The sequence below is a fragment of the Corapipo altera genome, unplaced genomic scaffold, assembly GCF_003945725.1.
Source record: "Corapipo altera isolate COAL_440 unplaced genomic scaffold, ASM394572v1 56, whole genome shotgun sequence".
In the NCBI taxonomy this organism is placed as follows: domain Eukaryota; kingdom Metazoa; phylum Chordata; class Aves; order Passeriformes; family Pipridae; genus Corapipo; species Corapipo altera.
The window spans coordinates 4,435,486-4,507,574 of NW_020884896.1; the positions used below are offsets into that span (position 1 = coordinate 4,435,486).

The window sequence follows — 72,089 nt, forward strand, 5'->3', positions numbered from 1 at the left end:
TCACACTGCATCAATAAGCCTTACAAAAGTCATTACTCATAACAGCAGAGAAACAAACTTTCAGTAGTCAACCCATTTAGAAAATAAAACCACTGAGGGAATTTTAGTGACCTAATAATTGTCTGCCAGTGTGCAATCATTTTTATGGATTTAGATGTGAGCAAGGGCAAATCCAACCTGCACTGCTATTTTGCACTTTCTCGCTTCTTATGTAATGGTGTTCTGCACAGGCAGCACACTGGTGAAAAGGTGTATCAAAGACTGTTAGGGGAGCTTTCTAATGCATTTCTGTGCATCATCACAAATGCCAAGATACACAGAGTATAAAAGCACATATACAGGTTTATACACATATATGCAACTGACACATATAGTATGGTCAGGAGAAAGATATAAAAATAAGTGCTTTTAAACTTACATACTGCAGTATAAGAAACAGGCTGCCATACCAATAACTTTTGTAATATCTATCAGTGTAATATCTATCAGTGAAGTAACCACTTGTAAAGACTGTTGTGGCTTTTCATCAAGTCTAACCATCCTCTCAAGTGAATCATAATTTCATCTGTGTAAAACTTTTCCTATTTCATCAAGAGCTATTGCATATCCAGAGTTTTCTATTCAAGAAGCTTTTTCACCTTTATGTGAAAATTTTTAATGGCAAATGAGTCAAGAGGAATTTGCTAAGCTGAAAATTAAGCACATCAAATTGTTCCTCTGCATAATAGTTACCCAGGCACTTGTGAGTGAGCATAGTACAGATGTCAGGATGAAGGGCCATAGTCCATGATGGCTTGGCGAACACCTAAGTATGCCCTCACTCAGGGGAATACAACTCTCTGGATGTAAACCTTTTGGCCCCAGTCCATTTTTGTAGTCTGCCCTGCACCTACTCAGAAAAGCCATTGATGCCTATGGGAGTTCTGTCTAAAGATGTAGAAGAGTCTCAAGACATCTTTGTGACCTTACAAAGATGAATAGATTGTTTGGTTTGTGTTGGTAGCCCATGCCTTCAAAACTGTTTCTTGCTGTGTAGAAAAACCACTTTGACCTGCAATTATAAATTTCCTTATGTAATATGGAAAATTTATGCATTATTGACAAATCTACAAGGAATTGAATATAGAAAGCATAACAGGAAAACTTCATTGGTTCTATTTTTATGTTTATTCAATGCAGCTCAGAAACAAGTATAATATAACTCTTATCCCACAAATTTGACCATTAAATATTAAAAAAGGACTTACTGGTCTTTGATAAGAAGTTTAATATGTGACATGCATACTAATAGGAAAATCAGTTTTGGATGAAAGTCATCTAACAGCAGAAAAGTGAGTTAACAAGAAATTTTGTAGACACCCTTAAAAAGATGTCATGAAAGAAGTCCTTTCATATCCCTTTATCCAAATACAACTTCTCCATTCTTTGCAACTTCCCCTCCCATATCCACTTCCTAAACTTTAAATCAAATTTACACCATAGAATATTTAGAAATACAAATAGTATACCCAGTAAAGTACATTAATTATGATGAATGATAATGGGAAAGAAAATCGTGCATAGTTGTCTATGTGGTAAGGATTTTTAACATGGAAGCAATCAAAGATACAGAAAAGTCTTTTCATTACTGACATTGGTGAACTACACACACTGTGTTTACTTCTCTCGCTTTTTCTATCGATGCTGGTTTGGTTGCTCTTGTTCGAATTGATCTTATTCGTATTGTCAGGGGCACTGCAATTGTTAGTGATTGCTGCCAGGGCTCTGTTCTTGCCTTCTTCATCATCTTCATCATCATCCTGAAAGGAAACCAAACAGCAGGTACTTAAGTGTAAGCTTCATCACCTATTGACTTTAGAGCTGCAGCAAATGGGATTTTTCTTTCAGCTCCTCCTCTATCTCACTCCTTGACTTCAAGGGCGAGCACCTACGTGCACCAGACAGCTTCCTTCAGCTTTCAAAGCCTCCATTTGTGGAAAAAACACTAACTTAAACATCACCAAGAAAAGCTGGATTCAAATATGGCCCACTAACTTTACTTAAGACAGCAGCAAACTCATGAAAGGCATGACAGCAAGTTGTCTTCTCCTCAGGGCAAATATGGCAAAAGTTAGTGCCTAGAAAGTGGATAAAGCAAAGCCCCAGTCTGGAGATGGAGAAGGTTGGGGAGCTTCCAGACTAGCTAGTCAAGCGAGTTGCCCCCCAAATCAAGCACCCCAGGATAAAAGACACTCTCCTTCTGTGCAATTTGCTACTCAATTCCAGTGCTTTGTGATAAAAGTTATTTTTTAAAAAATGAAATAAAATAAAGAGGGACAAGCTCCATAGCTAATTTAAAACGAAATAGTTAGTGCTACTTTCTTTCAAGTCCTGAAACTCATGCTTTAAGTTCAAAGTTATGCTAGGGTTAAACATATTTTTCTGTGCTTCACTGCATCAAGACAGGTCTTTGGAGAATGTTGTATAAGCCTTCTGGTGGGTTTTGTTTCTTTGATTAGAAATGGCTAAGAGCCATAAAGTTCATGTATGAAATCTTCACCCTTTGATGTCAGCGGGTTTTCTGTTACTGACTCAGAGGACATGGGATTAGCATCAGTTGCAGCTTCAGCTCTAAAACTTCCTTGAAAGTCCTGGGGTATTTAGTTTGGTATGGGATGTTGCAGAGACACCAGCAGATCCAAGCTACAAAGATGGGCTCCAATTTTGTATCTAAACTGAGCCTCATTAGGTATACTTGGAGAAGGGGTCATTTTAATTCAGGTAGGCATACACATAATTTTAATTTTCTCCTGATAATTGTATGGTCTTCCAAATCAGTGAGTGGCAAAAAAGCAAGAAAAGTCTAAAAAATTTATTTGTGAAATGTAGAATGCAGAATCTCTTTCCTCTGACCAATTTGCTTTTCTCCATTTGGATCATGAGAAGAAACAGATTCCACAAGGACAAACTTAGTAAAGGTTAAAATGTACAGCCTTATGTGCAGCCAGACAAAAAGCTCATTTAGAAATATCCGAGCTATTAAAGTCAAAGAAAGCTCATTAAGCCACATAAGTGATCTCCATGCCAAAGCAGAATTGCTCTTCTACCCAGGGTACATGTAGATGGCACAGTCCTTGAGTCTTTCTTCATCTAAAATTAGTGACACCCTTGAAAATTAATGTGGAATCTGTCCTCAAACTGCTGGGAATCAGTGAAGCAGAACAAATGGAACTAAAAAAGCAATTATTACTGCTTTTCACTTTCAAGCAAAAAAAAAATCTGGTATATTTTATTTGTGAGAAATAAATGTAGCTCAACACATCATCCTAAAAATATACTGACCACAAAATCTTGCTCATCCCCCATCCAGCCTTCCGCACCTTTGTGTGAATTTTGAAACCAAAGGCCAGGATAAAAATCTGCCTATAAAGCATTAAGAGGATCAATCCATAAAATTCCAGTCTGAACCTTAAACAATCCCCAGGATAGTACTAAAACTCAAACCTCGAGTTTTACTTGGGGCCTGACTCTACTATAAATACCTCTCTTCTGCTTCAAAAAGTTCAGGCAGCTGAGGGGAGTGCTGGGGATGGCAGAGGATCCTCTGTCAGCAGTGCCTGGCACTTGAAACAAGGCACCAGAACAACGGCCTAATGAATGCACTCAGCACATCAAAAGTTAATAAAATAAAGGAACCTGACAGAAGAGTCCTGACTTTTTCCCCCTGTTCTCATATTTTAGAAAGGGGGGGGAAGCAATACAACATCTCTACTTCAAAACTGGCAGGATTTGGGGCATTGCTCAGTGTAAGAGTCTATTTTTCTCCTAGGTAGGGCTGGCAATAAGTTGTTCAGAATTAGTTTTACTTCAGAGCATTAACGGGACATTGTGCACGTGCCATTTTTCCTTTCACACAATCACATGTTAGCAACTCGCAGGAGGCTGATACATTATTAGGTTGTTCTTGGTTCCTTTCTACTCCCCAAGAGGCAGTTCTTACTTAAGCAGAAAATACTGCACGCAGGGCACATGTACTGGATTCTATTTGCAGTGTAACGAGGCAGGGCTCTCGCAAAACAGAAGAGTTTACAGAAAAGTGCTGTATTACATTGTTGAAAAGGAGAAAGCTAGTCTAGAGGAGAACCACAAAAACTGCTAGTTCATAAAAAGCTGCAGTCTTATAAAGTGGGACTGTTGAGGGACTTTTCCAAATTGTTATGGAGAACTGAGCATTATGAAAGACTAGGCTGGCTTACAGGATACATAAAAAAAAAAAAGTGTTGTGAGTGTCCAAAGGTGGCTCTAATTTTAAATACTTGGATTTTTTTCTGGATTCCAGCTATGAGGAAATAGCAGTTTGCACTAAGAAAGGCTCTATTTAGACACCAAATCAGCAATATCCAGGAAAGGTGCTGTACACCACCAGAAAAGCACTGTATATGGCACCTGCTACTGTAGCTCATGTTCATACTAACTGAAGTGTTTGCTGACATCCAACAGCCAACAGAATTGAGGAAAGTTGTCACTTCCAGTGGATAAAAAAGCTGCTCAAGATGAAAAACATTTCAACCTAGAGTGTTGCACACCTGGAGCTTATGCAGTGCTCATGAAGACTGGACGATGCTTGCACAGAAATGTCAGGTAGGCTGAACAGCACCCTTGTACCCTTATTTTCAGTTTTCAAACTGTTCTCCATTCTGCCTAAAACGAAGAGATTTAAGTGAAAGACAGAGGAAGTCCAGGAAGGAATACTCATCTTTATAAGAGGGCACAACTCACAACTTTGTACAAAACAGAAGAAACTTGAGAGGGGCAAACTCTCCATTTAAGCAGCCTGTTGTTATGGAGCTGATGTGAATGGCACATTCTGCCTGACCTTCCTTGCAGCAAGTGGTTCCTCTGCTTTTGCCATTAGCTCTGAAGTTGTCTCTGTGGGTCCTGGTTCACATGGTGTGAGACACTGCAAGAGCATGGGTATGATGAGCTCTTTCACCAGTTTATATTCCAAATTGAAGATCCCAAGGGCTTCAGAAGGATTTGATATGCCAGTGCCCACCTGCTTTAAAGAGTAAAGTGGAAAGCAAGCGAGTACAACTAATTCCTATACAAGAGAGAGGGTGACATTTTCATTTCTCCTCCTACATTTATTTACATAATTCTGAATGCAAATTTTCTATCAGCTCACATATGGGAATAACAAAATAGGAAGTGAGATTTCCAATTAACCTAACGATAATGAGGACAGCACATTTACAGTGACGATGCTCACACATAAATTGCTAAGTACCCTCCTAGACAGTGACACGAAATTTTAGCTGGTACTTCTGTCCTTGTGATGTTCTTTTTTACATTGAGAAATACAAGTCAGGTGTGCTCTCCATGACACCCTGCTCAGTAAGCGGTGCTTGTCCTTGGCTACATTAGGAAAAGGACATGACAGGCATTTTCCCTATTCTATGGAGTCTTGATCTAGGATCAAAAAACTGCCCTTTCCCTTATATTTTTATCTTTGTGTGGGCAAGAAGTGATTTTGGATGGCTTGTTCACTTCTGATGCACAGCAGAAAAACTGGAAAAAAACTTCTGATGCGAAGCAGGAAACACTCCTAAAGTGAAAGACTATTCCCTTTGGTCATTAAGTCCATCACAAAACTTTACCATAAGTCTTTCTTCCTTCCTCATTTTAAGGCTGTACCTCCACTTCCATGCACATCTTTGAAGTCTATGAGTTTCCATGTCCACACCATTTGCAAGCACCAGTATGTGCTCCAAATGAAAGTGAATCTGACACAGGCAGGTGAAGGCAAGGGCAGTCATGAGTGCCCTTCATAGATCCAAAGATGCTTAATCATCCAAGCACTGAAACACTTTACTTTCTTACCCAAACCTCCAATAAGCTTTCTCTTTTTTTCCCTGCTCTATGAGCAAAATGACAGCCACTTACTCCACAAGATGGATATGCTCTGAGGGAATTGTTACTGATGTTACCTTGCCAAGAAAAATTACTTTCAGGCTTTCCACTCAAATCCTCATTCAAAATGAGTGTTTGCCCATTTGCAGACAATCCCCTGATAGATGTTATCTCATAAAACCCACTGGGTGGCTCAGCTTTGTGTCCATTTTGCAGTGTTCCTCCACATACCTAGACCTAATGACAGCTTTGAACATATTCCTGTATATTTACAGGACTTATCTCTCATCCAAACACCCAAAATCACATATTAATTGATGAACTATCTAGACATAAAAAACTCCACATATTGGTTGATCTTCATTGCTTTGAAGCTCCTCCTCTTCAACTCAATATCCTGTTCCTTGAGTCTATTGAAGGGCTTTGCTTAGGCATTTGTGATGCTCTGTTCTAGTTTGGCTTAAACAGTTGACAAACTTTCTTCTTCTGGTCCTTTAACCCTACAGCACTCAACCAAACCTCCTTCTGCATTTTTTTTCCCATTATTCTCATTTTTCATGTTTTACTTTTTTCAGTTAATCCAGAAATTTCATAAGCTGCTTAAAATTTTCTTTTCTCTCATGCATATTAGATTCAGTTCCATAATTAAAAGCTGCAAGACAATCATCTTCCAGCTTCCTTGTGATTTCTTTTTCATTGCTTATGAAAGCAGTGCTATACACTGGAGATGGAAGATGTGACAAAACCTCAGAACCTGTCCTGATTATTTCAGCAAGACGACAACCATCAGAGTGAAAAACGCCTATGCTGATTTCATCCATTTCTATTTTAAGCATATTTCACAGTATTTCAGAGTTGTGAGAAACTCATTAGAGCAGCAAAAAGCGCTGTTATAATAACGATGCAGAAGAGAAAGTGAATCCCAGTCTGAGCTTCAGCTGCAGCTGTTGAAAGAGAAGATGTGAACAGAAGGCAACAGGGATCTGATAGACCCAGGATGTGAAGCTGTCTGCTAGGAGACTGACTCGTGTTCCACGCACATGAAGGTTTCATAAATGCAATGTGATAAACTCTTTTCTTTTTTTCCATTTTGCAATCAGGTCAAGTCATCAAGCTCAGTCGAGTTTTTGAACCGTAAGTAACTATATGCTTTTGCCTGGAAGACAACAAATGTCTATGATTTTTGTGGTATGTCTAGCATATTGTTTGATAAATGGCCATAAAGTCCATGCCTAAAGAGAGAATCATTATGGAAGGGTGCCTCAGTTTGCTTGATCTCTTCCAAATAAGATCCAGGTATAAAAATATTTTTCTTTTTCTCAAGAGTATTTTATTTCCCTGTCCTAATTCTAAAAAAGAAACTTCCTTAAATACATTTACTATTAGTGCTAAGGGAATTAATTCTCTTTATCAGGTATAATTTAATTTTAGTTTATAGAACAATAACCAAAGAATTAAAATACCATTGGAAGTTCCTTTGAACTGAGTTGATGCAGAGTGCAGAAATGAGTCACAGCATACTCTAACAGTGCTCCAAAGATGAAGCTGAAGCAGATACCGAGGTACACATCAATTGCCTTAATAAAGCAATTAGCATTTGGGAGTGAAGTCCTGGCTCCCATCATCAGTGTTGTCATTGTAAGGACTGTGGTAACACCTGTGGAACGCAAAAATATATGTTCTGATATAACATGCATAGAAATGAAGGCCTCCACTGCAAGGGCCCTATTACAAGAGAGTTTTTCCTGGCTCTGAAACTCCAAATATGCCACAGCATTTAATGGGTCATGTTTTAGAAAGAAGGCTTTTCAGTGAACTTATAATTTTTATGAACTTATAATTCTGAAGTTAAATGCTTAAAAATACTAATGAAAACTGTTAGTAAAGCTGAGAAGACTAGAAATTAAAATGAGAGAGATTTTGGTGTCATGGAATGTATATTTATGATTAACACATTATTATTGCAAATCTATGCAAAAGCTCCCTTTAAATATTCAGATATCATTTTGCTCAGTGCAGTTGCCCAATGGCCTCATTTGATGTGAAATCTTTCTACCCTATTCTGCAGGAGTGTTTTTCCCACCCCACCTGCAGCCTGATCAAAACTGATTTGAATTCTTTCCCTTTCAGAATATCCTTTATTTGAAATTAATTATATTTAATCTCTTATAATTCTCTTATTATTCATGTGTTAATTAGTATGTATCATTAGACCTCACAAAAGCCTCACAATTCTGTCTGTGCATGCCATGTGTTTTAATATGTTTAAATTATTTCCAAAATGACACAGTTTTTTCCTTTGCTTTCAGCAGCCTCCCCTGCCTCTAAGTCTCCTGTAGCTCCCAAAGATATTTTTCTTAGCTAAAGAATAGCAAGGCTTTAAGGGGATCCACACATATACTAGGTATGGCAAACCAAAAAAGTAATTCCATAAAACTCAGAAGTGTTTGGAACTTTGGGAAATGGATGCCATGTACTTGTAATAAAGAAAGCATGATAATGATCCAGCTCTTGGTTTGGTTTGGTTTGTTGGCTTCTCACCTATGCAGATTCTAGCTGGAACTGATGACTGGCTTATCCAAAATGATACCCAGGAGAGCACAACCAGTAGGATTGATGGTACATATGTCTCTAATATGAAATACAAGATGTTTCTCTTGAGTTCAAAGTGAAACACTAGTTTTGGGTAACGTCCTGTGGAAAGAGCAGGGAAAAATATTGTGAAGGTGTAATTCATAAAAAGTTCTTTGAAATAACAACCTGTATTATCTTTGGTGCACTACAGTGCAGTAAAAACTTAACAAACAAGCTTGAAAAAAATTAAAGACAGCGCTGAAAAATTCAAGATGAATACTCTAAAATTAACAATCAAAATATGTAACACCCAGTCACCATATTCAGAGTTTTATTAAAGGTCCCTTGAACTGGAAATTAAATGAAGATTAGTGAAGGAAAAAATAAAACCATTAATGCATGGAAAGGATGTTTCATTATATAACACAAGGAAATTTTAAGTCACATATGTATTTAGCTGTCACTATTCATAACAATAAATGAGCTATGATATGAAGTAGCATAACAACAATTGTAATTTCACAAAGTTAGAATGGGTTCTTACCTTTACCTATCTCACATATTTATTTTGCTTTTCTTTTCACTTACTATCGTTCAAGATCTGGATTAAGGGTACCTGCTCTGATACTGCTTACCTACCTCTTATATTCCACTTAAGCGGTGTCTTTGTATCTTGACTACCTATTTTTTCTTTATATTAATGCATTACAATGTTTGTGCTACTCTGAACAGTGTCACTATTGTGGCACAAATGATTTGCTTCTATGTGAGTGATTTCCAGAAGATGAACTTTTGGGATCACAGAGTCAAATACAGAATTGGTTTTCATGAGGGGACAGTACACTTGTAAGCAAAGCCCAAATTTTTTATCCAGCTCAATAACCAAGCAAAATTTTGCCTATGTTGAAGCACAGGATCTGAAATTGTTACCAGTTCAATGAATCTCAGGAAGGCAAAATCTTTCTTTTTACTAATTTAAAAGAGCACAAAGGACTTCTTATTCTGAAGTTCCAAGTTCAAAATTGTTAATAAATTTTTACAACATTATTTTGACAATAGAAAATCAGAACACCAGTGAGAGTGTAATGCTCTGTAGTCAAATAGCTTTGGCTGCAGCTATTTTAATACAAAACATTATGCTCTCTGGGACTTATGTTTGCTTCCAGTGCTGTGTGCTGCAAGTCAGGACAGAAGTACAGAACGGTGAATTCACTTTAGCAACAACAATATACACACAGACAGGCTATTTGTGCATCCCTCAGGTGCACTGTGAGACACAGTCAAAGAAGAATACTGAAAAGCTTGAACTGCAAGCAATGGATGCCAAAGAATGTATTATTGCTCCCAGACTAAAAAATGAATGGTTAAATCTTCGTTTTTGAAAGAATTATATATATTGCATCAAGGGAACAATAAGGATTCACAGAATTCTTAAAACCAGAAAGAATTGCTAGATTATGTAGTCTGACCCTAATCACAAGCCATTAAATTTCCCCAATTATCCCCTGCTTTGAACTCAGTCATTTTGGTTGGAATAGAGCCCACCTTTCACACAGACATGTAGACTTAGTTTAAGGATATATAGACACACAGTATCCACCATTTCTCTCAGTAAATAATTCCATTAAAAATTAATGTCTAATTTCTAATATTAATCTAATTTCAGTTTTCTGCCATGCTGACTGCCTTTTCTCTAGTGAACTAAAGAGTCCTCTAGTAGTCAGTTCTTTCTCCTTTCAAAGGTAAAAATGCACTGTATTTAGGGTTCTTTTTTGTAAGTTCAGTATATTAAGATCCTCAAGTGTCTCACTGATAGAAGAAAGGATACAAAGATGAACATTAGATTTACACTATCTCCAGGAGGCAAGAAATACAAAGATGTTTTTTGCCATTATTATCATTTTTATGTGAAACAGGGAACATTAACCAATGTACCTCTACCAAGGCTGTGATTTTTACCACTGCAGTTGTTTCGATAAATGCCGCTTTGCTAACCAAAATTGATTTTAAGTGTAAGCAGACCAAAATAAAGCACTCAAAAGTTCGGAAGTGAAAAACTTACAGTTGACTGTGCAGCATTATTGCTTCTGTCTGCACTCATCCTTGCACTAAACTGAGCACTAGTGCCATGGAAAAACACTGAGTCTGGACAACAAAAGGCTATAGCCTAGAGCATATTTAGGGAAAGACGACTGAATACTCCACAAAAGTAATTTGTTTTGTGCTTCTGTGCTGACCATAGAGAAGGATGTCTTGCCACATGCTCAGCAAAGGGGAGTGAAGAGACTGGACCATACTTCCTGCAGAGTATCACAGGCACTTGGGAGTTCCTGTAGTTCAGCCTTAGAAGAACTTGTCTTTAAGAAGGAAAACTCTGAAACAGCCAATGTAACCATACAACAATACTGTCTCCTTGTTAGTGCCCTGCAACTGTATCTCCATTTACCTTAGTATAAAAGCCAAGTGTGTACATGGGAAGTTAGTTCAAAATATCAAATTTGAAAGTCATGGTTTTCCACTTTGCTGCAATTTCCAAGTGTAGACAAGCCTTTTGGGTATTATGATGTTATTATTTCTCCTGATGCCAGAAATTTCTGAAGTAATGCGAAAAAAGAGGAATAGAGATGTAATGGCTTATAGCTCAGTGGCTTTTTGGGGAACAAAGAAGAGGCATTCTAATCTTAAGGTTTTCTGATTGCCAGAATCCAAAGACACATCATGGACATGATAATAATAGTGTCAGCATTTCTCTAAAGAGTTCAGAAGAGCTTTTATAATGGAAATTTTGAAGCAACCTATCTATAGAATTCATCAGAGCTCCTCCTGTAATAAACTGAAGGAAGCAGTAGTCGAGAAAAAGTATTCAGTGCATACTTATCATGCTAAAGAAATGAGCAATGGGATAAAATGAAGATAGGGAAATATTACAGTCATTTTTTCATCTACACCACACACGTACCAGAAGTTATCATCTCTAAAAAGAACAGATTTGCTACTCCAGTTGTGTGAGCTGCATATGACAGAGTAATGCTGTATCTCATTGCCTTTGACTTGCACAGCTGAGACTATAGTGCCATCAGCCAAATCAAAATTGAAACAGATTTATATAATCCTAGTCCTGGTTTTACTAGAGTTAACTCAAGTACAGCTCAGATTAACTCCTTGCTTGAGTCTTATTGACAACAAAATAATTGCAATAAAATGAAAAGATTTTTTTTCATTCAAGTTTCTCACCCATTATGAGTGTCACGTCCGTGTGAGACTGCTCTGATTTAAATGTGATAATGTGATGGAATTAATCTCTGTGCAGATAGCTAACGGCAGCAAAGGCATAGCATTAGCACTTACCAAAGTGTTGAATTACTGTGTTTAACACTTTCTCAGATGACTCTGAACTTAAATGACTGTCAATATACATATGCTAAACACACCAGAAGGTGGGGTATTCTACTTAGGTCACCTCACAGCAAAAGAAGATTAAACTGAGTTATTTTGGGGCTTTATAGAATTTACTAGAGGGCAGAAGTAAATTCTGCTAAGTACCCTAAAAAGTAAAAGGTGACAGGTGACAAAAAAAGGTGGCAAAAAAGTACAATTTGATCCAGCTGATCACTTTTGTTGCAGTATCATAAAAATTATACCCGAATAGCCTCTTTCTCAGTAGCTGAGCAGGTCTAGATCCAGGTCTAAGGCAGATTTTTATGAAGGCAATAAAAACTAGTTTATTCTGTTTTATAACTTGCCTTTGAAGATTGGCTTTTGTCTTTTAGAATTATATTCTAATATATAGTGCTGATTATCTAACACTTTGTATAGAATCTCCACTGATGATTCTATCAGTAATGACTATTGCTGCACTGTTTGAAAAATAGACATAAACCTAAACAGGCTTCCTTATCATGCCAGGTCATTCATTTTCTGATAATGCCATTTTTCTTTGGCATCTGTTCCCAGCTGATGGCAGAATGCTGCATCTCTGCTCTTTTCTGCAGCATCTCTCACCAGCAGGTGGTCCCAACAGAGACACCTGAAGGAAGAACTGATCCTCTATAAATGCTGTCAGCATTTATAACTTCCACTCTAAGTGTTATGGGATGGGAGCATCTTCCCCACAGCTACTTCTATGGACTTTTTGCTGAACTCTACTCCAGTAAAAGACTGCTCCACATCATTCTTTATGTAAGAAGCACTTTGGTATCCTGCACAGGGGCATGCAGTCAGGCACAAAGAGCATACTTTTCTCTATCATGAATTATTTATGCTAACCCCTTGGGTGTCTGCTAAAATGTGTGATGTACATCTTGCACAAGCACATCAGTAGAATTCTACCAATGCATCATTTTCTTCTCTACTTGTGTCTTTTAAGGACATGCTACAGGAAAGTTGTAAATAGATTTTACTGGCTTAACTATACACTAAAAATGTAGTTTTCAGTATATAATTTTTTTATTGCTTGTTTACAACGAACACATGCATTAAGGAATTATTATGCCCCCACTCGTACACAACAAATAAGTTGTACAACTGAAATACAATTCTCTGACTGCTGCAGGATGCTAAGGGTGTCGATACATATTGTTAATATGCTATTATAGCTCCTTTGTGTCCCCCCCCCAGACAAAAATCAGTTTTTTGTTCTTCATAGTTTAGATCTTATGAACTATCTCTTTTCTTACTTGCTTTTCAGAAGTGAACTAGAGGAAATTAAAGCTCAGGCCAGGCTTCTCAACATGTGTTTCATGTTCATGAAAACGCTTTACAAAAAGTAAGTTTGAAATTCAAATTTCCTAAGAATGAAGCAAACCCTTTCATGTAGTGTTTGTCAGGAGGTATATTTATCCATTTAGCTTACCTGTAAAAAAACCAGAAAAACTATGCCACGGGAAGTTTTCCAAGTGCCCATCTCTACGTATATATATACTACAAGAAACTTTGCAGAAGTTAACAAAAAATGCCCTCCAATATCCTTCTGTTTCATTCATTGCATTTCAATATGTTTTTATGTTACTGCAACTTTTTCAACGCATTTACCAATTTTTTTTTTCTAAATTGTTTTACATTGCAGAATTATCTCAAAAACAACTCATGATAGAAAACTGAAGATGAGCCTGTAGAACAAAGCAAGGTAGTGCCTGTGTTTAGAGAGGAAGAGACTCTGACTGATGAACATACACTCTTTGTAGAGTCTGTTATATTTATACACTCTCATAAAACTTTTGCAGTCTATATATAGTTTGTATCCCTTTTGATTTCAGATCACTAATTATAAGTGACAGCAACTTGTTACTGGCTTAATTGTGACCTCCCCCCTGAGAAGCTGATAATGTGGTGGCCAGGGGACCACAGAGCTTCAGCACTGCATAGCCAAATGAGAACTGATGGGCTTCTAGACTGAGAAGGCTAAAACAGGATTTGTGATAGACATCAAAACCCTGGCAGTGACTGTAGACAAGAACAGCAGCCAGCTGCCTTTGTGATCTCTTTTTAATACAGCAAATATCTTGCCTATGTGCATCAAGGAGCCAAGACTTACTTTATGCTTCTGCCTCTTCTTTCCCTCTGTTCTGCCAAAATAATACCTTTTGAATAGGCAATTTGTTGACTTGACATTTTTGAAGTGAGGAAGTGCAATGAGAGCCCTGTTGCCTGACATGTCTCTCTCTGCCTTCTGGGCTGAAGACTTAGCTTTAGACTAGACCTGAGCAAGCTGAGCCTCTTCATTCCTGCTGCCACTGAGGAATTAGCAGGAGGGTCGCAGTAGCGAGAGTAAGACCTAAGGAAAGATGCTGGAAAAAAGCTATCAACAGCCAATTAGCCTGAAGTTTTAAATTATGTTTTTGCTTCTTTCTCCAACTAAAAATGGTAATTGAGATTAATTAGCTATCACTTGCTGCGAAAATAGAAGCATTTATTGAGTGGGAACACATGGAGTCTGTCCTGTGCCCACTACTGCTCACTAACAAACAGAATGACATACCAAGTGTCTGTTGAGAGTGGAGTGTTATGTTAACACATTGGAGAACAGGATTAGAGCTCAAAAATACCTGAACTATGAAAAACCAAGTAAAACAAGATGCAATTCAACAAAAGCAAGTACAAAGTCCTGCACTCAGATGGGCATTGCTCGTTCCCAGAGATCAGGAAATATATGGTCACAGGGCAAGAAGGAAGACAGAGAAGTAGAAGGAATCACAAGCTGAACAAGGTCAAAAATGCATGATTATTTTTTACAAAAACAAATACCAACCTAGAATGGATAAAGAGGAACAGAGTTCATGGAACACATTAAGTAAACCCTTCCATCCATCTGATGGGAACAGGATACCCAGTTTTGGTTGCTGCATATCAGCAGAGATATGAGAAATTTGATGGGACAACAATAGCAAAAAGAGGATATCTAGAAAATTGGTTATATAAATTAAAAAAGAGGAGAGTTGTTGGTCTGAAAAAATATGTATCTGTGTTGAAACAGTGAAGGCGCCACTGAAAAATAGCAAGGCATTTGTCTTCAATATCCACATAGGGGTTTGAAATGCAGCAAGGGAGATCAAGATTAGACATGAGGAAAATATGCGTGTAATAAACACCAGGAAAAAAAGATCATCTAGGGAGGCTGTGAAGCAGGCACTTTGGAGGTTTGTCTGACTTACTCCTAGAAACATCTGTCAGGAAGTAGGCTGTAGATATAGATGACCTTGCCCTGCGACATGAGAATAGATTCAATGAATTCTTAAAGTATTCCAGCCTTATTTCTATGATTGTTTAAACAAAAAGCTAGGCTGTAACAGTCCTTCATTGCTTTTATGTTTTTCCAACAAGAAAAGTAAGCTTTTTATATCAGTATTTATTACTCTCAGAGTGCAGGTGGTGTTGGCAGGACACTTAAACAAAAACCCAGCACCCACTGATGAAGATACACAGTGTAAGAGTGTAGCAGTGTATGCAGAATGAGGACTACAGTTAGACATGTAGGAAGTGTTTCTAACAATTACTTTACCCATGTCTAAAAGGAAATTGTTCTGTATCAAAACAAAGTCAACACCAAACCCTAGCCAGCAATCTACCTAACATTATTTACAGTGACTTACTATTATGTCATTACAATAATGTGATTACTATTATGTGGTACATGCTGTTCTGCAAACAAGATTAATTCACAGTGTCCTTTTCTTAAATTTATTGAAGTTACTTATGCAGGAATTTTGCTGACTGCATTTTAAATTTGGCTCTGTCAGTGGCTGTATGTGAACTTGGGCTTTGCACTGTTGCACAATATTTCACTTGCACAGCAGCTGTACTGTCTGTTCAAGTTCACAGAGTATCAAATCCTGATTGCTTTTTTCGCTGTGTTAGGAAATACTGCACACAGCTCTTCTCTCATAACTAGCTTAAGCCTTTTGAATTGTAGCAGTTATAAATAACTGTTAATTATAATGTAATTGTTATTTATGAAATACTCTCATCTATTAATGGCATTAAGGAAATGCAAAGCATAATTTTTCACTTCAAAATTGACTACATAGCTCCATAATTTGTTTACTTTTTTCTTTTAATATGGGCTACAGTAGGCACCGCTTTCCAAAAAAATCTGTACAAAACAACACCTAATTCAGAATGACTCAATAGAAAATTAAGAGGATTAGGAGATTTAATTTTATGCAGTATGTAGTATTTAGCACTTGACAGCATGGCTTTCTTGAACAGGAGAACTGAAACAAGGAGGTGTGAGAAATTTAAATCGAATTAAGCTGCGTGTGTTAAAACGTATAATTAAAACAAGTGGCTTTTGACTTGATACATATGATTCCTGCCAACACAAACAGAGAAAGACAGCATCATTTACTGGAACAAGAGTACAGTTCGTCTGATCACACCTGGTCAACTCTAATTGGAAACTGGCCTTAGTCTATTCAATCAAAAAACCCAACAACAAACGAAAACAAAAAAACAACCAACCAAAACCAAACCAAACCAAATTATTTATTTTTTTTTTTTAGAGTCTTGATTCTGTGATAGAAGGTGGCAGGAATACTTTCCTGTATGGTGAACAGGTTCTAATAACCTTCTGGGTAGAACAGCAGTAAGGATTATTCTTCTTTGATTGAACCTGATGCTGCTTACCCACAAGCTGTAAGAAGGAGGAAGGCAGGCAGATGTCATTTATGTAAGTATTAAGAAACTCTATAATCCTAGAGTCTGTTAGTAGGTATTTAATTTCTACTTTTCTATCCACTTAAAGAACTTTGATTTTTAGCCTGAATTTAGATCACAAGTTTCTTCATGTTGTGTTATTAAAGCAGAAATACCCAATAATAGAACAGAGAAACTCTATTTCTGTGGCTCGGAATTAGTAACATATTCTCTGGTGAAACTGCAGTTTTGAAGGATGTGTGTGTCTTGAGTTAAAGATCACCCTTTTGGTTTGTGTGCTGACTTGAGCAGTAGAGAAACCAAGTACACAGTGAAGAGCAGCAATGAAGGACCTAAGAGTAACTCAAAGAGCATAAGGCGGGTTTGGCAGGTCTTGAAATCTCCAAAAGACCTTTCAAAATCTCTGGAAAATAAATAGGAACACACTTTTTCCTGAGGTTAAGTCCTGCAGTTAGAGGAAACTTTCTAGAGCAGTTTCCTAAGGTTGGCAGAAGAGTAGATCTGTGGAAATGCCCTTCCCTGGGTAGAGGAACCTCCGGTTGAGCAATCTGCACTCTGCTGCCACCAGGCTGGGCAGAGGCTGCCACAGATAAAGAACAACTCCTACAAGCAGTAGACATGAAATTCAACTTCCTGCAGTTATTAAAGTACTCAGCATATTCTTGGAATTTCCATAGATGAACAGACTTTTGACTTGCCTAATAAAGCCAGAGTGGCTGTTCTGAGCTGGGTACCCCAGGGTCCCTGGTCTGTCTCCAATTTAGATGCTCAATTTACAGACAACTCGTTCTTTCACACGAGCTCTCCCTGACATTAAATGGAAGAAGTAGTAGACCACTTGTTTATAATCCTTTAGATAATGTGTAGCCTCCAAGAAAATGCTCAAAAACTCTCAGTCTTTACATTAGCTGGATCTCTGCTTGTAACATCTGGAAAAGTATGGCTTCAAAAATGTAATTATTAGAATATGAAAACTGTCAGTCTAACAGAAAGCAGTGTGCTCTGTTCCTTAATGCTGCTCTGTTTCCAGAGCCATATCACAAACTGTACCTAGAAAGTGCTATAAGGTTGTTTTTACCTGTCTCATATACAGCCTCAGACACAGAGGTAAAGTGGTCTTCTACTGTGTATTGTGCCAGCCGGAGTGTGTCCAAACCTTGAACTGAATCATTTCCTCTGGTCCAGTAAAATGTAACATCATTGATGTTATAACCCCCTGTAGTGATACACAAGCCAACAAGAGTGTTTATTTTATGCAATAATTAATTTGTGTTGAGCACACTTATGGTTCAGCTGTTTCTTATTTGTCTGCCTGAAAGTACAGTTAGACATAAACAACGACAAGTTTTGACAGAATGTAATTCCTGTTCACAACAAAACTCCCAATAACATGCAAAGTCTTATAAGCTGAAAGCTGACATTTTTTGAGGTGGTCTTTTTGTATCTTTTATTTCAGGATAGATGACAAACTAATAAAACAGATTAGTACCATATGGTATTCTAAAGGCAAAAGCTTTAAGGAAACAGAGTTTTTATGAATTACAGCACTGCCAGCATTTGCACTACACATGAAACGTGCCTTCTCTTGCATCCCAAGATGCTATTTTGTGGTGCAGTGCATTTGGTCCTCATTCCCATAGAAATTAAGGGGTGAGGAGAGCAGCAGAGCTGCTGATTGCTGGTGCTGTGCTCTGACCTCGGCTTGAATCGTCACTTGAGATGATGTTTTGGCTTAGGAGCTTGAATACTTCCCAAGGACACCAGCTTAGAAGCTGATGTTTCTGCAGGCTCAACAGTGTGGCATGCTTCAGGGGCCCCAGGAGGTTTCCTCTTAACCTTCAGATAGTAATTAGGAGCTGGATGAATCATCTATCAGAAGGCAACTGTATTTTGCACACACTTGTCAATATGCAGCACAGTCATAGCTAAAATACCTCTGTAGCTTTTCCCCATTATATGAAAGGCAGACACTTTACAGACTAGTGTATATGATTAATTCAAGATTATGTTAATGTAATTTACATGTTAACAGGGAGCATTTGAACATCTTTTTCTTTAGCTTACTTAGATCAATCATTCTTGTATTTGACAGACTTATATTGTGCGAGTTAATAGCTAAGCTTAGGGAACAGAAACATGAGCAGATGATTATTTTTAGACCTCAGTCAACTGTAAGTAAATTACAGTGAGACAATAAGGCAATACATTACACAAGGGTATATGCTGCAAAAAGAACAAAGCTCTAGAATCACAGAAAAAATGATGTATTAAATTTTTTTTTAAAAGCACCTCCTAATATTTTTAAGTTATTGGCTTTTTTTCTTGCAATGACAAAACAAAACCGATTTCTTACAGCCCTTTCATGTAGGAAAAAACCAAGTTCAGAAATTTCATTGTAATGAAACAGTGGACTGGTTACCAATTAAAATGACAATTTTACCTGGAAATTCTTTCTCCACTCCTTCTTTAAAAGTAAATTTTGTTTTACTAACACTGGAACTTATATGAAAAGGGATCATGACCTGGAATCTCTGCTCACATTATCATATTTGTAGCAATTAAAGCCAAAATAGCATTGTGTCAAAAGACTAAGTCAAAAGCATGTGTATCCAAACTAAGTTCTCAATTCCCTAAAACCACATGCTGGGAAAATTCCCAGATTTGGGAGATGTAAAATAAAAGTAACCTATAAACAAATGCTTGCATTGTCCTTAGTCAAAACTAAGAGGTTCATAAAAGAAGTTTTTATGTGTGACTCCAGACATGGATTCATTTTACTTCCCTTCAGTATAAATGAACTGCAGACATTTAAAGAGAGTCCAAAGAACTAGAGATAACCACAGTAGATTCCTTTTCATTTTTTGAGACATTCAGTCTTCCAAGTTGTGTGAGATGGGAGAAGTTTTTGGTGCCCACACGGACAATAACAAGCATATCTCGAAATGGAGATTGTCTTGCTTTTGTTCCAAAATATTTTCATTAGCTGAACAATTAGTGGGTTTTGGTGATGCTTCCAATGAAAATTCTTTGAGAATAATAATTCCAAATTTTCATGGAGAGAGCCTTCCCAATAGACAGTAAAGTTAAATAGCACAGTGCTCCCTCTGTGCAAAGTTGGTTTTTATTCAGAGGATTAATATTTTACTAATTATAAAATGTTTTAGAAATTTATAGAGACAAAATCCTTAAGCCATGTTATTTGGCTTTTAGAAGTAATCTTTATTCTCTTTACATGACCCTGAGTTTTCATTCTAACTAGTTTCTCAAGCCCAAAATTCTCTTTCCTGTACATCGTTGATACAGTATGAGCTGCTAATGTCAACAAGGTTAACTACAGGAATAGTAAATTTGGAATTAAACATTCATAATGCCTAATACAAATTAGTTTCTTTACCTTTCTGTTGCTAATTTTAATTTTCCCTGATTGTCAAGCACAAGTTAAGTGCCTTCACATGCCTCTTCACTGAATAAATGGTAAAAGACAAGTTCAAAAAGGAAATAAAATTTCAGAGATGGGCCCAAGACATGAATATGTATTCAGACTGGGAGCCTGGGGGGGGGGGGGGGAATGGAGAAAAAACCTTTAGCCCAGAATGAATGAATGGTGGCTTTCCCTGCCACATGGCAGAGAGCATGAACCTCTCTGGCAGCACCAAGCAAGACAGGAGCCAGGAGCCCTCCAGTTTCCCAAATGTCACAGCAGCCATATCAACAGAGACTCAGAGCGACAATTTCCTGTTTCCTAACATACGCCAGTACTACCTTCTAAAGAGTTGCAGTAACAGGGGGAAAAAAATAGGCATTTTGGTCAAAATGTGTTTTGCTATGTAGAAAGTATAAGTCAATTAAAGTTATTAACTAGTAATAGCAGAATAATATGTTGTAGAGGTCAGTAGGGATGCTTTACTGTGTAAAGCCATTACTTCATAATATCTCGATAATCACTTAATAAAGGGCCTAACACTTTGTTTCAGCTCAAATTTTTGCAATATATTTTACATTTTATTTATTTTCTTTATAAACATCAGTATGTGTGCGGATGTGCATGTATGTTTGCACTCACAATTCTTAAAACCCAGGTAATGGTCTTTGCAAGCAGTATTCTAGGATGGTGTCATTATTCATCTATAAATTACCATAGCTTATCCCATGAGGAAACAACCCCCATTTCCAGCCTACCCAAAAGAAAGGACTGCAGTGCACAGAAAAAAAAGGGCCACAGCCAAAGGCGTACTCTTTCCTTTTTGTATTTATTGCTTCTAGCTGTTTTCCTCAAAACTAAACTCCATTGCAATTGGAGCATTTGTTAGGACGTGGCTGTGTTTTCCCTTTGGACAGGAGACACTTGTGTGCTGTTGAAAAAGCAGATGGAATAAATCTGAAAAATGCTTGGTTTTAATTATAGGGGGAATTCTCTTTTTTTTTTTTTAATTCTGTCAAATAAATTTTAAGTTCCTGTGGGACGTATATTTCATTTTGGAACTAGAGAAAATACTAAATGACTCATTAGGCATTGCTGTTGATTTAAATCCATATACATTGATTTACCAGTATGCTCTTCAAAGGAAAATAAATTAGAAATAAATTCCAATTCTAATTCAAATCATTATTTGTTAAACAGATCTTACAAAACTGCTTATCTAGAGGGACTCCTGTGTGAAGAAGGTTTTTGGGTTCATTTCCCTTGTGTTTCTGTCTAAAATGAAATTTTACAGCAATCTTCTAATTGGTCATTATCAAGAAGAGATAAAGAACACACACACACTCCTGAAGAGATACAGAATAAAACCTGACAAGTACTGAAAAGCCTTCCAAAAGATTTTGAGTATGTTTTGGTACATATTTAAATATATATATTTTCATCTTACAGAATTGGTTATCATTTTATGTTATTCCATGCAAAAATTATTTTGTAGAATCTTGTCATATGAATGATAGCAAACAGTTACCTATAAAAACGCATGTTTGGGTGTTTGCAAAGTAACCATATCTACAAAGTATTAGAGAGCATATTTTAAAGAAAATATGAGGACATCGGTTGATAAAATGAGAAAGTATATTTAGTCTTGGTCCATCAATTGATAACATTGTCTCCCAGAGCACTGGTACAGTGGCAATTAAATAAGTCATAATAAACCTGTTTACATCAATCTCAGAACTGTCCATGCAATTACATTTTCTCAGTATGAAAACAGTAAATTATTAAGAAGAACTATATGTCTTACAAATAAGCCTTATTCTAATTTTTTTCTCTCCTAAAGGAATTGTATCTCGGGGGAAAAAATTACACGCTCTCTGAAAGAGAAATTTAATTTCCTCGTCTGTGCTAGAAAATGCCTGCTCACAGAACTCCCTCTGAAGACCAACAGAGTAACTGCAGGATGCACTGCAAAACCAAGCCTGTGAGAATCTCCCGATGTTTTGCTTAATCATTAATGGCATTGTAGCATTTCAGTAGTGCCATGCTATTTTCAGTGATGTGTCATGCAGATATCCTTGTACACAGATTCTATTGTAATTCAATAGGCACTGGTCACATTATGTCCATTGCCTTCTTTAAAAATTCCAGCCACCCTGATAATATCTAGCATTAAAAAACCACAAATATTTTTCTAGTTGTATAAAAAGAATAAGGATTAAGGGTCTTACAGCTTTCCAGTTGCAAAGTACATGTCTGTTTATCCATTGGATATTTAGTCAGATCCATGCTGCATGATACAGTTGTGGTGATCCTTGAAAAAAAAAAACCAGTTTGCTAATTATTAACAGCATAAAGTTGTTCACCAGTAAAAACAAAAAAAATGCTATGCATCCTCCTTGAGATAACATTTGCAGGCAAATACCTACTGGGAGGGAAAACACCCTATTATTTACTGGTATCTAATGTGCAAGAGTAATAGCATCCCAAACAGGAAAACACTCCAGATGATCCGGGTTTAGCAGCAGTCTAAAAAGGGCACTGTTTGCTCCCTTCTCACTTACAGTGCACATTTTCCTTTGTTATTCTGTAATATATTTTAAGATTTGGTTATATTTATCAAAACCTATTATAAAGAATAATCCACAATAAATAATGCAAGTTAATCATCACAGCTTGCCTTCCCCTTCATTGCAAACAACTGAAATTGCAACATACAATTCCTGTATTTGGTCTACATGAAAGCAAAAGGGTCTAATTAGGGAAGAAGAGAAGATCTATTACTACATTTAATAATTCATTCATATTGGCCAATGATATTACTATTCATAGAACTACAAGGCCATGCATATTCTACTTTTACAAATAGAACCATTTTCTTAAGCAAAAAATACGCTAACCTGGAAAGTTTAAAATCAAAGTAGATGCCAATTACAAAGGGTGACACATGGATATACACACCGTATAGCATACAAGACTGTTCCATTAGGGTATATTCTTATAAGACGATTCTCAACAGTGACATCATGAAGAAAAGACTTTTTTGAATCCACTATGAATGTATCTGGTACCCAAAGCATTTCCACAAGCCGACCATCTAAGCTTAAACTCTTATTACCATCGAAACAAAGTCTCTCATCAGTCCATCGCTGCCTTAGAAATATGGTAGCTGTGTAGTCCTGAAAGAGAAAAAAAAAAAATTACCATATAAAGGAAGCCTGTGTTGTATTCTGTTTTACAGAAATATAAGGAAACAGCTGTTGGGCACAAATAAACTGTGACTCTCCATGTCCAACAGCAGCTGCACTGACTCTCATACTGACAAATTTACTAGCACTCAATGTGAGGTGGTAGATTTTGTTCTTACAGTAAAAGCTGATGGCCTGAGTCTGGGACTATAAATCAGCTGAAGTCATTGGAACTTTGTAAGCAGATAATCTGGCTCTGCAAATCTTTAAATTTTAGAATTATTTATGTAAGTGTTCCAAACATAATTTTGTTCGCATAAGCTACTAAATAAACAATGATTTTTTTAAGAACACTTTGGAAAAAACTGAATACATTTAGATAGACAAAAGAGGTTAGTGAAACAAGAATCATCATCTTTTAGCACAATTTATCCTTTCCGCATCACAAAGGAAACAGTGATACCAAATTTATCAAGACCTTGAATATAACATTCAGCCAATTCCCCTTCAATTTAGATATGCCTTGCAGTCCTACATTAAAATAACACTATTTCCTAACACATTTTAAATCAATTTTTGATTTTATGGAGTGTTTTCACCAATATTATAAATTCATCTGAAGTTCTAACCTTACTTCCCCCTTTCTAAATAGTAACTAATAATTACTAATACACTAATATTTAACAGCTGATTAATGAATTTTGGGCTTTTATTTGATTTACAAATGGAAGATCTTTAATTAGAAATTATATTCCATTTCATAGTTTGTTCAAAAACAAATGATACAAATTTCATGAAACACAGCTGGAATAAATTAATGTGTGACAGTAAAAATAGAAGAGAAAAACAGTCTAAGTTCAGCTGTGTCTAATCATAAAGAAAGACAGTGACTTCAAAGGTTCATGAATACATCTTCATTTTTCTGAAATGCATAAAGATTTAGACATTTAATCTGGAAAATAAATACTGATCCACATGACTTTCATTAAGATTAATACTCAGTAGCAAAGTTCTGTTTGTATCTGTGAGAGGTGTAATTAGCAGCTGCATTTCTATATTCATTATAGTGCTAGAAACTATATCTGTAGTAAAAAATAAAATTCCACCTCCTAACCCATTTTGACTTCACAAGGAGACGAGCCCAAAGTCACATTGCCAGCAGCTGTAAGCACAAGACATTAGCTTATCAAGTAGAACAAAAAAAGACTGCAAAAGCTACAATACCATATTTATTTCTGATATTGTATCAATGCTTGCAATATCCATACTCATTCCAACTGACACAGGACCATCTGCAAAAAAAAGAGGAAGTCAGAATGTAGCTCATAGCTCTTTCATACTCAGTTTTCAGGAGAACTGGCTACAAAATCTTCCAATTTTTTTTTCTAAATGTTTAGAAGCTTTCTTAAGAAAGGAAATATTTCTCAAACTTAAATTATGCAAGAATTCTAATATTTTTAATAAAAATGAAATACTTTTAGGCTAACAGTATCTTAGTTTTAATAAACAGGTTTTATTTCTTAAATACTTTCCAGTTTATATGATTTTTCCCCAGAAAAAAATGTGCTGGGGAAAGTATTACACAATAAGGTGTGGAAGGCAAAATCCCCATGATACATCACACTCTTCTACTCTGAGGTGCAGAGCAGTGGAAAGAATTCTTCCAGTTGCAACATCTGGTCCATCAGATGTTAGTAGACTAAGAAGTTTCACCTGGCCACGTCACATGGTTAATATCCAGATGGCATAGCTGAGTGACTTTATTAACTGCCCATTTAGGAAATCGTTGTATATATTGTGCCATTGCATTTTAACATTTTGCTTTCAACCACTAGCAGTAAACTTGGGATATTTGCATTTCTAAAGGAAAATTAGTAATTTAATTTTCCTTTTAATATTAATGTGAACTGAAGGCTTATTCAGTGTGATTAATACCTTACCTAAGTAGCTGTTATTGTATTGTTAGTATGCTCAGATTCTCATTTCCTTGTGAACATGCATTTCACAGTATTGGAAGGAAGATCACCAGCTGTGCATTTGAAAATGCAGAATTTGTGCAGAGCTTTCACAGAAACATTATTCCTGATTGCATATGTGCAGAATAATTAACAGAGCACTTGTACAAGGAAATTAATATTAAATAAATGCATCTTTCCAAGCAATTGAGAAGCAAAGGATACAGTACTGAAAAATGGAGAAATATTTTAGGTAAGGTCTACATAACTGATAGTGCCCATATATTACAGGCACGCTGCTGAAAGCCCCTCATGGCTCCCTGCAATGCATTATATGCAAAGCTCCTATATGGCCCCAGATGGCACCCAGAGGAAGATGGAGTCGAATTCTACCCGCCCTGGGTAACACTAAGGAAAAAATATCATTCTAAGTCACATAACTGTACTAGTATTTTTATTTTTTCCAAAATAGTTTCTATTTGTAATGTGTATGTTTAAGTCATTGAACCCCTATCGCTCCCAAAAAAATCTATAAATCCTTTGTTTCGGACTTAGTTGAAAGTTTAAATATAAAGCTCCAGCTTAAAGTAGGACTGTAGGTTTTCAGCATGCCCAGATGGTAACCTGTGTGTTTATTATATACTATAAAATTTTATATAGGATTTAGAAGAAATTGTTTCTCTATTAGAAGATGACTCTGGAACGAAAGCGACTGAAAATCTCTCAGATCACTGACAGCGTGTTCTTCTGTTTCTTTCCATTCTTTTCAGGTTTTGATACTCCAATAATACATTTATGTTTTCTCCCTCCAGGATTAAAAGCTCAAGCTTCCAGGAAACTCAGCCCAACCTCCTGTGCTGCAACAGCAACAGAGACAATTAATACTTATGCTTACCGTTGTACTATATCATTATTACAGGTACCATGTTGCCAGTCCCAGAACATATGTCAGACCCTCAAAATTCATTACATTTTAAAATAATCCATTTTCTGACTTTTTTCAAGTCTTCCTACAAATTCTCATGTATGACTGTAGCAGAGCATAGTGCTGCCAACTGTCACACAATTATTTGGGGGGAACCTCATCCTGCAAGACATATGCCTAATGATCAACCATCCTAATGAGAGGACAATGCACTGTTCAGATGGTTATGTGAGAATCATGGCTGGGAATAATCAGACTCTTTTTATTATATCATATTTTATTGGCTGGAACAACACCTGATCCTTGCCTAGTAAGGTAACACAGATATGGGGAAATGTTCACTAACAGCATTACAGTATCATCAGTGCTATTGTTACACATATGAGAGGAAAAGCTGATTTTCCCAGAAGATTACTGAAATTAAGTAGGGTTTAATTTTTCTGGAAACACACAAACAGGAACTTATAGACCTCTTCCTTCTTTCTTTCCTGTTGAAGTATTTTTCAAAATAGTCCTGAGTAACACAACAGTATTGTAGTGTTAGAGAATCACAGAATCAACTAAGTTGGAAAAGACCTCTGAGATCATGGAGTCCAACTTATGACCTAACACCACTTTGTCAACTACACCACGGCACTAAGAGCCACATCCAGTCTTTTCTTAAACACCTCAAGGGATGGTGACTCCACCACCTCCCTGGGCAGCTCATTCCAATGCTCTTCTTCTTCACTCTTTCTGTGAAGAACTTCTTCCTAATGTCCAACCTAAACCTCCTCTGGTGCAGTTTAAGACTGTATCTTCTTGTCCCTACTGCTAGTTGCCTGGGAGAAGAGACCAATATCCACCTGGCTACAAGCTCCTTTCAGGTAGTTGTAAAGAGTGTTGGGTGACTTCCAAACACCACAAGACCTCTAGCTCAGGTTAAGAGGTACTTCAAGCTTAAACTGATTGTGCTAGCACAGACTTGCCCTGAGGTTCAAGTGCTAAGGAGTGGTAGTGGAGTCAGGGCAAAACCATCCTGTTCCGCTAGCCCCAGCTGACAGCTGGCACAGGCCAAGTGCTCCAGCCTATCAAGCCCAGCACTCCTGAAAACTCAGCAGAAAATTATATCACCTAAGATACAGCAACATGCTGTATGGGAGGAGTTCTGCAGGAAAATAATTATGAAAAGGATCTTTATTAACAGCATACAAGCTGCTGAGAACTGATTTGCTACAACGGTTAGTCAAATCAGAAAAATATTAATAGTAAAATGCTGATTTCTTCTTTTGCGTGCGAGGCTAAATGCTTTTTTAGAAAGGCACTATAAATTGTAAAGTATTAATAACAGAATGAGTCTGCCCATAATTATTCACCAGGGTTTTCCCTGAACTTCCTCTGAATGGTCTCCTGTTGACAGTGTCAAAAACTGGGCAGGAGACCAGATGAGGCAGCCAGTTCCTACATTTCCATATGTTTGGCAGAAGTTGTATGTACAATGACAACTTCAGAAGAAATCTACTGACCTTCAGAAAAAAACTAAAGTCAGTTTGTCCTGCATTAGCGAAGGAAATCTTCAAAGCATGGCAAAGGCCTGCCAAAGGGAGTGCCTTGTTAAGCAATTGCTGTGCAATCTAAGCAACATACATTTTAACTTTCACTGAAATTTATGTACAGGGACTGTTCCTTTATGCACTTTATAGATATTCATAGTGATCTCATATGGGAAAGCAGTCAGAAGAGTGGCAGACAGCATACCTAAAAAATTAAGTTTGGAGCACTGCAAAGATCCCAGCCTGTTACACTTGGTAGTAACAAAGTAACCATCACTGTATCATGCATATACCTACTACTGAAATGGATCGGCACTATCAATAACTTGCAGTGCTGAGCTGTTTGTGTGAGCTTTTTTTCATTTAGTTTAAGAAAACATAAAGCAATTCTGACATTCAGAAACACCTCAAGAGAGGTGGCTTTCTGTAAGAACATCTCATCTTTTCAGCAACACTAGATAAAATACTGCAACTCTAGCAGAGAATTAGAAGGAAAATTATCACTAGAATAATTCATTATAAGTTCCTAAAAAATTGATTTTTTTCTCTCTGATCGCCAGTTTTGCTTTGGTTTAGAGTATTATGGAACTCTTACATAAAGAGATACATTATTCTTAGACTTTTTTCAGTGCATTAAACTTCCCACCACAAGACATTTTTCTTGATAAATATTTACATTAAGAAACTGGACAGAATAAGAGAGGCCTTCTGACAGATCTCAACTGTAATTCTTGATGTAAAGACATCAAAAGACAGACCCATTTCTAGCAGGAATTGGCTTCAATCCTATTTGTTCACATCAATAATCTTTAGACAGTGATGTTGCTTCACTGGTACAGTTTGTGGACAAGACAAAAATTGGTGGAGACTTGTTAAATCACTTGTCAAAAAACACATTTCAATACAGCCAAATGCAACCAATTAATGTGGAGACAAATAATGCAGGCAGTACGTACTGGATAAGAAACTATCTTGGCAAGCAGTGCCTTTGAAAAGGATTTAGAGGTTGTCACAGATAATCATTTCAACATGCTCTTTCCATCTTGTGCTTTGGCAATGGGGAGTAATGCACAAAATTAAGCTATCTTGCAATCTATTCTGTATTGGCAAGACTGTTATGGGATGACAGTGAAACAATTAGTTTTCCACATTTGAAAAAAAATATGGAAACAGCAGACAGAGTTTATGTGATAGAAAAAAATATTCCAGAAGACAAAAAATTTGGAAGCTTAATATCAGAGCATATAACATAAAAATCAAGGAACATCATTTACTCAGCTCCTCAAAGAGACAGAGAAGTGATTCGTGCAGTGTCAGAAAATGGATCTAGTAGTAAGTTGTGCACATTCTTTGGCAAAGCAAAGCAAGATGACAGTTGATGGAAGCTAGAGACAACATGAAACTTCAAATAAATTGATTCTTTTTCTAACTGAACTTAATCACTGTTGGAAAGTTAGAGCCTCTAGAACTTTGCATTTAGAGGTTGGGGGGTAGAAAAACCCCAAACCAAAATCCAAACTGTCCTGTATGCAGGAAGCTGGGTTTGGTGGCAGTGAGTCTCATAGTGTCTCTTAGTTCCATGGAAAAGGAAGGAAAAATCTATGTTATCATCTGCATGCTGAAGTTTACATATTCTGGGCTCTTTGCCTTTCTCTGAAGGATCAGACATTGGCTAAGTGGGACACAAAATGCTCTTTAAATCATTTAAATCATCTTTAAATGATGATTTTTTTGGTATTTCTTTCTCACATACCCTGTCAGTTTGCCTCAATAAATCAAATGGTGCTAGACACAGCTAACACTGTGATATCTCTGGGTCTCTTTGGGGGTAAACTGTACACTTCTGAAGACTAAAAAGCCTTCATCTAAATAAATTCATAGAATTGAATATAAACAGCATTTGAGGAAAAAAAAACCATGATGACTGACCTTACACAGAAGATTGGACTCACAGATTTGATTTGCTTTCATTTAAAACTTAAGACCATGAAATGTATTACTCATTACAAAGCTAAGGAAAATAATCTTTTAAATGTGATTTAGAATAACTGATTTAAGCATGACACCTTTCTATACCACTTGAAAGCAGCTTCTATATTCAAATGTACTTAGCTGTGACCTTTCCCTAGTCTCTCTTTTTAATTAGAACACTTAAATTATCACGTTCAATCACAGAACAAAATCTATTTGTATAAAATTATTTACAACATTTTATGCATCCTTTAACAACTCTATGAACCTCATCCAAGGCTCACTGAAGTCAGCAGGAATTACTCATTAATTCAGACAGGCTTGGCACAGCAGCTAAAGTTATAAAATTGGTCTACACGGTTTCAGCAGAAAACCTGAGGTTGAAATCAACTTGTACGACTGAGATAAAATGTTAGGGTTATGTAGCATATTTAAGGGAAATAACTGCACATTCTTAAATCCCTTACACCAACTTTTCTATAGAAGAATTACATATATGTCTAAAAGGATAGGATGGATATTATACTGAGGAGCAATATCTAATATAGGTGTATTTCACATTCCAGTCAAAAGAATGGCTAAAATCATTCAAGATAGCTAATTTTTTTAAAAATTTCACTATTAGAACTATGTGTTCAGTTTATGAAGACTTGCTTGATGAACCAGCTCTAAGAATGACACTAAATGCTATAGATAAGGAAAGAGAACATTTTTAATAGTAACATTCAGATGACAGCAGAGCTAAATAACCAGTTCAGCTGAGATTCCTCTGTACTAAACAGTGTGTAAAAGTACCCCTTGTGATTTGGCAACTGGTGTGTGCCACCCACCATGGAAAAACATAAAGCTCTCAGCCAATTTTACTTGCAAACCTCTGTCATACTAAGACTGGCTTCAACTAATCCAACTTTGGGCACCTCATTTAGGTGCTTAGAGATGGAACTGACAGTCTGTGTCATGCAAAAATTGGAACACTTGGGTAGCAACAGCCTGAAGGGTGACTGTCAAAGAAGGAGATGACTAAAATAAAGTGAGATTAATCCAGACTTAAAATCAAGAAAAGCAGTAGTTTCAATTCATGCAAGGAGAGAAGAAGACAGTTTTTATGTTGTTTTGCACAGTCACTGGATTCAAATTAAACATATCTTCATGGTCCCCTTGTTAATGACACTAGCCGAGTTGTATGCGCTTGGGTAATTTCCAGTCATCTGCCAATCTCAGCACAAAAGGACCAAACACAAACTAATAGGCAAATGGAGGGTTTATTAAACTAAGAATTTATGAGCTGTCATAAAATTGCCTTGACTAGTAAATATTTCTGTTTGTTCTGGCTTTAGGAGAAAGGAACTTTCATTTTATGATCATTTGTTTATACCTAAAGCTTTCTTTTCAGGACTAAACCCCCATTTTGCTAAATATTAAGGAGTTCAGTGTCACTGATTTTGTAAGAGTATGATTGTATCTTGGCAGCAAGCATCAATTCTAAAATTCCCATTTCCTGACTAAAGAAAATTTTCAAGGACAAATAACTTTGAAATTACTTTGAATTATGTTATTCTAAAATTCAAGCAAACCCCTGGCCCTCTCACACTTGATAAAAATCACATTTCATAGTTCCACTATGATTAGCTAATGATAAGCTCAAAGCACTGTAGATGCCAACAAATAATATCATCTAGTTTTATGACAAATTTCTTTGTGCATATTTATGAGTGTGTATCTAACACACAAATAAACAGAAATATGCATATTTTTGAAAGCAAAGGGATCTTGGCCTAAAATAAATTTAAAAAAAGGAAATCAAGTGTCTTAAGAAGGCTGATTTTAGCATATTGGTTTTGGATATTTCTGCATATCAACATACATGTATTAGTTTCCCATATATACAAATCTTTCATGCACTGCAGACAGTAAACACAGATCTCCAGATTAATATGCATATCAATCCTCTTCTGTTCATATTTCTAGAAACACAAGTTTGCATCTAAGAGTATATCAGGACCGTGCAGGCTTTTACAGTAGCTGATGATCTCCACCAGAATACCCCACTCTATGTTTTTATCATGTATTTGTCCATTAGCCTACTCAAGTCTAACCAGCAGTTTAATCATAAGATCCATCTCTAATTGGTCAGTCTCTTACTATTAACATGCAAATATCATACCAAAGAAATTAAGGATTTGGGGAGAATAGGACAGAGGGAAGTCACACAAGAGATATCAATGACTAAATTGATACTCTGGCTTCAACAACTCTTTGACAACTGTGCTGTAGCCATTGATAGAATTCTGAGTAAAGATAGTTCTATTGAAATCTTTCTAACAAAGAACAGACACAAGGTACACCAGCTGCAGGCAAATAACCACATCCATATAAAGAAGGAAAATACTACATGGAACAAAGGAAGCATAGCTGTAGTCACACAGATAAGTACCATCTGCAGGCTTGTTAAAATGAGGATTTGGGTAGTTCACTAGCTCTGCTTCTGGACCTGAATCTCGTGAGAGGTGCAGCCCACCTTACCAGTAACAGAGAGGGGCTAGAGCTGGACTGATACCACTTCCCAGCCCAAGCACATGCCTCTATCATGTGGAAAGTGATCCCAAATGATCTTGCAAAAAGCTACAGGTTCAAAAACTAGGATGAGCATTTCCTGACTTATCCTAACCTAAATTAGTCCTACAAACTTATTTCTCACAAAACCACCAACCGTGCATTTAGAAATGGCATCAATAAAATGTATTTTTTCAGTGTCATCTCACTCCTTCAGCACTAGGGCTAATAAAGATCCATCAAAGATTTCTGAGGCAGTGTTTGCATGCCTGAACTGCAGTGAGCATATGCAGCAACGCTGGCACTGTCTGGAGGTGCTAGACTGGCTTTGCGTGTGACAAAGACTTGATCAGTGCTTGAGCCCCTCTGGGATTTCCAGGCAGAGTGTCCTTAGCATCTCTCTGAACAAAGTACCCAGCCAGAAAAAAGGAACTATAGCGTTGCTGCAATAAAATAGCTGAGGGAAAAAAAAAACTGAGGAAAGAAAAGGGAGATTTGTAACTCAAAAGTGCTTTACTGTTGGTCTTAATTGCTATCCTAGGATTTTGCAATGAAACTCTGCTGTCTACCGCTGCACATGAATCACGACAGTGCCAATGAATTTCTAGTACTAAGATGAAGTAATGAATAAAATATATTAATGGCCACCAAACACAGTTATTTTACATTATGAATTATCTCCAGTGAGAAAGGGTTAGTTTATTTGAGTTACTTTTATATTTCTGAAAATCTCCTTAGAGCATTAAATATTTTATACCAGTTGTATCCTCAGCTGAGACAATTACCATAAAAACAGATGAAATAGTTTTCATTTATCCTAAAATACAGAGGTATCTTAATATTTTTATGAAACAAATTCAGAAATTGCACATGATGTAGAGTACCTTTATGGAACCAGGTATTTAGATAGCAAGAGTAATGGTTTGAGAAACTCTTTAGTCAATTATTTTAAGCAATATATAGAGGGATGTAAAAATCTTCATTTGAAACCTCGAACACTTCTGAATATCTAGCTTAAGAACTACTGCCTAGCATTCAGCTTGCAAATTTATTTTCTGACAGACACATGCTGTTGAGTGTCTTTTCAACATTCAAAATATTTTCTTCTTCAGAGTTCTGCAGTTTCTCCAGAAAGAGATCTTCATGCCACCTCACAACTCTTCAATATTTCTGGTGTATGCAACAGCCTGACTCAAGCAAGGAAGATGTTTGTCACTGAGATTTCAGGTGTCCAGCTGACTGCACTGCAGGGCAGTAAAATCAGCCTTGGTGCAGTAGACTACTATGTGGGTCTTCCAATTTGGTGACCATCGCCTTCTGATGCAGGGAACTGACATTTTCAATTCATTTTCCCCCATAGTTTTGCAGTATATCTGTCCAGTGACCTTTATGACCTGAGGCAAGAATCATTTATTAAATAATTCTCTTGCAATCTTATAGTTGACGCATGTAATACGTCATATAGCAACAAGATTTGCCTTTGCTATTATGAACAGTTTGATATATAAAGCTTTCTAATCTTTAATCAAAGATTTTTATAGCTATTTTTTAGGAGTTCAGAGGAAATTATGCTTTTAAATAGGCAAGATGTTACAGCTATTTCATACAGAAACATGTAGAATGATAGACAAGTTTCTAACAGGGTCTGGAAGTTTAGCTTGTGAATGCCTGGAATATATAAGTTTCACCTTAAGTCACAAAAGCTATTACACTCTATCTTATTATATCATAGAACATGTATAATCAGATCACTGTAAAACACTGGAAGAAAAAAAAAGTACAGAAAAAAAACATTTGCTCTCACTGCTGAGTTTTAGACACCACATTATGTTATGGCTCAGTCTTATTGAAAGAGCTTTTCTACTTACTATCAAAAAATGGACGTAGATACTTGTTGTATCCTTTTATTATTTTTTGTATAGTTGGAGGTAGAATTTCACTTTTTCCTTCAGCTTCAGGAACTTGCATTGACCTAAAAGCAATTGAAAATGAGGATGCTTTAAAAAGACATTATTAATTATAGCAGAGGTGACATTCTAAGAAAATCCTGTATTAGTTTCAAGGGTACTGTTGATTACTGTCCATCAGACAACATATTATGAAATAGATGCATGTTAGCATTTTGCAGCACTGTAAAAAAAAAAATTCCCGAAAATATCAGATTTCATAATCTAGATTAATCTCTTACAGGAAAAAAATATCACTTTCATAGCTTAAAGTCTATCACTTCTTTAAATTTTATTATTTCTTAACTCTTCACCTGAGAAACAATCTTCTTTAATACTTTATCTGTAAACAGAGCATTATTGTCATAATCTAGGAATGTGGAAGAGATAATGACTGTTTATTTCAGTATTTAAAATTAAGCTTCTTTTTACGTAATGAAATACATTACATTTAGCTCTCAGAGAGAGAGAGAGAAACCAACGTCAAAGACTAGTGCATAAAAACACTCTTAAAATTCTGCTTTCACAACACAATTTTTAAATAGGTTATAGAAATAATCCTGTTGGGCAAAGTCAGTGAAGCATAGTAAGAATTCAAATACCTTGTTTGTTCAGAAACAGCTACAAATACAATCCATAGAAGTAAATATAAAGAATTACAAACCCCATTTTTACCCTGGGGTCCCTGCAATGGTCCCATGGGGGGTTCAGGACACAACAGTCATTAGATGAATGAATAGTCTAAGGAGGATATATAGCAAAATTGCAATTCTTTACTCAGAATCCTTCAGGATTCATTTTTATATATCCCTCTTCACCTTTTATAGGCCTTAATGGTTAGCAGCTGTGGGGGGACACTTGTGGCCCTTAAGAGCTGTTACACTGTAGGCAGCAGTCCCACAGCCTTTTGCAACCAGACTTATCTATCTCGCATTGGCCTCTTTAGCCACCAGAGCGCTTGTAGCAAATGTGGGTAGAGCCCTTCCCAAATCTTCATTTGCAAAGCCCAGCTGTGATGCTGATGATGAAGCAGTCCCACAGCAAAAGATATTATAACCTTGCTCTTAATTTCTACCTAACCCCTAAGGTGAGTACCCCAAGACTGTGAGCAGGGTGTGCTCACCCATCACAGATTCAGGCTGTGCTCCTCATTAATTAAAACACAAATGGTACTGACCACTTGTTGCCAATGATTTGAAAAAAGTGGGGTATGAATTACGAAGGTGAGAAGCAGACAATTGATTGACTCAATCAGGCTCAGCTGGCTGCAAGCAGAGGCATTGTCTCTGCTGATGGAGAGCAGCCACCTATATATTCATCAGGAGAGGGATTCTCTGTTTTTTACTTCCTTGCATGAGAACTGAGTGGTCACTAAAAGTGACTAGCTCTGCCCCTTAGCTCTCACACAGTAGGTATCAAGAGCTGTAGCTGTGGTGGTTTGGCCCTGGGGAGAAGAAACTAATAATAGGTAAGGGGATACCAGTGTTTTGTGGTCTTTCTTAATACTGCTAAATCCTCACTGAATTTCTTATTCCCAGCTTTTCTTAGAGCTACTCCTGAAAACTCTTGCTTGCTCTTCTGCATTATATTTCTTGGTCTTCTGTAGCTTGCCAAAGCTTGATCTTTTGTTTTTAATTTTGCTCTGTTTCTGAGAAAGTTTGAGTTGTTCTGTCAGGAAACTGTGGTTTTCATCCACTAGGAATAATCCAGCATTTTAAACTGGCATAGCTTAAATGCTAAGATGATCTCACTGAATGCGCGTGGCCAAATCACACTGTGGTTTTAGATGTGGTGTCCACTGGCCTGAAGTGCTGCTATTGCTGTGTAATTTTCTGCTCACCAGAACCTATTCCCACAGAAGTAGCTGTTTTTCATTAGCTGCCTTGTAATACATATAGTTTAGATATTTGAATAGTCCTATAGTCTCCCTTATTTTGTCTCTGTTTTTTTTTTTTTATTTCTGTATTGCTAGAGAACTATGTTATTACTTTACTCAACCTTAAGAGTGCTCTTGAGTAATGCCAGCATTGAAATAAGGGAAGTTTCTCCTGTAAGTTTTGTCCTAAAGACACAAACACACCTCAAATTGAGTTGAAATATGAATATAAAGACCTGTTTTATGTTGCACAAAGGTGTTAAAATTAGAAATGTACTTGAATGTAGTTGATTTCTTAAATACTGTACTTCTAATTGATATCTAGGCTTTTGTAATTTACATATAAATTTTAGCTAAGTGTTTAGTGATCTGCAGGAGTTTAATTTCACAGCAGAACTGGATTGTTCTTGAGTAAGTCTTACACACCGTGAAACATAAAGGAAAACTTGTTTCTTTTCCACTGCAGGGGTATAATATTATTCTGCTGATCAGTACGCAATTGTAGAGAGCTCTGATTCATTACCTGTAACAGCTATTTTCTGAAATACAGCTTTAAAACTTTTTATGCAAGTCCTTCCCTTAAATCACCTGAGGTAATTCATGATTCCCCTCATTAAAACATGATGTGTAGCTTTGTATCACTGGTCTTTTGAATGTTATGGTTAAGTAAGAACTTGTTGGCCTGGGAAAGCTGCCGTGCAGTAACTGAGGCTCTGAATTAACGAGGCACTGTCCCTTGTGTGCTATCTGGCCATACAATCTTTGAGAAGACCTATAAGCCAATATGTGAGAGGAACCTGATGCCTCCTAAATGTGAGTGTGTGGTGTTACCATCCTGCTAACTTTGGGGATACTCAGAAGCAGATTGTCAGTGTTGAAAGACAAGGAATCTACAGAAGTTATGTGCCTTAAGGGGTTTGGCTTTTCTGTGTTTTAAGGAATGATGCTCTGTTTCCTTTAACGTGCTCTTTGATTCACATCCTCTCTTCATTGCTAAGCAAGAGTGAGCTCACAGCTCCAAACATTCACAAAGGATAAAAGTAAAAGCTGAGATTCATTCCACTTATGCATGTGCATCTTCTCATCAATTCATCTAAGCTTCTCTTTTACCCAGTGTTTCTGTTGTTATATTTAACTATATGTTTTATAGTTAAATGATGATGTTTTAGTTCCTCCATTTTCTTAATGTATGTGAAATACACTGGCATGCATTTAAGTATGGAATTGCCTTGAAACAGCTGTTCCATCCACTGAGGAGAGAACATGCTTTTACACAACCAAACCGAGTATATTTGTCAGCTGGGAATATCTATCTGTTCTGGGCTGTCAGTGCTTTAAATGCTTTAACTCATCAGGTTCAATGACCTATGCTTGCTTTCATAAAATCTGAATTGCAATTATTTATTTTCCCTAGTTATTCTTATGGCTCAAAAACTTAGTATTTTTATAGACTTGGCTATACTTGGAAGGTACAACAACTGCTTGTTATTTAAGATACTTTCAAGTTAGTATCTTAACAGAATGGGGTAACTGGAGGGGAAAAAGGGAACATTTGCCGTAAACCATAGTATATATCACCACTTTAAGCAAAAGTACAGTCTAGACACATGTACGAGAATATTCTTCCTGGCTATTTTTTGTCAGAAGTTATGTATCATGGAAGAGACAGAAACACCTTAGAACTGAGAGAAGATAAACAAAATGCCAGATACAGTCTGAGCAAGTTTTTGAAGCACTCCCCTCAGGAAAACAAGAATAAAAAAAGCTTTATTTCAGGCAATTCACTGACATGAAAAGGGTTTACAGATGTAAATAAAGGTGTTACTTCTGGTTTCATACTTGTGCTCAACGATAAGGCTTTTTTATCGTCTTTACAGATAAACTGTAGCAAAATCTACTACATCATTGATTAATTCTCTGCAAAACAGACAGTACTGTCACCATTTTTTTGTTAAATGGTGAGGTTGAAACTGTAGTATTATGCTACCACCTACCAGATATAGGAACAAACACTGAAGTGACATACGTACTCTTAAGCTCAGTCGAAAAAAAAAAAAAAAGAAATAAACATCACACAGAATTTTCTGTCTCTGGCTCCGTAAACCCAGGTTAACATTCTTTAATTTGAAAACACTCTTTCTAAAACAAATGGGAGCCCTTCTTAAGACTAAATAGCATACATTTACTTAAGCTGATTCCTGACAATGATTTGAACTGCGTGTTCTATTGACTACTCAGATAAATTTGTCTCAATTTTTTCATTTCTACTTCTTAAAAAAAATTTAAGTTTCATTCGGGAAGGGAGAGACAGAAAGGGAAAAAAAAACAACCCCACACCATTACTGATTATAAAGCACTCACTAGAGGAAACTCTTCACACATTAACCAGAGCTTACACAGGTGGGTTATCTAAGGGACCACTTGGGGAGAAATCATGTTCCTTGCTTTGGGTGCACCTCAGCCCTTGGATATTGCTCAGAAATATTTCTGTGTTTTAGTGCCAAGCAGGATCGTTTTTGTTTTAAGCAGCACTTTCACAAATGCCTCTGCACTGGAAAAATGCATCTGTATACCTAAGCATCATCTTGTCTGTGAGATAACCAAGGGACAGAGCTGCTTCTCGGCCTGTGTTTGGATTTGGGTGCAACAGGACCACATCAGCTCAGTGCAGTGCACTTGTGTCTAAGCTAAACAGGTGTTGTGTATGCACGTGACTCCCATGGATACTACACAGGAATGAACTCTGTGCTTCTGGATACTCAGAGCCATATGAAGCTGTAAGAAAACTCATAAAGTCTGTCTGATAATAATGAAGGCAACTATATACCACAGGCTGAGCTTCTGGGGGAATTTTGCCTCCTTATTACTTAGATGCTCCTGTAATTTTGTTAATCTCTTAGCAATGTTTTATTATTGCTAAGCCATAAGTCATCTAGTTATTACAGAATGTGGCAAGTCTCAGCTAATGAGGAAGGAAGGTGGAATTAGAGCAAGTGTGTTCTGGACAAAGACCTCTTTATAGTACTGAAAAAGGTGGGGGAAGTAGATGCTTTAAACTCCCTTTCAGCAGACTGTTCCACCTGCCCCTACAACTGAGTGAAAGTCTGTCTGCACACCCATTTGAGCTAAAGCTCAGGCTGAATCTTATACTGAGGAATTTAGTGAGAGATGAAGTAGATTAGGCAATTCTAGATAGAGAATTGGCTCACAGGCTTTAAATACTTCAGTTGAAGCTGATGGTGACAATGTTTAACCATCCATGCTTTTGTTTTCTTATTAGAATTACTTATAAAGAATATTTTTCCCCATTTTTAAAGCAGCAATATATTTTAAGTGCTCCATTTCTATCTTAAGGTTTTTTTGTCATGGCAACTACAGTTTTAGAAGGGTTGCTTGTACACAGAAGGGATCATTTTCACTTTCCAGCTTAACACAACTCAGATTTCCTCAAGATTTCAGGATTTCATCAACAGAGAATAAGAAAACAGTATTTTGAAGAGGTAATTCTTTCTAAGATACTCTCCTTTTAGTGCAAAATTATGATTTTTACTATCTCAAGCTTGTAGTAAATCCAGGTGGACTGTGTGCTTCTGTCCTTGGGCAAGGTACTATGCTACAGGCAAGGACCTTGTGCTCGTCTAAATTTGTTAAGCATCTGAAATGCTATTCACACTCTCTACCCAGTCATCCTCCATTCAGTGGATCATTTGTTTAAGTTAAATTTCATTCTTTTTTTTTCCCCTATCCATGTTTCCAATTAAAAAAATCTGTAACTCAATCCAGGCAGCTGAGATTCATGAAGTTCAGTCCTGTATTTCTGTTATTAATACCCCAGATCTTTAATATTTGTAAAAGACAAGATTCAACTGTCAAGAGGATTTAACTTTGTTACCTGGTCAGATATCTTTCCAATTATAGTAAATTTATTATAAAATAACTGATAGTATTATAAATTGAAGAAATAATAATTTTTAGCAAATAATTCTTACCTATAGAGGATCAATAGAAAAAGGGCTCTCAGACTGCAGCACTTAAGACTATACATTGTCACAAGTTGTTTCAGAAGTTCTTGTGGCTCCTAAAAACAAAAGGTGCAGAGGTAATGTTTTACAACGTATTTGCTTTTAAAATACACTAATTTCCCAAGGTTTTCAACACTTGTATCTTGAATAGCTTCCACTATAAATGTATTGGTAAATATCTACATCAATTAGAAAACTCTCAAAACTTCAAAAAAAGAGATGGCATCAGGACTTATTTAACTTATCAATAGAAGACACATTCCAGTAACCTATAGCTCTTTCATTTTTGCCTATGCCCTTTAAATATTAAGAAAATTGCTAAAAATATAAATATATATATTATACATAAATATATAAAAATAATGTATTCATGTGCAGGAGAATTGCAAACACAGAATTTTTTCTTTCCTATTCATGCTTGTAAATGAGTGCATATCTGGCATATCAGTACACTCCTTGCAATGGAAACACATAACCCCATCATAGAACACAGAGCTGTTTAAGAGCAACATCTCAGGTTCATGGGTAGTATCCATACCTATGACATGTAACTTTGGTAACCCTTTTGTTTACAAGAAAAAATGAAATTACATGCTTCTACCTCTAGCTATTAAAAAAAAAATAATCCTTTGACCCTATATAAATAATCATACATAATCATCCACATTCTGAAAATGTTTGGCGGAGGCAAGATGTTTTCTTCTGAATGGGATTTCTTTGCCTTTGTCAGTATGATTCACATCCAGAATGGTTATTTTAAGTAATCTGTCAGCTCTGTAATCCATTTCTGGATGAAAAGAGTATCAATCCATAGTTTAATGCAGCCATGCAACAGATCTGAAATTCACAGACTGTGCACACTTTTGATATATTTCATCGGAGCAGAGAAATGTTATTTTTCAGACTTGTTTCAAAACTCTAAAAAACCCCACATGACAGGAATGTTACCTACTGAGAATCCGCAAAATAATTTTTAAATGTTAATAAATAAAAATGAAATATCTGTTGCAGGTTTTAGGAAGGGACAATCAAACATAATGTTTTCAGTGTCCAGAATGAGTTTTGCAGGAGTATCTCGCAGATTAATTTCCCAATAAATTGCTACTAGTAAAGAATTCGAAGCTTCGCAACTTGAAGCTTTGTTTCACCATCCTTTAGTAACCAATGGAAAATGTTAGCAAACTTTTTTAACCCCAAAGTAATTTTCCATTCAGTCTGTAGTTCTAGTAAGAGTAATACTAGTGGTATTTACTTAAATTAATGCCATGTGAATGGTACATGACTTTTACGTAACAGTGAAGTGACAAAATGAGTTGTTAATGTCTCTAAAGAAAAAGGAAAGCCATTTAAATGGCTTTTTAAACGAGTAAACATTCTCAGCATCTTTGATACTTTAGGCATACACCAGCCTGGTAAATATTAATGTCAAAATAAGTCATATGCTCCTCCTGACTTCCATAGAAAATCACGCATGAGACGTTAAGAGAGCTGGTAATAGGAAAAAACAGCACAAATGGGCAGATGGTGTTGTCAGAACATTGCTCTCTACATGCTGATTCTGTAACACTCCTGGTGCAGATCGTGGGATCTCTTTTGCGTGTCTCGTTTTGGGCTTGGATGCTTTCTACATTCATTATGTTTATCTCACAGGAAAATACGCTAAAAATAAAAAGCCTCTTACTGACTTTATAAGTACTTCATAAAGCTGCTTTTACATTTAGCTTTTGAATTGCTACTATGAGCTCCTAATATGTCTGAAGATCCTTTATAAACAGATTAAGGGAACCTATGGATATTTCTGTACTTATTTGATTTTAGCTTTTACAGTACTGAAGATCAAAAGAAGTGGGCTGATTACTGATTTCTTTCTAAAGCAGCTGGTTTACCTTTAGATCTTTACCAACATCCAATATAGCAGTTTTATGGGAGGATGGGGTGGAGAATTTTGGTCTTTAACATATGAAAGGTCAAATCCATAACACAGTGCAGGGATTACTTTTGTATGCTCAGAGAGAGCGTGGAAATAACAGGAAGGAGAGCATCTGTAATTTCTATATAAGAAATACTAATCAAGAGATCTAATTGCCATGTCAACTGGCATCCCATCACTGCAAAGATACACTGCATGCCAGTCACGGAAGAGAACTGGGCAGCTATTGAAGTCCTAAGAGGTTTCACAGCTAATACTTAAGCTGGATACATAAATCTCTGCTGCATGTGTGTACACGTTTGCATGCACACACACATTTTCTCTGCTGCCCCTTTTTATGGGGCTTACTGAGCTGGTTTGTTCTGTTGAAAAGCCTGCCTCTTGGCATGTTTGCACATCTGGACCTTTCCTGTCATGCATTTCTTTGTCAAATACTATACATTCACAGCAGGATTACTTCTTGCTTATGTGTACCTATGTAACTACTGGTATTTAAAACTAGTTCAGCAGAACCCATAATATTTTCCTCTCTCACAGAGCCTAGAAAAAGACACATAACTTGTTTTCTGCAAAGAATATTGAGGCATTTGGTTTAACTAGACAGACTTCATGATGTCCAAACTATTATGCATATATTGACACATCTTCATGTTCTAAACATATCATTAAGTAATTGAGGTGAAGGTAAAAAATCTGCCACAGTTTCTCATACAATGGGACAACAACACTTTTCTACTTTTAATCACATCAGATTAGGACTGTAAATGTTATCTGATGTTTTGGCATTTCTCTTGGGAATTCAGTATTTATTATCTTCAGCATGACAGGAAAAGTGAATTATGCAAGTTTTATAAACCTTTGAGATTGAAATGGGATGAGGCAGACAGCTGGCAGAGGTAGTAGTAGTATCCTAAAATTTCACTGGAAGTGAATTTTGTGTGAATGAATCAAAGGATGAGATGCCTGTTATACCAAAATATCTTATGTGCAAGTGGATGCATGGGAAAGACTAAAAATTATTAGATAATACACTTTGTCATATGGTAGTAGCCATATGCCTGAATTCCCGTGGCTGTTACTGCAGGCATCTAAAACTGTGTGTAGAATTATCTTAAAATAAAAAGCAGATGGTGGGTTTTAGAATATCAGCTGAATTAGCATTGCAGTTGCATTTTACTTCCTGATCCAAACTGTTGAATGACAGTGCCTTTAAATGCTTAACTGAAAAGCAGCTAGAAAGTCAGAAGCGATGCACCCAAAATGCCAGGGAAGTACAACTACCTCCCCTGCTCTGGATTCCCCTACTTGCACTGTCTACTAGAACTGCAATGTAACCAGTGAGATTTTATATTCTTTACTTCATCCTCTGTTTGTTAGATCAATATGAACCAACTGGAGGGGAAATGGTGGAAAGCTGGAAATACTAAGGACTCAGTGGGAGAAAGGTAGTGGGGAAATGGAAGGCAGCTACAAGATAAGATTAAAAGTAGAGAGGCAGACAAAAAAAAGGAAAAACACCTACAGGATATGGCCCCAAAATACCACTGTCACTTGCAGATTCTTCATTCATTCTTCACTCCTGCCCTTGCTTTTATTAAATTGGCACCTGACACTGTATTGCCATTTTCATTGGCTTCTCTTGTTCTGACCGGTCTTCCTTACTATTTTAATTTCCAAGTTACAGAGGAAATAATTTATTTCCCTTCAGCTGGCAACTAAGCCCCACACAGTTTCTCACTCACTACTGCCTTGTGGGGAGAGAACTGGAAGAATAAAAGTGAGAAAACTCATTGGTTGAGATAGAGAATCTAACAGGTAAAGTAAAAGCCATGGGTGCAGGCAGGTGTTCAGCCATCCCCAGGAAAACAGGGCTCCATCGTGTGCAATGGTGACTAGAGAAGACAAATGCCATCACTCCGAGTGCCACCCACCTCCCACCCCTTATTCCCCCAACATTACATTCTGAGCATGACACCATATGGCATGGAATATCCCTTGGGTCAGTTGAGGGTCAGCTGTCCCAGCTGTTTTCCCTCCCAACTTCTTGTGCACCCCCAGCCTCCTCACTGGTGGACAGATGTGAAAAGCACAAAAGGCTCTGTGCAAGCTCTGCTCAGCAATACCTAAAACTTCCCTGTAATATCAGGACTGTTTTCAGCACAAATTCAAAACACAGCCCCATACCAGCTACTGTGAAGTAAATCTACCCCAGCCAAAACCACCACAGCTTGGAAAAGTCAACTGCATACAACAGACTGACAGTAGCCACTAACAGAAAGCACTTTCTGGAATAAAGTGCTGTGCTATCTGTCTTTGTTAATCTGGATGCCTGTTTATAATAGCTGTAGTTTCATGATACTTCCTAAGGGTCCCTGAAATATACAGATCATGAAAGAGAAGGAAATGCAAAATTTTCACACATGAAAATATTTTCTCTTTTTAGGATTAATACTGCAGAGTCTGCAGCTTGAGTGAAAAGCAACAAGAGGGTTTTTTTAATGGGGCAAATTAGAAAGAAGGAATAAAACACAGCAGCAGCAAAACTCCAGGTCTAAATGGAGAATTGACTGATGAAAGTGGACAAATGCATGTGTCTGCATCCTATTACAAGGGGCACCATCTTATTTGGCTGACAAACTGGCTTTTGGCATACCAGCTAGCTTGTTTCTAAACCTTAGGCACATCTGACCTTGTCTAGCATAGGCATAAACCATGTAGGTCTCCTTGGGCAAGTAATCAAAGTAGGATTGGAAAGTAGCTGTCTTGTCATGTTTTCTTTAAAGACAGGCAGTACAGGAGCCATCTGTTATGACAGTGTTATGTTAGCAATTGGATGGATGTTAGGTCTCTACTGGTGCTGTATCTGGCAATAGTTCAAAGTGAAATACTGGATTCCAGTTATGCTATAGTGTTCTGATCAATACAATTGGCACATGTGCCAGGTAATAGAAAGTGTCACTTTCTCAAGGAAACACTTGGGAAATTACTCTAATCTGAAAGCATGTTCTCAAGTTCTATGCTCTGCAATGTTTTGTCAAAGATATTGTTCAACAGCAGAAGGTCAGATTGTTAAAATAAGTAGAATGAATTTAAGATTTACCAGAAATGAAAACTGCTTCTCTGATGTAGCAAAATGACCTGTGAAACTCCATAATTAAAAATCATTTATAAATGTATAAGGCATTTCATGAGAGTCTAAAACTTTCCCAAATGAATCTGTATCACAAATATGTTTGTTTATTAAAAAAAATAGCACAGCAAGATTTCAGGCTGTATCAGCAACAACTCACTTATTTCAATGTCACGAATAATGTACAAGTTAACATGTAAAATTACTGTCCTCAAAATACACCTTCTGAAAGGTCAGAATCAAAGTCAAACAAATCTTTTGTTGCAGCCATCTTAATTTTTTTTTTAGTATCAGCACGTCTAACCACCAAAGGAGTAAGGACTAGCCATGCTGCTAATATTTACATAATTAAGTATATGAGTACTGTCTAATTGTTAGAGACATTTGGTGCTCTAGATTGAGCTCTGTATTTCTTGCCAAGTTCCCTGCACTATCAATTTCATGAACATCAAAGCCTTAGAGTAACTTGCATACCCTATAATGGGATTATTTTATATATTTATCTGTTGTTTTCACTCTGTGCATTTTGAATAGATTACATATTGTGGATTAGCTGGGAAATAACTGGCAAGGATGCTGTTAGTGTCACACGGTTTTTCTGGAAAATGAATTTCAGATGCATAACAACTGGGTGTTGAGGATGACAATAAAATTCTAGGAGTTACCTTCATGAGGCAAGTGCCAGATGTCCTATTTCCAACCAGCATAACACTGAACTGAAAGGTTTCAACAACGTACAGAAATGGATGTAGTAATAAGCATTCACAGAATAGATTTTAAGAAATGAATGTGTTCATATAACTGCTTAAAGCTAGTGCTCATTATGAACTCTACTTATATCTATCAACAAATCTATAGCAAATGTGTTATACAGGCTATTTTCTAGTTAAAAAAGGCAGTGAACTATCTCCACTTTGTTCCTAAACGTGGTATTAGAGAGCTAACAATCAAAAGTTTAGCAGATTAGTGGTGTTTGAGTCATGGCTGATGTTTACTGCCATTTGTAATTATCCAAACAAATCATAAGTGTATGGGGTTCTTAATGGTTGTTTATATGCGTATGTAGACTTCTTTTACTTAAATCTTTTGCTCTGTACATCACAGTTCTGTTGTCTGGGCAGCTGGACATCTACATAACTCTGCAAATGTTTGGGTCTTCTTGTACCAAACTACAGGTCTCTAAAATCTGAGACTTTTACTGCCTTTTTAAGGTGTATGTCAATACTTTCAGGTACCCCCCACTCAATCCTGTAGACAGGGATTATCTTCTGCCACACTAGTCTGACAGTCCCAAGTCACAGCCCACCCATGTGGCTTCAATAGAGCAGAGAGGCTGTTTTCCTGCAGTTTAATGGATGAGTGGGTTTGGGTTGAGTCAGAAGTAGGTAACCTTCAGAGGCTGCAAATAATGAATGAAACCTCAAAGGCACCTTTAACAAAGGTTTTGACTGTGCAGGGAGGTGCGAACACTGTGGCTCACACTGATGGCTTGGGTGGTCTTCCATCAACCATCTGAGACCTCACAGCTGTCTAGGTGAGCACCTTAGGTCACTAGGTTTCTAAAGCTTACCCACAAGTGTGGGCTGAGAGCAGATATAGAGCTACTGCAGCACTGATACCATACTTCACTACTGACACAGACCAGGGTAACGTGGTTTTATAGCCTGTAGCAAATATGGAGACAGTTCTGTTTGGGCACTACCAAACAGACATTATTAATATAAATAGTTGAAAATCCAGAAGATTGGACAGAATATGCTGGTTGGGATTAAGAAAATAACAACTTGATTTGAAAAGACAGATGAAATCCTGTCTTTCTGATGTCAGCTTAAATTATTGCTCCTTATGAAAGTTAACAGATCTAGAATATTCTAACCCTTAACCTGGAGGAGAGTCTCCCCACATAGACCCTGATGAATGCCTAAGCAAAGCTCACAGTCTCAAATTGCAGAAACTATGCAGGACCCAACTATTGTGCCTGCAGCTTCCCTCCATGCAGCCTCTGGCATGGGAGAATGAGGGTCATGTCAATTTATGTCACTGAACACATGCTCGAGGCCGTGAGGGAAAAATAATAGCCCTGCAGCAGCAGATTAGGCTCAATCATATCCATCTTCTCTCCTCACTGAATATTTTGCAATGTGCCTTTGAGATGTACGACAGAAAATGAGTCCCTTGGTCTGCAATTAATTTTGTTTGCAGTTGCAAAGGCTTGTTAGTTTGGGGGGAAAGGGGAAGAAAGGAGGGAATCTACCCCAGTGATGCCTTTTTTTTTTTCCATACAAGTTGTGAATTTGAACCATAGATTTTTCTGGTTTTCCTATTGTTATGAACGTCTGAAACCTTCTAGAGAAAGTTTTATTTTTCTGAGTCCTGAAACAAACGCTTCTCAGTTTGAGTCCAAGGTCTAATTTATCACTGAGTTGGTAAATGTCCTGTAACCAGATTTATAAACTAACCATTCTCAGCAGTGCAACAGGATGAAAGACCAGGAAGCAGAAAATCCATTTTCAAAGCAGTTTAGGGTTTTTACAATCAAGGAAGCTCTTGTATTTGAAATTACAAATTAATATAATTAAAACTACTCAGTAGAATCACATATCTTAGCAAATTATAATCACAGGAAAAAAAGCTTTTAATTGTACAACCACACAAAAATGTGACTTGTCAAAGTTGAGTATCCTGGGCTCAGCTGCACACTTTTGTACAGCTAAAGTTGAAGTCAGAGGAGTTATTCTGACTGAGATGTGGAACTGAGCTCAAAGTCATCAGGAATTCGGTCTAAGAGGAAATCACACAAGGGGCTTTGAAAGCAAATAGCATTTTCCAATAAAATATGTATTTGATATTTTTTCCACCGATACAGATTTAACTAATCTTCCCATGTGCTAAGTGTGTGACTGTTGCAGGATCTTCCTTTCCTTTAAGTACAAACTTCTTTAGCTTTATTCTGTGACAGGTCATTAGAATTACCTGGAGTCGTCATGATGAAGAACAACCTTTAAGGACCCTATTTATAAAGTTTCAATAGATATTGTGTATATAGGCAGTTGATTTTTTATATAATTAGGAAAAAAAAAAGCCTGCTAGAGAAATAAAATGCTCTCATTCAATTCAAGTATTCCCTTTCTTCATTACTTGGTACCCAACAACAAGCTTAATGAACATGATCTACTTTCATTTAAATATTATACATCTTTTTAAGTACTAGCACATTGTTCATCGACATTCATTTGAGGTGAGATGTGCAGATTTGCTAAGGAATTGGAGAAAGGGGGAAATGGGAGCTGGCTCTTACATTATCTTTCTGAGAGAAGTTTCTCCAAGTGCCATTCACTGTTTTTAAAAACGAGATTTTGAAGGCTTTTGGGGAGACACTCTTCTTAGATTTGACCTACTTCATTAATAGACATTTGAGTTATTCTGAGTTATTTTAATCCAGCAAAAAAAAACAACAACAGAACCAAAACAGACACAACTGAGCGGAGGGGGAGGGATCAGAAGGGAAGGCAGGAGTGCCCCCGGGAGAGGAGCGGTGCAGGGGACCGGCTCCCGGCGGGAGGTGCCGCGTTCCCGAGCCCAGCGCGCCTTACCTGAGCCGGGGCCGCGGCCCCGCGGCGGGAGCTCCGCGCAGCCTGGCAGCCGGCCGAGCACTGCCGGGCCGCCGGGACGCGGGTTCGAGCCCGCCCACGGCCGGGAGTGGGCGGCAGAGCGAAGGCCCCCCTGTCATTGTAGCTCAAGCCCCCATAGGTGCCTCTAAGCAGCATTGCCCCTTCCCTGCCCCTCCTCCTTTGCTTAATCTCGCTTCCATCCGTTTTCAGTTTGCAGTGTGTTTGGGGGAAAGGATGCTGGGCAGAGAAGTGGTGAGGGATCCCTGACAGTTAAAAGTCTCGGAGGGCAATGCCTCTCACGGCTTCTTTGTTTGCCATGCCTCTGTAGCAGAGCTTGCATGAAACTTCCTGCTTATTGCCTTGATTTTCTTCTTGCAGTTGGCCCATCCCAGCCACCCTGGGTAGAAACTTCCACCCTTGATCTCTATTTGTTGTGGAAATGTTCTGGGCGTCTTTAGGTAACATAATTCGAGTCTTTCTAGGAGTGACTGGAAGAAAAGTGTTAGTTTTGCCGATGTTGCTTTCCTTTCTGACCTCTCACTTCAGGAGCTGTTGGCAGTTTACAGGGAGATGAAAGTACCTTTTTCTCTAAGGAAACAGCATTCCACACAACACAAGATAAAGGAGACCACTTAGGGGATGTGATTACCAGCCTAGGCTGTTTTAGGAAAAGCAACTTATGACAGAATTTATGATCTGCTGTCAGAAATCATTGCATGTAACTAAAATATTGGGGCAGGGGGACAACGCACACACAGACAGGAGCACACCAAACCCTTCCTGACACTGTTGCCAGTAGTAAAATATGGTATTACTGGTCAAAGATGTGAAGGAGAAGAAAGAAGATGATTTCGACTATTTCAGTTTTAACTCCTGGTGCTATTTTGGGAATTAAAGATTTGATAACTGTTGAGGAAGGCAAAGTCTGAGAGGTCCCAATCCTGTATCTTCTAATGAAAACCCTCCTATTTGACTTCCTAGAACATGCTAGTTGCAGTTTATATCAGGAGTAAGCACGTGTTGTTTGCTTCTTCACAGAGTTATAGAACTATTTTGGTTGGAAGGGATCTTTAGAAGTCATCTAGTCCAACCCCTCTGCCATGGGCAAGGATATCTTCTGCGTATCAGATAACTCAGAGCCCTATCCTTCCTGGCCTTCAGCACTGCCAGGGATGGGGCATCCACCACCTCTCTGGGAAACTTGTGCCAGTGTTTCACCACCATTGTTGTAAGAAATTTCTTTCTTATCTAGTCTAAATCTACCTCCTTGTAGTTTGTCCTTTTCCTTAACTTTATTTTAAAACTAGTTACTGACATGTTGTCCTAAGGGGCTATTTTGACATCATGTACCTGCTGTGACTGCACTGGAAGCTCCCCCTAGGCTACAGAACATGAGAAGGTCTGAGGCCCAAAATAGGAGAGGAAAAACACATCTCTCCATGGCAAAAAGCAGAGCAGGTTTCGCTACTGCTGTTTGCCTTTCCACTATAATTATTTTTAAAGCTCTTATTTGTTACTGCATCTGTGAGAGAATTTAAAGGAATGTAAAAACCATTCTTTCCTGAATGTTGATCCAATTATGAGCCAAGAATATGTGCTGAGTGTGCCTGTTCTGGGGTACTTCCCCCTCCATCTCACTTGAACAGTCTGTCTGCTGTATGAAGTATGTAGTGTTAATCTTTTATTCATCTACCAAGTTGAAAGAAGCTTGAAACCTACTGGAAAAAAAAATCCCTGACTGTTTCTGTTGCAGAACAGTTGTAAGTGGGAGAATCGGAAGGTCTGGTCTCTTGTGGCATTTCATAGCATTAGAACTGAGAAAACAGCTTTAAAGATAATTCTGTTAGCAACTGGAGTAGAATCAGTGCGGATTGTTATTCCCAATAGAACTCCAAGCACGGGTTACATATAATGGACAGTATTAGAAATCCTTAAATTTCTAGGGATCTCTTTCTACCTGCTTCTTAAAAATCTCTTTCAAGTTCCCGCTAATTGCAACTCATAATCTAAACAGAATGAAAATATTCTGTTTGAAAACTCAAAGCACCAATGTGCTGTTACCTGTTTCGGTTCACAGCGCTCAAATAGAGAATTCTGAATTCCCACTTCAAGATACTATTTTTTCAGCACCTGTCTGTATTTCAAGGCTCTAAGGCAGCTGTGATGCATTTGAAAGTCTTGGGCAGCACACACTCTCCTCTTCATACAAGAGCCCTGAGCAGTAGTGGTCACTGAGACTCCCGATCATCTGAAGCAACACCTGTGTCACGACTGCTGGAGACAAGCAAGTAAAAGACAACATTAAAATTTAACTGCTGTGGCCTGTAATATTAAGGCTGTCAGAAAAATTTATTGGTTTCTCGTAAAGCTTATGCTAGTCCTTCAGAGTGCCTGTGGTTCTCAGTTTATTGCTTTTCTGTTGGGGCTGTTGCATCCTCAGCAAGGGGTATGTTAGGTTAGGAGCTAACTTACCTGGCACCCACATCCCCTTTGTGCTCCCTGCAGCAGTAGGAGCTCTGAGGCACCAAATGCACATCCTGCCCTTAAGCTAGTCCCAGAAGAGGACAGCTCAATTATTAACCCAAATCTTAAGTCTTTGAATAGAGCCATTCATCAGCTGGGAAAATCAGCTGACTCCATACTCAGGCTGGTAAAGAGTAATGAAATTGTTCTAGAGAACAACTTGCAGAAAAGACTTCTTGAACACAAAATTTAGACGTCCACTGTAAAGAAATCATTTAACTCCTCTGTGCATTTAGTCCTCTTCATCTGTATTGGAGCCCATATTGGGTAAACTGGCTTTTTTAGTAGATTTTCCTTACAGTTTGTAACCTCAGAGTGTTGTTGTAACAATCGCAGCACTGATTAAACAGCATTGTATTCTGTAAAGTCTTTCAACAGCTGCAATGCCAAGAAAAACAGAAAGCACATTGAGCTTTTGGTATTCCAGAGATACCTGGAGATATGTTAAATTCTGATCAGCAGTCTGCCTGTGAGATTATTTGGTGCTTGAACTGTTTGCCCAATAACACATAACCTTTATAAATCAGCCAACATTAGCGTTATCACTTATATATTATATTAATACATAAAACAGGGTGCATCATAAATCAAAATGCCCCCATTTTTAATTTGATTACATTGACACTTAATGGATACTATTTTGGACATATTAAGGTAATCGAAAATGGTTGGAATACTGACCAAATGAGTACTGAATAAATGTAGTATTGAGTGAGGACCTGAAAATTAGACCAATTAATACAGTTTGTATCTAAGCAAAAGGCAAAGAAAGAGTGAGAAAATACCTACTGATCTATTGTTTTGATTTAAATCTTCCAATTTTAATGAAGTAACAGGTAATACTAATGTTGAGGCCTTTCAAAATCTGCTAATAGGGGAGTATTGATTTGAAATTACTACAGACAATTCTATTTCATTTTTCAGCGGTCTAGTTGAATGTAAAGAAAATAACACAATAAAATATGCTCCATCTCTAGAATCCTTTAGGAAATAAAGTTTTCTAATTACTATAAATTATATGGGAAGCAGAGGGTGACTCAATTAGCATTCTAATACATGGTACAATCTACTTTTAAATACGAATGTTTGTCCATGAAAATCTACATGTATATATGTATATAAAATAGTGAATAGTTGCATTTTAAATTATTATAATAATAGTCAGTGACCTGGGGGCTACATACTCAGCAGCCCTTGCAGATTATTTGAGTGGAAGATAATAAGCATATAAAATGGCTCAAATTTAAGGTTCATATCTTTCCTTTTTGCATCTTGTTGCTCAGTCACACAACAAATTCTTTGAAATCACACGTAAAATATAATCATTTTGATTAATTATTTGATGTCTTTGTTGAATTTTTTCTCCTCTTGATAAGCCTTTACTTGCCAAGTGAACTTCTTATATCACTACTTGCTGCTTTTTTCACTGAAGTAACTGAAGCTCAGTGAATTATTTTAATGTTCATCTGACCTTTTGTAGGATTACTCATGCCAAAATCAAAGCATATTCTTTATGAAATTGAGGCCTCCTACACCACCTCTCAGTTTGGAGCACTGTGGCTCTGTTACCTTGAGAGCTGCAGGTTGCACCTTGCACCTAAACATCTTCAGCTCAAACCATACTTTTGGGCACTGTGCTAGCCTTTACTCTTCCCATGTAATGACAAAGCACTTCAGGATGAAACCTCCCTGGGAGCAAGGCATCTTCATCTGAAACCACTATTTCTTTAAAGGTTGTTTTGAGAAGCACATATTTTTGATTGTATCACTTGTCAGTTGACTCATAACAGCATGGCTGCCTTTGTCATAGCTTTGTTAGCTCTTGCTACACTATTGAATAGGTCCAAGTGTTGCCTTTAATGAAGCACTTTTGTTTCCATTATGCCTGGAATAATGTCAATACTCAAGAACTAGATTAAATGAATGACAAAGCTGAGATGAAGACAGTGGATTTGATTATCTTGGGTAATTGATTTTCTTTGCATGATGCTGTCAGTGTCTGAAAGGCCAGGTGGATTAACTGAGTCTGTCAAGAACAGGCAGGCTTGTGCTAGTCCTGCATCATATAAAATTTTCCAGTTTATTTTCAGTAGCACAGTGGAAATGTGTAAGCCTACAGCTGGGATGTCTCCTGTTGTTTTAGAAGACTTGGTTTGATAGGATTTGGTTTTGGTTTTTTACTGGCCTAAAATGCCTACTTTTCAACATGTACCTCTTCAGCTGTCAATAAAAAAAAGCTTTCAACAAGTGTGCTACTGAGACATCAAAAAGCAGTTTTCACAATCCCCATTGCCACAGGGAACTGTTCAGACATTAATGGTATGAGCTGTGATCACATCACACCTGGGTATTACATGGGGTAAGAAAAATACACTGACGATGGTTAGCACGTCCCAGTTTTAAGCAGGACCAGGAAAAGTTGTGAGGCACCAAGCTCACTCTGTCCATCCCAACAAACTTGAGTTGCTGTTGTGTAGTCCTAGAGATAAAGCTGAAATGCTGGGAAAAGGTTGACTTGTCCTCCTCAAAGAGAAGCCGGTGGGGTGACTAGACCTTTCTTACATTTCCTCATGAAAGAAATGGTTCTTGGAAAAGTGCCACTTTTTCCTGTCCATGTTCAGTTTGCTTGAAGTTGCCACCAGTGTTCATGAATGTAATGATTATCTTATCAACTCACAGATATACTGAAATGGTAAGAACTAATATATCACGGTTTTTTTCTTAAGCCCTACCTGCTGTGTGATCTAAGCAAGACTAAAAGAATTGATGACATAATACCAAAAATCTGCTTTGACAGAAAAGATGTTTTTTCCAGCCCAAATGGGATTGCACAGTGCTGTGAACATAAACTGCATGGCTTCATCTGTTTATGGTTTAATTTCTTCCACTATACTATATACCAGTATACTACATCATATTACAGAGCTAAAGCTTAGGAAGAACGTGTAAAACAAACAAACAAAAACGTTTATTTTGTTTGTTAAAGGAAATAACTTATTTTGATTCTTCCTTTAATTTTACATGCTACATTTTTTACTCAAAAGCGTTTTCTGCTGTTAATGTACTCTTAGCAGTTTTTAAAGTTTGCTGAGGAAATTAACACAAAGTCTGTTTCTGTAGTTGGCTTTGCACTACCCCATAATCTAACTCCTACATATATTAAATGTAGGCTTCAATGTGAAATTTATTAAGGCTTAGTAACTACTTATAAACACAAAAAGGATTCACCAATATTTCTTTTAAATTTAGGTACTAACATGGAGAGAGTATTTCTAACAGGCACTTGTCAGGCTTTCACTTACGGTAAAATTATGCAAGGAGAATAATAGCAAGGGGTAATAGTCTTTCTTATGTCATTTGAATTATGATCTCTTAAATTTATCAAATTAAAATGTAATATCCACTTCTGTTGGTTTTATGAATATACTGGGTATGAACCTCATTATGTAGAAATATGAAGCCATAAGTATTTAAACCAGTAGCTGGTGAAACTAAAATTTCTACAAGCTCATTTTAAGTATGTGATGACAACATTAATTTTTGATTGAGAATACCTTTTCATAAGACTGTCATATCTGGAGCAAAAATTGGCAGGAAAAAAAGGAATTTTTACTTTGAGAAACTGCGCACTCGATATAAGCTATGTGGCCTTTTCTAGGAGTATTACAAGGGGAAAATTGGAAACATCTGGGCATTTTCCACCAGCTGCCTCAGCAGTCCTTTCGAGGACACAGACAATCCACTCAGCATTAAATGCCTCCCACAGTTTGCAGTAAGCAGGAGTCCAGGCAAGGTTAGAGGAACACAACGGTGGCAAAACCTCAGGTCCCTGTAAAGAAATGGATAACCTGATGCTCTGGCCTTCCTCTTGCTGAATCTTGTGCAATGGGTGGAGAACATGTGTCTCAGTACTTGTGATTTTGACTTTGGAATTGCAGATTATACAGCTAATTAGCAAGACAATGAAATAAATAAATTATTGAACTAGGTTTCCAGGCTTAAGCCTAAATATTCATGTTCTTAAAACTTCACAAGAGGCTGAGAGATAGCTGTGATACCTTAACATATCTGCCATTTGGGTCATGAAAAAGGATTTTCTCATGTTCCTATGTAAGTCAGGAGTAAAATTCTAATCTGTGTAACAACAGACTTTTTTTCACAGAAAAACTGTTATCTACATTATTCCGGGGGCTAAAGAGTTTTAAATTGCAGAAAGACCATATGAGAAGTGTGTGGTAATGCTCAAATCATTTTTTGTTTTCCTCAGAAGTGCAGGAGGACTTGCTGTAATTCAAAAGAGGTAATATCTTTCTGATCTATTAAACTAGAAGAAAAAATAATTCTGAGAACAGAAATGCCAAAGGCAGTCCAAGGAGTTTTAGATATACATGACATGAAAATCTCCTAGGAAAAGTTAATGCAAGTCAACATCTACAGTGGTCTTAAATGCCACATTGATTCAAAATCATACAGTTATTGATGAGATGGGAATGAATTATCTTCAATGTCTCTTTTAATGTAGTCAGCAAAGAATTTGATACAGGCCTACTAAAGGAACAGTCCTTGGGATGTTAAGTTCTGAGGCTCGGAGCCTCATAAACCCACTGCTTTTTTAAAGTGTGTGTGTGTGTATGTTTAGGGTATTCCAAATGCTAACTTTTCTTATTTTGTGATTTTTTTGTTATTCTTATAGTACTGATGCTGCCCTGTGTTCTTCTCTTCTGTTCTTTAAGTGTATTATACTGAAGTACTAGAATTTAGATTTGAAATCATCCTTTAATACTTGAAGTTATGTAATTATTAATCTTCTGGTCTGATTTATGTTACTCTATGATCAAACAGAATAATAAAGTTTATACAACTTAAGTTAATTTTACAGTCTAATTCTCAGACCACAGGAGTACTATTGAAGGAGAAGCCTGGAAAACCAATGTAGTTGGGCAAAATGCTCAACCCTTGGATCTGGGCTGACAATAAACAGCTGGAAGATAAGAACTGCCTGTAATAATTAAGTTATTGGGATCCAGATTGTGAGAACACAGTTTCTGTATTTGGCCCAAAGATATTTGGGCTGATGCTTTTTCCTGTGACTGAGGTATCATCAGCTATCAACTGGATACTTTAGGGCCAAAGAAGGTTCAGGATTTTGCCTTCCTTCTGGGGCAAAGGTAGCTCATCTGTTCTACACTAAAATATATGCTCTATTTCCATGTTTATTTGCATGAAAATTTGGCTAATTCAATTTATTTGAGAGTAATTATCAAATCTGAGGCAAATTAATGAATGCCTCAGGAGAAATTAGGTGGGACCTAATAGATATCAGCTAATAGATACACCATATACTGTATTTTCTTAAGCAACTGCATTGAAAAAGAATTGAATGCTGCAGAAAAAGTGAATTTCAAGTGAAATAAAACAGGTAAGGTTTTGTCAGTTCTGTTTTGACAGTATGATTGCACAATGTCTAGAATTAAGTGTGATAACTTAATTTTTTGAAGTAGCATCAAGTTTATCTCTGAAGTAAAAGAAAATTTTTCAGGAATTTTATTAAAAATGTAAACAAAGTAGAGGAAGTTATCACACTTTCTACAGCTAAAATTTAAAAGAAGGGTAATTTTTTAAATTTTAGTTAAACAATTCTGCAATATATATTCTTCTGTAGTTTAGTTATTAAAACATATTTTAAAAAAATTGGGTAGCTGTGAACCTAGGAAACTGAAATTTTGCCTCCTGGAGGTGAATATGGTACACTATCTGCTTTCTGTGAATGAAAGTTACTGAAATTAGTTCATCTACTGCTGTCATGTAAATCAGTAAGCTTTAAGAAAAACACCATTTACAATATATTAATATATTTTAGATTTAGAGTGTAATACCAACATGAAATTAGAGGGGTTTGGCCCAAGCTGTAATTCTAATTTACTCTGTTCTACCCGTTTTCCTACTGACTATCATTTTTCTGATCAAAAAAACTTGAATTTCTGATTTGTAAGACAGAAGTCTGAAAAGAAAAAGAAAATGTGTGTTCAGACCAAAAAAAATGCAGATGTCACTCTTATTCATAGATTACACCTCTTTGACACTGTTACATATCTGCCTATGTATAACTGAAGAGTCCCTGAGGTTCATTACAGAGCAAAGCAGGCATAAGTGTGGACAGAAAAGTCTGTACAGACTCTATTTTGTGCCCTGAAATGTAATAACTGATTAGAGAAAGAGCCTGCAGGGAGGAAAAAGGATCTGGGCTTGAAATAAGTGTAAGCTATTACTTAACACTTCTGAAATTGCAGGTTTTGATCTTTACAGATGTTGACATACACTTCAGTGAATGAGAAAACACAGTTGACTCCAATAATTAAAATATGTGCTCTTCTGAACTGCTTTGAGCGTTATCTTAAAAGTAAGATTATACATAATATTTAAAGAACAGAAGATAAGGGCTTCTAAAGTGTCCATTGTGTCAGCAGAATATCTAGTGTAATATTTTGATATCAACTATATAGTATCAAAAATTGTTTTCCTGGATGTGTATTTCCATATTATACAACGGGAAAAGAAGAATCAGTCAGTTCTGGCTTATTTTCAATCACTGTATATCTATGAATAAGACATATCAAAGCTGTTTTTTAGTAATTTAGATTACTTACTGTTGTAGTTGCTCATCAGTTCCTCGGTACCTATTGTCTTCCCACATTCAAGAGGAGCCTGAGCAGAGCATGGCAAACTTTACTGGTGCAGGTACTTTATGTTTTCATTCCCTAAGAAAAAGTCCTGCTCATGGCAGTGACACACACAGTGGATGGCAGGTGGGTTTATTACTCACTGAAATCTAATTCATTTCATCCTTCCCTTTTGGAAGGAGGAAAAGGGTTTTTTTAAGGACGGTACTTCGTTCCTGCAGAGGGTGGCAGTGTGGTACCGTCCTCAAACTCCGGGAAACCCTCTGCGCTTCAGCAGCCTCCAGACTTCGGAGGGCAAACGTGCGTCATCCTGCGCTCTCCTAGTCCGGGATCGGGGCTCACAGTCCTTAAAAACATCACATAAGAAGGCCTGATCCAGGTGAGGTGCATACAGCAATATCTGTAAATAACCATAAAAAAAATGAGTTTTTAATGAAAGATTGGCCAAGGCAGGTAGTGTGAGCATTATCATTGCCAGGGATGGTCATTCCAAGCCCAGAAAAAGATTAACCATGTTAGTTTTTAAAGAAAATTCCTTTCCTGTGGAACTGGTGGGTATAAGGGTTTTGCTGACTTGGTAGGCATGAGGAGCTGGAGGTCAGCGTGCTGGCACATGTAACCAGCTCAGGTAATGGGCACAGCTCGTATGAAACACCACCACGCCTTAGTTTAAAATGGTTGATTCACCTGCAGGAGCGGAATAGATGACAAGCTACTGGCGCAAAGTCGTTTTCATAACTATGGACTGATGTTGAAAATATGTAGAGCAATGTAAAATTTGAATCTTCCCCTACTGTATTGAATGTAGTTCAGTCCATAGCCAATGTTACAGGTGTAGTGATTTGTTTCAGGGAGGAGCTTTATGTAACTATAAGTATTTCCTTGTAGATGTGTTTAGATACCACTTATCTGATTAGACCTCTGTATTGCATAAATAATCCTGCTTGTTTGAATGTTGATGAGTGTTCGGGTAGCTGAGTGGGATTTCTATCTTTGTAAACTCTATAGGAAACTCTGGCTTACTTATCCAAGTACAAGCAGTTAACATGTTGTTAAAACTTTCTTTGACTTAGGTTAATTTCATTTCTTTTCATTCTTTCTGTCTGTATTAAGAAAAGACTGCCTAAGCTATGAGGAAAACTAATTCCATCATTTAGATTTTAGTGAGTGTCATGTGAAATGAAACTGCTTAACACAGAAACTCCACCACAAAACTAATTTTATTTGAGAGTAATTTCTTTCCATGATACCAATGATGTAATAAAATTAGGTTCTTTTCTAATATATGCTTAGGAGAGTTCACATGGAATGAAACAGTGAGTGCACTGGCACTGTTTTATTTTGAAAAGAATTTGAGACAATTATTAATATTGGAAATAAGGAAATTAGTATAATTAACACGAACAGGGAAAATATGATGCACTGAATTTTCAGGGATTTGTATAGGTCACTATCTTCAGTGATTTAATGTAAGTGAAATTTCAAAGTAACAGGACTGGAAACACTCCAAGAACTTTAACCCCTGTAAAGAAACTTACACATGAAAGTTAGGGGAGCTATTTATTTGCTCAAATACTGTCAAATATTGACTTTTAAACAACTACTGTTCAACTTTAGATATATACTTGCTTTGTGTTGCATAGATGGTTTATTTTAAGACCTTTCCCAAATTGGAATAAATTTGTTACTGTGATTAAAAAAAATTCCAAATATTAATTGAAGTCAAACCCAACTGCAGTACTTTGCTGCTATAGGTCAAGGTAAGCATGGCATACTGGCATTAAAAAAAAGCCCTCTAAGTTATGTAGTAAAAACTTTCATAAGCCCAAGGGAACAGGCTGGGAATAACATTAGGGTTAAAAAAAATTGCATATAATTAATATTTGTTTATAACATTAGCTTTAAACCAAGTGTTTAGCAATATTTCTACATTTGTGCACTACGTAAGCAAAGTGTTGCAAGCACCAATCCTGTTTATGCTGACCAGTTTGTGTTTAAACACTGGAATTACTAGTATACCACATGCACTTAGAAGCCTAAAGATCACAAAACCTTCTTATCACAGTACTGGCAGAGTTGTGCCCAGTGCTACCATACTAGGAGAGCTCTCTGCTGGAGGTGGGAGGGTTCCTAGCCCATCAAGTAATTATAAAATTACTTGCTAGAGCAAACATTTTGATAAAACCTTACATGGTTCAAATTAATACATTGGTGAAATAATTTAATTTTTTGAGACAAAAAATTATGGCTGAAAAATTAGCTTATGTGGAGTAGTTATTATTTTTATCTGACATGCCCAGTATCACCATGGCACTCTAAATCATTGCCTCAGTTTTGACAATCTTATGTGAACATCCAGAGATGTTCACATACTTTGTGAGATATGCTATTGTATTCAACCTTCAATATTCATATTTTCATTTCCAGAATTGAAAAAGGAGAACTATGAATGCTTATGTTCCTGTTTCTGCTGGGTGATATAAGTGAACATAATTCATTTTAGCTCCTCTTTTCACGGAAAATTAATATTTTGCATAGCACACATCAAAGAAGTTTAGAATATTATGAGTTAAACATTGCAGCACACGGACTGGTAAGTCAGCATTCAACTACCACCATGTTTTTTAAATATCTCAAAATATTGGCTTTCACTATAGTTAGAAATGCTTTATTTGGAAAAGTTTCTGCTTAACCACTTCTCGGAGCCTTAAGTCATCTCAGATATTTCAGTTTGAAACTTCTTCCTGACCTATCTATCTGCAAGAGCTTTTTTTGTTTACTTTTGCCATCATCTTGAAGAAAATAGGATTATGTTAACAGTAAAATTCTTGAAATATTTCTAATTTGCTTGCATCTGCAACTCTTACCTTTTTCTACTTTGCTGTGAGAAGCGGGGTGGGGAAGCATCTATCACTTGGATTCCTTTCAAGTCAGACAGCGAGCTTAAGAAACAATTTTATTTTTATGAGGTACTTGAGGATAACAGCATAAATAAGTAATTCTCAGTCTGTGACATAAAAGCAATAGGCCTTTTAGGAACTATCAAATGCAGCTCTGAAATGTGATCATAACAGTGCACGTGTAATCCATGCAAGTTGCTTTCCGCAAGTACATCTGAGCAGTTCAAGCAAGTTTGTGTTTTGATTCTCTTTTGTGCTACTGCTTAATTTCCACACTTGAAAACACTAAGCCCAATATCACACGTCTGGTTGACCAGGTTTAATTTACATAACTTTAAGTGATGTACTTCAGTGCAGGTTATTGGAGTGAACTAAACTGAAGCAGCAGCACACACCCTGAGTGTTTCCAGAGCTCCTACAGACCCAAATTTAACTCAGGAAATGCATACTAAGGGGCAAGAGTGTCATGTCCTCGCTGATGCTGCTGTGCTGGTGCTGGCTCTGTTGACCAGCATGGAGGAAAGTCTTGCTGCTTTGCCATGGGACTTAAAGTAAAAGCCCATCAGACAGTGTTTACACACCAAAACATCTAGAAGCTATTTATATGGGACAGTTCTTTCAGAAGCAGGCAATGGCACAAACTAAGACAGACAATGTCTGGATAGATCTCTCCATGCATTTCTGATTATTTACACTGCTTGCCTGGCCAGTGGTGGGCAGCCTGCAGGGCAGCCCTCAGCCCAGGAGAGTTTTGCAGCATGAAGATGCCCAAGGGCAGGGACCAAATCGCTTCTGGGATGCCAAGTCTGGGACTGACTATACCTACACTGCAGTAAAACAGGGAACTGCAGCTGTCTGTTAACCCACCCATGCTCACTGTCCAAAGATGAGATCTGACTGGAGTCACCTGTTAGCGACGGACACAGTGCTTGCAGCGGATGAGCCATACAACCCTTGCTGTCCCCACCAGTACAGCTCATATCAGTATATTGCATAATTGCAACTCTTTAGAATATATATTTGTACAGCCCCTGCAAGCCCCTGTCTCTGAGTTTCTCTGCTAGGTGATTTAAATTCCAATGAGACACTTGTTTCTTTCCAAGAAACTGCAAAAATGCTACTCTGATAAAAACAAGGAATATTTTTGTTATGGTGAGAATTTAAAAATCTGTGGAAAACTGAAAGAGGCACAGGCAATCCTGAAGAGCACTGTGCTTTGGAGATGCTTCTCAAGATCCCACCTACTCAGTTTGTAAAAGACTTTAGGCCCAATAGACACATGTGGTCTTGTCACAAGAACTCACAACATTCAGCTGCACTTCAGCAATGCTTTTTGTTGTATTTATTTATTTTTTCTGCAGAGAAACGAAGAAAGACCTATATATACCCTGAACTAGGAAACTAAAGAAACAGGCAATTACAAAACCAGCTTAATCCCAGTTTGTTTGGGTTTGAGTCTTTTTTTTTTTTTTTTTGTTATATTTAAGAATCTTGACTATTACAGCAGGAATTTTATTTTTTTCCCCACATAAATGAAGCAGCTTTTAGATGCTTGTTTCAACAGTAATCCAGGGGCAGCTGCCTAGCCCCCAGTGCCCAGGCAGCAGCACAGTTTGTGCTGTCAGTATCCTAATGCTGTGGCACTCACAGAGTGGCTACCATTTGTTTTGAGTTTCCAACTGCAGCCTGAATGACCAGTATTATTTTACTCTTGTGCTGAATTTTGGCTGAAGTCCTGAATTCCTCTTGAACTCAGTTTTTTTGAATTGCAGTTGAGGGTGTAAGATCAGGACTTGGGCAGCAGTTCCTGAGGGACGGTGTTCGGCTGATTGGCATTAGGATTTGGTGTTGCAGGACTTTTGTCGCTTGTCTTATCCTTGCCTTTATTTCTTTGTAGTCATGTAACAGTGTAGGGTTACAGATTTTCTTATTAAAAGGGTAATTGAGGAAAGGACTCAAGGAAGATGGTTTATTCGACAGTAACTTGGCTGATAGATGCTAAAGGTACAGAAGACTACCTGGAAAAGGGTGATGAAATGAGATCAAGAAGGTAAAAAAAGGAACAGTGAGCAGAACTGGGTGAGTCTGGGGAGGTGATACCAATTACTGGTGAGGAGACTTGTCCTCTTGGCTATATATGAATGGTAGGGTTAAGTTGTCTTTATTAAATAAGACTAAAGGGATGGACCATAATTATCCAACTTCCACTACAAGATGAAAATTACCTGGAAAAATCCTAGTAGGGTTATCATTTATTGGGAAACTTGTACAGATGTGAGTCTAAATATATAATTTTAATGTAAGTACTGCATTCCTGCATTTTGTTATTCGTGTACTGCAGTAAGATGAAAATAGGGTCAATCTGCAGAACTTTTGGATTCATACTTTGGGATGAGAAAAAAGGATGAGAAGAAAAAGGGGGGAAGAAGTCAAAAGCTGCAGTTGTCTCCTGCAAATAAAGAATTAATTACGACTGAGTATATGAACAGTATTCTGTAGCTTAAATGACTGCAGTTATTAGAATATTAGCAAATACTCTAAAAACTAAAGATTGTACATGTCATCTTTCTGCAGGCGACAAATAAATCATTTCATCAAAGCAACTATTAAATTATTTTTGTTATAAGTCTTGCTATATAAGAAATCCAGGCAAACAACACTTTTCATAAATGGGTCCATCATGTAGTAGATCTTCAGCTTGGCATAGCTGTCCATTGCTGTTATCATTATTATGTTTAAAAAAATAAGTATATTAAATACCTGCAGGATGTTTGCCAGGTCTCAATTACTGACAGTCATTTAGAGCGGTGATGACAGGCTACTACATAAATTATGCAACACTGGTACACTGTATATACTGTCATATTTAACTTTAACATCTGGAAACAACTTAATGTTACTACTTTCTAAAGTAAAACAAGTCTTCGTACTTTAAACCTAGTTTAGCAGCATTTCATTCAGAGTTTCTTAGGCATAAAAGCACACCAATGGTAACAAATGCAAGATGCCCAAAATCCTCTCCAGAGAAAAGAAACAGATTAAAACCTCAGGTGAAAAAAAAACCTGATGTAAAACCTGATGAAAGGAGGCAATATTTTCAGTAGGAAGGACTACTAGAAAATGAGAGAAGGGAGCACTTAAAAGAGAAAGAGCAACCAACAGATGGGGGAAGGGAGCAAAGGAAAGTGAAACATTAAAAAAATGAAAGAAAAAATATTGCTGAGGCAGGAGTTGAAGGATAGGAATGGAAATTATGCAAGAAAAGACTAACAGCTTGAGGTTGGCAGTGTTTGTGTTTGTACATACTCATGTAGCCCACCCAGCCCCCTATCCCCTCCCGAAATTCTAGGAGCTTGATAAGTTCAAGTGAAAGGTTACTCTGGGAAAATGCATTTTCCTATTTCATACTGCTAGGCAGGCCTGTGTCACAGCGGTAGGTAATGCTTTTCCCTGAATTCCAGACTGTTCTTTGAAACAGCGTGTAAAAAAAATAATAATGAAAAGCACTCGGAGCAAAAGAGAAGCAGAATAGACCGGGGCTAATCTGCCAGCACTCAGAGGAAAAAACATCTTTCCCCACCACAAAGAACCCTATTGTTCCCATGTTAAGTATTTAATTTTGCCTGCATTTAAACCAAGCTGTCTTAAAGTCTGTTTTCTTATGATGGGGAAGCATGTGCCAGTTACTGTGGCAGTGTTCAGCGGCTCCAGGGAGGAGCTGACCTCTGCACTTTCCAGGACTGTTTGATTTTTCTCAGCCTGCCTAAATTGATTTTTGGTGGAGGAGAGTGTGACCCTGCCCTTTATGGCTGGGAAATCTTACCACCTGTTCATGATGTAAAAGTTGGTGTTACATGAGAGAAAGAAGCCCATTAGAAATCTGAGGATTTTGGTAAATGTTGAGTATTAATGACTGATACACATATATGTCCTTCTGGTAAATCTTCTTAATGAATCTTCAGCATATACATTTTTCTATAGGCTTTGTCACTGTGTTGAAACTCAAATTTTCATTTGTTTTGAGCTAGGAAATTTTTGTGGGGATTCTTTACATAGCTAACAAAAGTCAGGCAAGTATCTCTATGCAGTGCATTTCCCTGGTAGGTCGTCAAGTTAGGGAGCATCTCTCTATCAATATTAGAAGAATTTCTCCTTTATTTAGCAGAAATGAGGATGCTATTAATATAAGCAAGCTGCTATTAACAGATAGTTACTCACATGGTACTTTCAATTATTTCCTCCTACAGTCACTCACTCACTTGCACTCGTTTCCCAGTGAGGAGAGGGAGAGGATTGGCATGCTACTGTGTTTGCTCCAGCAGACTCATTTTGCATGTTCGTAAGAGAAGAAACCAGGAGAGGACCATTGGGGAACTGTCACCACACAAACACATTTTAACAGGACCAAATAATGAACGTGGATTGTTGTTGCCATAGCACTCTAGCACAGCACTTCTGCCTGTGACTACACCCTGAGGACTTTAAGTTATGAAGATTATACCAAAAAAACATGAAACCCAGAGAAATTACTGCTGTCTTCAATTCACCTTTAGGCTATCACTTGGAACTTGTGCTCTCAATATTACAAATTATTTAAAGCAGTGAACATTGTCTTGAAAGCAAGTGAAAAAACACCATTTTTCTTGAGGCAAGCTTAGTTTGTAAGGATGATATGCTTAAAGTTCCTGTTCTTCCCATGTCTGTGTAATTTCTTTGGTCATGTGGAGTATAGATTTGTAAGTTTAAAAAAAAAAATTGTTCCAGAATAATGTAGTTTAAAAGTATTGTATTTTAGACCATAAGAGGATAAAACATCTGAAATCTCCAAAGTGTACTGACCTGGTATATTTTTACACTGTGTGGTATTGTTGCTTGGAGAAGTTCCTTGATGCTAAAAATAATCATTTCTAACACTGTTTTCTATCTCCAAGGTTACTAAATCTTTTTAACCTAAGCATAATTAAGGTTATACCTACAGGATATATTTTTAGCCTATTAGATTTTCTGTGATGTAATGTTGTTCCAGTAGATACAACTCTGTTTCAGGAAGTCTGTTCCACATGAGAGAGAACAGTAGAAGTGAAATCAATAGTTTCTACAGGCAGTTGTTCTTTCTGCGGCTTTTTGCATTGGTCCAAAAATATTGCTTAATGACCCAACTACCAATTTAGAGAAAGAAACTCCATGTAAACCCTTAAGACATTTGAAATCCGAATTAAGATTGAAATTTGATGTTCTAATGGGTTTGAAACTGGAATTACTCACTGGATTTACTTTTTTACACTATTTTCTTGCTCCAAAGTCTTTTAAGAAGTAGACTGAAAAATGAAAAATGTGAATGGAACTGATGTGCCTGTTAGTTCAGATGATTTCAGAGGGCTAAAGATTTTTTTCTTTTTTTTTTTTTTTCCTGCATGCTGTATTTTAATTTTAGGTGTGTAAGGGCTGGGTGTCTTGAAGACCTGTTGAAAGCCTATGAACCAAACAACAGAACTGCTGTCCCAAAAGTCTGACAGCCATCGTGCAGCATATTTAAATGAATATCTGCTCACAAATTACTGCCTTCAAGTGGGGGTTGCTATCCGTTCCTTGCAGGGCCTTGCTGGGTGCAGTGGGGCTGGAGCTGGCAAGGGCTGAGCGGGGGAGCTCTGGTGCAGAATCCCTTCCTGATCCAGTCTGGTCCTGCTCCAGCCCTGCCACCCCTCCTGACCTGAGTGTCACCCAAGGCTGTGTATTGCTTTTCGCTTCGTTAATGCCATTGCTGCTGTAGAATGAAATCTCTTCTGGAAATATCACCAGCAGTATCTGAATGGGTGGTTAAATTCTTATTCCAAGTGTGCTGAGCACACGTGGGTGAAGGGTAGCCCCATGCAAATAATAGGGGTTTGTCTACAACTGAGAGCTTATTTCAGAGCCTGCTAATTTTTAACTGAGATAGTTAAGGTAACTCATTTGTGAGGCAAAAAAAAACCAAACCACTGTGCCAGGAAGTGTGTTGCGCAAAATCTTTGGAAATGTGACAGTTTCCTTGGAAAAGAAACTTCCGCGAAGGAATTTCTTAAAAAGACAGTCAAGCATATTTGTCTAGTCCTTCATGAATCTTTTCAGTCGGGAATATTTTTTCAGACCTAAATCTTTCCTTCTGCGTACCTATTCACGGGATTTGGTTCCCTTTCTAACTTCTTTTTTTCCCAAAAGATGCTTGGGGGAAATACTGGCATAACTATTTCATACATCCTAAAATAATGCTGAAAAATACTGAAATAACAATTGTAGAAAATACCTTATTAAATGGAGAACTGAGTTAACAGAATTTATTTTATTGGTGGTGTCAGGTTGAAGCATTGAAGAGTTAATGATTTAGCAACAGAATGAGAGAAACAGAGATATTTAACTTAAGAAAGAAATTCTTTCAACTTGAAAAGACTCAGCCATCTGATGATGCTGAGAGATGTAGAAAGGCTATTTCTAGAACCAAGACTGTTGGACAAGAATATACTTACACATTTAAGTAGGTGAAGACACTGTTGAGATTATATGGGGAAAATACTGACAATAAAAATGTCTCCAACTTGGCATCCAGTTTTAACTGTCATGTTCATGGGAAAAGTGGATGAAGGAATGCTTCCTGCATGCTGAATGATTAAAGCATACATTTGGTTTATAGATCAGCTCACAGAGAAAACGTGCTTTGAAATGATCTAGGTATATTTAGTAAGGAGGCAGATCTGTGCGTAGAATTCAGTGTTGAAGTTAATAACTTGTAGTCAGTGGTGGAAAAAGAGAAGTACACTAAGGGATTTAGAAGGATTGGAAAGCCATTTATATCATTTAGTCATTATATATCAATCTATGGAGCTCAAACCAATCCCCCTTTATAAATATATGCACAAATTCTGTATTTCATTAACTAAGTTAGTCTCTCAACTTAGAGTTGAGCATGAAGCTTGTCATAACTGGAACAAATCAAATTTGCCCTTTTTCCCCAAACTCATTAATCAATGCAAGTACTAAAAACTTTTAAAAATGCTTGCTTTAAACATTCAGGCCTGAAGAAGACTTCATATAAAGCAAACGTACTAGAACCTGTGGAAGTAATAAATGTCAATCACCAGTAAACTTAAGATATATTATTTTCTAATTCAAGACTTCTTTGAAGTCTCCTTTTTCCTCTGCATTTATGTCAGTCTATTGAAGTGCAAAATTAAAGAACAGGAAACCTCTCAAGACTAGATAAAGATGACCACACTGAAATGCATGTAACTGAAGTCTTGTAAAATGTACATAAATTCATTGGGAGAAAAATCTCCTAGTGAGAATCCAAGAGCAAATCTGAAAATATCCAAGACTTGCATCTCTATAGCTGCTTCTTTGTGGTGCTCATAGACATGTGTAAACTCGGTGCAGGCACGTAGTGAAGTGAGGTGGGATGTAGAGAGGGCAGCACATTTTTACAACTGAGAAGATTTTGATAAAGGATCAGACACAAACTGGTGTTTAATTATTGCTCAAAGCAAAGTTCACATTTGAGGCTTTCTTAGAAGTGGAAACATTTTATGCTTCTAGAACACAGGAAAACAGGTGGGTGAATTATCATGGATTTATTTATGACTATGGTTAACAAACATGTGCAAATTAGAGATGTTGGGGGGGTTTAAGACTTCTCCCTTTTTACCACTGTCTTCAAATAGTCCCTTTGGATGGTCACAGTCAAATTCTCTTCTCCTATTCACTGAGTGATGTCTGACGGGCATTGCATCAACGTGCTGCCAGTGGTTTTTCTCTGAAGATGCTCACTTATTAAAGACCAAATCACTTAACAGAGGGTGAGTGGGTAGTCGGGCTGAATTCAGACATTTAAAAAACATTTATTTTAAAATTATTCTTTTTCATTTTATGCATGTTTTCCACATTCTGTCTACTTTTATCCTTTCGAAGAAATATCAAAATTGAGTGACTTAATCTGATAAAAATATGTACAGTTCTTTTTTTAAAATATATGCTTCAAGGTGATTTGTATATTTATTTTTTTCTTAGCTACTAATGTGTTGCGTGATAAATTCAGATATAACAAGGCAAAAATTAACTTTGGTCATAAAACCATAGAGATGGGCTGGTAATAAAATGGTCTCCTTTCTTCAGTCTTAAGGTAGCAATTATTCAAGGCCTATATGCATGCTGCTAATTTACTTTTTCTTATTTTTTTCTTTCATTTACTAAGTTTGGGTGGTATTCTGGTTGTTAGTACTCACTATTTTCCCTCATTAATTCATGATGTAGTTATTGTTCTGGTACTTTTTTTTCCCCGTGTTATATCCTCTTAGAGTTTTGAGAATATTTTTCTCTGTTTTTCCTCACTTTTTCTTTGTCCTACTGGAATACCTTTTAATAAACTTCACCTATTTCTTTTTATATAAAAGAAGCTCCTTTCTCTTCTAGATATTGGTGACCCCACAATATTGAAAGTGAGGTTAAGGTTGTTGTTAGCTGGTCCTGAGGGCTTTCTGCTCTGGGAGCATTGGAAAGTTGGAAATTTTTGGTTTAGTGAGCCATTATTAGGAATTGTCTGCCTCTCCTGTCAGACAAAACAATAGGAAGATACTAAAAGATGCAAACCATAAGACTAAAAGACCAAAAGACTTGGAAATACCACTTACACTCATGTATTTTCTAAAAGCCAATAATAATAGTTATGCCTAGCTCTGTTTGCAGTTGCTTGGAAGGAAAAACAAGAGCTTTGTTGCCAGCAGGGAAGTACTGATGTGCTGTGTAAATACGATGACTAACGATCTGAGAAGCAGATTTTTAGGGCAGGGTTCTGCTTATGATTAGGACTGTGATGTTTTTGTTAGAATTGCGAAGAAAATTAAAGATTCTGTATAATTTGGTTTAGCATATTTACAGCTGACATGGGTAAAGTATCCAGTGCATAAAATAACCCGAGCAGAAAGAGCAACTGGTGTTTTGTTAACAGGCACTCAGGTAATGAGCAATATGACATGTTTCTTTTCAGCATATACTTTTTTTACACTAAATTGTAGAGCTTATAAAGACTAATTGGTTTTACTTTTAGTGTGTTAATGCATCTTTGCAAAGTTAAATAAAGTTAGTGATAGAATCTTTAATGATATTATGAGACACTAGTATCAAAAGTATGTTGAACCTATGGAATAAGGCACTGCAAGCATGTTATAGAGTTACACCTAATAGATCATTTTCTAATGAATGTGTAAACTAGGTGGGCAGTTTAAGGTTGAGATTGGGTCTTTAGTACCACTTCTTTTGAATGACTGTCAATGCCCATCATTCATGTTGGTTCTGTTATTCTGAGGCTGAGAGTGGGAATTTGTTTGCATGTTTTGCTGAAGTTCTGTGGATTTTTAACAAGGGGGTTAACTTGTTTCATTTATTGAGTAAAAATACAATTTTTCTTCAATAGCTGGGAGTGTTTAGAAAAACAAACCCAACAAATTAACTAGAAAATTGATTCACCTCTGCAAACACATACAGGAACTTTTTCTGCCTGTTTCAATGAACATCATTACCTCTGTGCTATTCAGTTTTGTAGAGATCATACAAACCCAGGAAATAAGTAATTAACAGGATGCTCTGCAGATGTCATCGGAGCACTATGATCCCTATGTCACAAAAATAATAAACAGAGGTGGGCAAATGCTATGAAATCTTAACATAAATGGAGAAGAAAACTGCTAACAGAAATAATGACAGAGTAGTAGCTGAATTACAGGTGAGCTAGATGGCTTTCTCTGTTGCACTTTAAATCAATTTCTTAGAAATCCTGATGCTTACTGATGACCAAAAGAAGGTAGAGATTTATTACTGTAAAAAAGGGGGAAGAAGAGGAATCACCCAGAATATTCTGAGTTGGAAGGGGCACCGCGAGGATCATCAAGTCCAACTATAAATTGAATGGCCCACACAAGGATCAAGAACACAACCTTGTCATTATCAGCACCGTGCTCTAACCTACTGTGTTACTCTCAAAATGTTCCCTTACAAGTGATACACAGGTTTTGGGTCACAATATCTGTGAATATTGGTATAAAGACAGAATAGTGGCCTTCTCTGAGAAGAGGGTTACAAATACTTAAACCAAGACAAGGAAGTAAGATGAAGGAAAGGGACTTAAGTCATTTTAATAGAGAATGCATTTCATAAGTTTAAGGTTAAAGACCAATGCTTGTTTGCAGAAAGATTAAGCTAAAGGTTACCTCATTTCTTTACCTAAATACCGAAAACCGTTTCTTTTCTTTTTCCAAGAATTGCATTCTTTAAAAAAATGCTCAGCGCACTCGGACAAAATATTGTACAGCCCATTGCTTGTTTGTCTGTTTCCTCAGGAGTCATCCAGGAGGTTTGCTCTACACAAAGGAAGTGTTTTGGAAAACTAAATTAAGCATTTGAACTTCAGCTATTGCAGAGGAACCCAGAGATGTGGGGAGGACTTGGCCTACTGTGTTGTGAAAACTGTCAAATCTGCAGCGAGTGCAATGTGGGATGAGTGGGCCAAGGAGCCAAAGCTGTTAAACACAAAGAAACAAAAAACTCTGGCACCGTTAATGCTTTTATGCTTTTTGTTATTTGTCATTTTTAATGCCTGACCCCTCTTATCTGCCTTACTTTCCAGACAATAGAGTTGTCCTAATCTCTTGGATCAAGCTCCCTTTGTAGGGAACTCTGCTCCCTCTGGTCCCAGCAATTTAATATGTTCATTGTCTTTCTTGAGACCTTCACCGTTTCTCATCTCTTTCAGAGATGCTGGGGATGGAGGGGTGGGTACCTCTGCTGTCCCTTTCCCCAGGGCTGCCAGCTGCTCAGTGGTGACACAAGCCAGCACACTGGGACTAAATGTCTAGGAAAGCCCAAGGAATACTGAGCCTATCCCGCTTAGGCCAACCGTTACACATCAAGTTTCTTGAAGCAGCCACTCCCCTCTGTTGCTTAAACATACAGAGTCATATGTTGTAATCTAAATACATACCCTTGGGCCCCTAAGCAAACATAGACACAATTACTTCAATGTAGTTGAGATTGGGGATGGGATGGCCTGTTTCCATTTAAAATATTTCAGATTTTTTCACAGCAGTTCTTTCTGTGGAAACAAGCTACTTGTACTTCTAATCCTCCAAATTTGCTCAGGATGCTCTGTTTTGTCCTGAGAGTAGAAGAGTGGCACTCTGGGGTTTTTGCTATTCTTACCCCCTGCTCAAAATGTGTGGAAACTACATCCTGAGCTCTCTGGTTTCCTCTTTTTATTTGTGTTTTCAAGCTTCCTCCTCACAATGTCTGGAACC

At 37.2% G+C, this 72,089-nt stretch overlaps 1 protein-coding gene across 2 annotated transcripts; it reads right to left on the reverse strand.

The window, feature by feature from the left end:
* Positions 1-1,174: 1,174 nt before the first annotated feature.
* On the reverse strand, positions 1,175-48,692 carry LOC113949455 (gamma-aminobutyric acid receptor subunit pi-like). 2 transcript variants are annotated; one of them, XM_027648072.1, is made up of 10 exons: positions 48,654-48,692; positions 39,968-40,056; positions 34,025-34,128; positions 24,445-24,512; positions 22,994-23,211; positions 22,264-22,346; positions 17,693-17,830; positions 8,431-8,583; positions 7,353-7,546; positions 1,175-1,799 (listed from the first exon to the last, which is right to left on the reverse strand). In XM_027648072.1, exons 2-10 carry the CDS (start codon positions 40,021-40,023, stop codon positions 1,488-1,490), a joined length of 1,326 nt encoding a protein of 441 aa, XP_027503873.1. In that variant the 5' UTR covers positions 40,024-40,056; positions 48,654-48,692; the 3' UTR covers positions 1,175-1,487. The 2 variants fall into 2 exon arrangements, with proteins under 2 accessions (XP_027503873.1, XP_027503874.1); XM_027648073.1 differs by lacking the exons at positions 34,025-34,128; positions 39,968-40,056; positions 48,654-48,692 and adding an exon at positions 33,041-33,111.
* Positions 48,693-72,089: the final 23,397 nt, after the last annotated feature.

Bases quoted from the DNA above. Each gene is read 5' to 3' on its own strand.
- LOC113949455 (XM_027648072.1), bottom strand. From the start codon at position 40,023: ATGTATAGTCTTAAGTGCTGCAGTCTGAGAGCCCTTTTTCTATTGATC. The intron at 34,129-39,967 runs GTAAGAATTATT...AATTGCTTTTAG, and splicing joins TTTCTATTGATCCTCTATAG to GTCAATGCAAGTTCCTGAAG. The intron at 8,584-17,692 runs GTAAAAACAACC...CTCTTTCCACAG, and splicing joins TGAGGCTGTATATGAGACAG to GACGTTACCCAAAACTAGTG.